Genomic DNA, 60,948 nt, shown 5'->3' on the forward strand with positions numbered 1-60,948 from the left:
ATAGCAGTAGTTTTGTAACAAGTGCAACAGTAACGATAGTAGTAGTAACTTAGCAAGAACAATATGGGATAAATTCGTAGGTATTGGATCGGTGACTTGTTGGAGATATTCATCATGTTGCAGTTATAACCGCGATACGACACTAGCTCCAGTTCGTCAATATAATGTAGGCATGTATTCCGTAAATAGTCATACGTGCTTATGGAAAGAACTTGCATGACATCTTTTGTCCTACCCTCCCGTGGCAATGGGGTCCATATTGGAAACTAAGGGATATTAAGGCCTCCTTTTAATAGAGAACCGGAACAAAGCATTTACACATAGTGAATACATGAACTCCTCAAACTACGGTCATCACCGGGAGTGGTCCCGACTATTGTCACTCCGGGGTTGCCGGATCATAACATGTAGTAGGTGACTATAACTTGAAAGATCGGATCTAGAACATGGATATAATGGTGATAACATAAATGGTTCAGATCTGAAATCATGGCACCCGGGCCCAAAGTGACAAGCATTAAGCATGGCAAAGTCATAGCAACATCAAGCTAAGAACATAGTGGATACTAGGGATCAAGCCCTAACAAAACTAACTCAATTACATGATGAATCTCATCCAACTCCTCACTGACCAGCGAGCCTACGAAGGAATTACTCACTCCCGGTGGGGAGCATCATGGAATTGGCAATGGAGAAGGGTTGGTGATGATGAAGAACGAAGACTGTAACGCCCCGAGACCGTTGCGCCAGGTGTCTTCCAGTTATTTGCTGTTGTTGTCTTGTCATTTGCTTGCATGTTGCATCTTGCCATGTCATCATCCTCATTGCATCTGCATGTTTTCAAAACTTGCATCCGTCCCAGTCTCCTCATTCTCTCCATTGTCTGTTATGTGCCCAGACACACTTGCACGCGCCCGCGACACGTCTGAGATATTATTTTATAAGTGGCCGGAGAATGTTCTCAGAATGGGATGAGAGTTGGCATGTGGTCTTGTTATGTTGTAGGTAGGCCGCCTGCCAAGTTTCATCACATTCGGAGCTCGTTTGATAGCCCAACCGTTAAACTTATAGCGACAGTATAGCCGGTCTATCGTCGGACGTTTTCGGTCCCCGGAAACCGTTGCCGGGCTGCTCTCTCTCCTCTCTTCTCATCCCATCTCTCTCTAGCACAGCCCACCTGCAGCCCACCTAACCCCTCCTCTGACCGGAACCGTTCGTTTGCGATCGGAGGGTCCAGAAATGGAGCAAAACCCCTAACCCTAGCCCCTTTCTATATATAGACGCCTCCCCTGCCATTTTTGGCCTCCTACCTACCCCTCCTCCTCTATTTCTGCGCCCCTAAGACTAGTCACAGTGGGAGTAACTTAACTAGTAACATCACACATTTCAATACAAGATTGCTTATGTGGCACCTAATTAATGAGGAGAGAGGGGTTTGTGGTAACTTAGATAGTTACTGTAACATCACACATTTCAAGGCATAAGGAGTCTATAGCCTAATAAATGAACTCTTTCATGATACCACTCATATGTTACTACCCACTATGGAGGTAGTAACATAGACTAGTAACATCGGCAAGTTACTACTCTATGTTACTCCCCACTGTGAGCAGTCTAATCATCATCCACCTACTCCTCCCACCTTCTCCTCATTTTCCGGCGAGCCCCAACCCTCCTCTGCCACTTGGCAGCGAGCCACAGGCCGCGCCGTCACCGGAAACCACCGCCCTGCCCAATCCCCGCCAGCCAGTCCCGCACTGCCATGTGGCTTCGCCACATCGCCCTAGCCGCTCCCAGGCGCGCGGGCCTGCCAGGACCTAGATCGGGCCCTGGGAAGCCCATCGGGGCCCGAACTCCGCCGCGTCGTGCCTGAGGACGCTCGTCCCCGAGCTCCCGCTTGACCCGGGAGACGGTCGCTCTCACCGCCGCTGCCTCCGGCGACCAGGCCTCCGGATCCGCCGCCGCCAACCCCAGGTCGCTCCGCCCCGCTCTCCTTCCTACCTCCCAGGGCTCTGTCCTCTCTAATCTCTCTGTCTCTCTCATCTTGCACCCTCCATCCCAAGGGAAGCCGCCATGGACGAGCTCCACTTCGCCGTTTTCCGCGTCCCCGAGCGTCGCCGGCCACCTCCGTCACCGGATCTGGGATCCCACTCGCCGGATCCATCCATTCCTGACCTCGCCGGAGCTCTTCCCCGCCGCGCTGTTGTTCCACATCACCAGCAGCAGCCGCCGCGCCATACTCCTGCCTCTGCTCCGAGCAGAGGAGGACGAGCGCCACACGTGGGCCGCACCTGGGCCGCCTCTGGACGCAGCACCTGCCCGGCCTCCTCCTCCAGTTGGGCCTTGGCCCATGGGTGAGCCCCAGCGCCCCTCCTTTTTTCCTACCGCCGACCAACTTGCTTCAGATTCGGCCCATTGGTATTTTTTTCCAGTGCGGCGATTTTCCTTTTATTCCAGCGAATTACAATTTTACAGAAAAACCCTCTAACTTCATGCATATAATTACTCACAAACCGTGCATCGGTTTAAAATGTTTTATATATGTAACTTGCTTAGAATTTTGTCTAGTTTCATAATTTGCAACTTTCAACCATGTTTAAAATGTTTAAACTACTGTTTTTTAAAATTTGCTTAAATGCCATGCTTAAATGCTTTATTTTATAACTTAATAATTGTAGCTCCGTTTTAAATAATCTTTATATGTAAATGGGGTAGAAAATTGCCTAGTTTAACATGGTGGCATTGCTTTGCATGTTTAACAACTCTAAAATATGCTTTAGGGAAGAACAGTACCAAATCTAATATATGCTCATGAGGATTTCTCCGGACTTGTTGTTTGTTGTTCCGGCCTCATTTAAACTTGCCTAGATAGGTAGTTTTCATTTGCTTGACCTCTTGCCATGTTAATCAACATTTAATATTGTTGGGTATAGAAACAGGAGAGAACTAATTAAGTCACGTGGAGTTTCGTCAATATGCAACTCATTGCATATTGAGCTCCACTTAATTTGTAGTATTGTTTGTGCATATTGCCATGCCATGCTTATTTAAACCGGACATGCATCATAGTTGGTTGTGCATCATGCCATGTTATGTGATGGTTGTTTACTATGTTTTTTGCTTCTTTTCGGGTTGCTTCTCGCGTTAGCTTCGGTTTCGTTCCGGAGTTGTGAGGATTCGTTCGACTTTGTCCGTTTGTCTTCTTCATGGACTCGTTCTTCTTCCTTGCGGGATCTCAGGCAAGATGACCATACCCTCGAAATCACTTCTATCTTTGCTTGCTAGTTGTTCGCTCTTTTGCTATGCCACGATACCTACCACTTGCTATATCATGCCTCCCATATTGCCATGTCAAGCCTCTAACCCACCTTCCTAGCAAACCGTTGTTTGGCTATGTTACCGCTTTTGCTCAGCCCCTCTTATAGCGTTGCTAGTTGCAGGTGAAGATGAAGTTTGTTCCATGTTGGAACATGGTTATTGTTGGGATATCACGATATCTCTTATTTAATTAATGCATCTATATACTTGGTAAAGGGTGGAAGGCTTGGCCTTATGCCTGGTGTTTTGTTCCACTCTTGCCGCCCTAGTTTCCGTCATACCGGTGTTATGTTCCTTGATTTTGCGTTCCTTACACGGTTGGGTGTTATGGGGACCCCTTGATAGTTCGCTTTGAATAAAACTCCTCTAGCAATGCCCAACCTTGGTTTTATCATTTTCCTCACCACCACCTACCCTTCCCTCGGGTCGGCCAACCCAAGGGTCATCTTTATTTTAACCCCCCGGGGTCAGTGCTTGTCTAAGTGTTGGTCCGAACCGAACTGCCCGTGGGGCCACCTCGGGGAAACTTGAGGTTTGGTTTTACTCGTAGCTAGTCTCATCCGGTGTTGCCCTGAGAACGAGATACGTGCGACTCCTATCGGGATTGTCGGCACATCGGGTGGCTTTGTTGGTCTTGTTTTACCATTGTTGAAATGTCTTGTAATCGAGATTCCGAGTCTGATCGGGTCTTCCTGGGAGAAGGAATATCCTTCGTTGACCGTGAGAGCTTGTGATGGGCTAAGTTGGGACACCCCTGCAGGGTTTGAACTTTCGAAAGCCGTGCCCGCGGTTATGGGCAGATGGGAATTTGTTAATACCTGGTTGTAGAGAACTTGACACTTAACTTAATTAAAATGAATCAACCGCGTGTGTAGCCGTGATGGTATCTTCTCGGCGGAGTCCGGGAAGTGAACACGGTTCTTGTGTTATGCTTGAACGTAAGTAGTTTCAGGATCACTTCTTGATCACTTCTAGTTCACGACCGCTGCGTTGCTTCTCTTCTAGCTCTTATTTGCGTATTTTAGCCACCATTTATGCTTAGTGCTTGCTGAGCTCCACCTCACTACCCTTTCCTACCCATAAGCTTAAATAGTCTTGATCTCGCGGGTGTGAGATTGTTGAGTCCTCGTGGCTCATAGATACTTCCAAATAGTTGCAGGTGCCGATGTTGCCAGTGCAGGTGACGCAACCCAGCTCAAGTGGGAGCTCCATGAAGATCGTGTTCGTTGTGTTGTTTCGTTTCCAGTTGATCAGTAGTGGAGCCCAGTTGGGGCGATCGGGATCTAGCATTTGGGGTTGTCTTTCTTTATTTTGGTTTTGTAGTCGGACCTTGATTGTATTCTGGATGATGTAATGCTATATTTATGTATTGTGTAAAGTGGCGATTGTAAGCCAACTCTTTATCCCTTTCTTATTTAGTACATGGGATGTGTAAAGATTACCCCTCTTGCGACATGCCTACTATGCGGTTATGCCTCTAAGTTGTGCTCCGACACGTGGGAGATATAGCCGCATCGTGGGTGTTAGAAGTTGGTATTAGAGCCTTCCCCGACTTAGGAGCCCCCTGCTTGATCGAATCGCTGACGTTGTTGAGTCTAGAAAAATGTTTTGAGTCTTATAGGAATATATATATCGGAGAGTAGGATTCTTTTTACTCCTTAGTCCCTTCGTCGCTCTGGTGAGGCATCCTGACGTAGAGTTTTGACTCTTCTCTCCTCAAATTTCATGAAAAAATTTAGTATCACGCGGGTATCTTGGAATCGTTCTGATGGTTTTGTGACGAGAACATAGTTCTTGGTGCCTCCTGACATTTAGGGGTTGTGGCAGTGTCCCGGGGAGTTGAGCTCCGAGGTGTTGTCGTCACAATTTTATCGTTGCGGTTCTGGAATATCTAAGGTCGCCGACATCGAAAATCTCCTTTATGCAGTTGTTGGTGAGATAACCTCGACGCCACCCAGTACTGGGGCGGGAGTTCGAGAGTATTGCCATAACTTGTATAATGGATGCTTTTCGAAGGTTGAGGTAAATGATTTCCGAAGGTTTCTTGGTTATGTTTTGAAGGATGGATACAGCTGGATGTAGGATTTGTTAGTTTTGGGTGAGATATTATGCTTCCCCTGTATCTCCAACACCTGATTGCATAACCAGAAAGTTTCGGGAGTTTATAAGTGGGAATTCAATTATCACGTAGGATATCCTTCCAACAGACACATGATACGATATGGGATCTATCATATGTTTGTTTCCGGCTTATTTTCCTAAGCCAATCCTTGTTTTGTTTTGTTGTGGTATGCGAGTTGCTTCAATGTCAAGTGTGATTCCATACCTTTTCTAAACAGTGTTCTCATACTCCTATGTGAATACTAATCCTTCATGATAATCGAGATTGTCATGTCAATCCTTTTCAACCGGCGTGTTTCTCTTCAAGTGGATCCGATCTTTTTAAACACCCGCAAGATCAACTCAAGTCTTCTCAACGCTGTTTGTTTCATCCGTCCCAAGTTGCCTTTGCTTTCCCACCGTCCCACCCTTGTTTCTTCAAGGACTCGGATCTCTTAATAAAGTATCCACCTTTCTGTCAGTGTTCTTATCCGGTGATTCTCATGAAGATGATAAAGGAAGCTTAAAGTTTATCATTCTTTGTTCTTTTATCTTCCCCGGTGTTTTCAATGCAAGCTTTCTATGGTGATCACATCCTTTTCCCCGTTTTCAAATGTTTTTCTCATGCCGGTGCACCTCTTTATTATTCACTTCTCGGTATTCATTTGTCCTGGAACGCTAAAGATATCTCAAAAGGCTCCTCTTTTCGTTCAAGATCCGTTCAACCTATTTCGAGGTTGTTATCTCATTCAAGCCATTTAATTCAATCGATGCAATCTCCCTTTCAAGTAATCGTTCAACGGTGTTTCTTTTGAGTGGGCCCTAACCCACAGGTCTTTTCCCAGGATCTTACCTGACTCTTCTAATTTTACCGGAGCTATTCTAAAATCTTTCAAAGTTTGACGTAAGAAGGAATTATCACCAGTCTTATGTTTTTCTCCAAGATCTGTCAAATTATTTTCATCGTCGGTTCAACCTTTCTAATATTTATTCCGGAGTGTCTAAACGATTCATGGTGGTGTTTCTTCTCGTCATTCTCAACATTTGAAGACCGAGGAAGATTTTTTTTCCTCCAAATCTTATCCGTTCTCTCAGAGATGCGTAGTTCAAGCTTGATACCATCCTCTCATGATTGTTTGCGATTGTGAGAATCCTTTCACCCATCCCTAGCAATTCAGGAGTCTTTTCAGTTTGATTCTCCGGAACACATCATCTCAGAATTATTCTTTCTCGGCTTCCAGATATTGTTCTTCAAATCTTATTGGTGCATCATTCAAGTATTCTCTAATCAGTTCGCGATCTCTTCGTTCTCTTGTATCAAATTCCCTCAAGTATCTCCATTCGTTCTCTAATTCTTACCGGTGATTCATCCCTTTACTTCATTCTTTTCCAATTCTTACGGTGGTTCGTTCAAGAATTCTCTTCCGTTGTTATTGTATCATTCCATTCTTTCTTTCTTTCCAATCCTACCGGTGGCTCATTGAAGACCTTCTCAAGTTTGTGCTATATCTCTCTTAATCTTTTCTACGAGAATAAGTAGTATGCCAAATCCGTTGCTTGTCATCAATTTAATTGATGAAGGATATGCATAACTTAATTCTTATTCTTGTTTTATCCAAGTGATTAATTCCTTATTCCGGAGGTTCATCAAAATTCTTGATTTCATTTGTTCATCTTTCTTTCCGGAGTTCCAAGTTTTCTCGGTCATATCATTTCAAAGCTTCATCTAATCATTGCAAGGCCTCTCCCAGAGTTCTTTTCAACTTTCCCTTTCGTTTGATCATTCTTTTGTTACCGGAGTTCTTCATGAAGGCTCAACATGGTGGCTCATCAAGGATTCCTTTCATTCTTCAGTTGTTCTTCAAGATTTCTCTCGAAGTTATGATCCGCCAAGCTATACTCTCAAATAAAGATGGTGCTCAACACATGTCTTGTTTTGAGGAGTTCAAGCATTCTTCATATTGCATTCCGAAGTGCAATTCTTTCTACCTTATCATTTGAGGTGGTGTTATGTCATTGTTGATAATTTTCTTTCGTGTTTCATGATTCGCAAGTTGTCAGGAATGAGGTATATAAAACCATCATTTTCCTCCTTGGAATTATCTTGGGTTATATTTCATCTAAAGCTTTCCCTAAGGATTGTTGCTATTTATGGTGCTTATAAATGACCCAAGTTCTTCATTTATCCTCCCGGTGATATAAGCTTCTCGTCTTCTTGGTGATATCAATCCAATCTTTTGTCTTCCGTTAGTGGCAGAATTTTCCACCTCATAATTTTGAGAAGTTTTCCTTAAGCCCACTACAAGTTTATTCATTTCGTTGTTGATAACCCAACAACTCCGTTCTAGCATTTGTTGTAAGCATACTCTCTCAAGATCTGGTTTCCCTCCGTTCATTCCATTCCATTCCATTCTTTCATTTCTTTCGGAGGCTTTGTGATGTTGCTCTCTTCACTCATCATCTCGAATTGTGAAGATTATGTTCTTTCCTTTTTCTTATCCATTCAACCGGAGTGTCGTGTCCTTCATTCAAGTTCTTCACATTCTATCAAGTTTTACCTCCCTTCTCAACCGGAGTGCTGTCTGAAACCGTTCTTACCCCTTGTGCCATTCTTTCAATAGCTCCGGAGGTAGTGTATTGTTGATTTCATCAAGTATCTTCTCATCTAGTCAAGCTCATGTTCAATTCCTTCCATTTACAGTCGGAGTGCTGTCCAAATTATATCATGCTTATTCCTTCTCTATCTTGTTTTAACCAGACTGTTGTGTCTATCATTCTTCTTCTAACCGGAGTCTCATCCAAGTGCTTTTATTTTGCCAAGTTCATATTCTATGTCTTCCATTTCTAACCGGAGTGTTGTCGTAATTTATCCTTATCGTTCCTTGTACATTTCGTTTCTACCGGAGTGCTTGCATGTACTTCTTGCCAATTGCAACCCTTTACTCATGTCTTTCAACCTACAGGGTTCTCGTGATGTTCCTTGTTCCTCTTTCCTAACGGAGTGTTTTCAACTTAGTTCATCTTTGTTGTATTCTTTCTTTCAAGTTGCTCAACATCTCAAGGTTCTTTTGTTTCACTCGTTTGTCAAAGAAGCAACTTTGTTTTACCTCTTCTCTTCCTCTTCCTTTTCCCTCCGGTGCCATCCCAGATCTCGGGACGAGATCCTATCGTAGTGGTGGAGTGTTGTAACACCCCGAGACCGTTGCGCCAAGTGTCTTCCAGCTGATTGCTATTTTTGTCTTGTCATTTGCTTGCGTGTTGCATCTTGCCATGTCATCATCCGCATTGCATCTGCATGTTTTCAAAACTTGCATCCGTCCCGGTCTCCTTGTTCTCTCCGTTGTCCGTTCTGTGCCCAGACACACTTGCACGTGCCCGCGGCACGTTCGAGATATTATTTTATAAGTGGCCGGAGAATGTTCTTGGAATGGGATGAGAGTTGGCATGTGGTCTTGTTATGTTGTAGGTAGGCCGCCTGCCAAGTTTCATCGCATTCGGAGCTCGTTTGATAGTCCAACCGTTAAACTTATAGCGGCAGTATAGCCGGTCTATCGTCGGACGTTTTTGGTCCCCGGAAACCGTTGCCGGGCTGCTCTCTCTCCTGTCTTCTCAGCCCATCTCTCTCTAGCACAGCCTACCTGCAGCCCACCTAACCCCTCCTCTGACCGGAACCGTTCGTTTGTGATTGGAGGGTCCAGAAACGGAGCAAAACCCCTAACCCTAGCCCCCTTTCTATATATAGACGCCTCCCCTGCCATTTTTGGCCTCCTACCTACCCCTCCTCCTCTATTTCTGCGCCTCTAATCATCATCCGCCTCCTCCTCCCACCTTCTCCTCGTTTTCCGATGAGCCCCAACCCTCCTCCGCCACTTGGCAGCGAGACACAGGCCGCGCCGTCATCGGAAACCACCGCCCGGCCTAATCCCCGCCTTCCACGTCGCCTCCGTGCGCCCGCCAACCAGTCCCGCACTGCCATGTGGCTTCGCCACGTCGCCCTAGCCGCTCCCAGCCGCGCGGGCCCGCAGGGACCCAGATTGGGCCCTGGGAAGCCCATCGGGGCCCGAACTCCGCTGCATCGTGCCTGAGGACGCTCGTCCCCGAGCTCCTGCTCGACCCGGGAGCCGGTCGCTCTCACCGCCGCTGCCTCCAGCGACCAGGCCTCCGGATCCGCCACCGCCAACCCCAGGCCGCTCCGCCCCGCTCTCCTTCCTACCTCCCAGGGCTCTCTCCTCTCTAATCTCTCTGTCTTTCTCATCTTGCACCCGCCATCCCAAGGGAAGCCGCCATGGATGAGCTCCACTTTGCCATTTTCCGCGTCCCCGAGCGCCGCCGGCCACCTCCGTCGCCGGATCTGGGATCCCCCTCGCCGGATCCACCCATTCCTGACCTCGCCGGAGCTCTTCCCCGTCGCGCCATCGTTCCACATCACCGGCAGCAGCCGCTGCGCCATACTCCTGCCTCTGCTCCGAGCAGAGGAGGACGAGCGCCGCACGTGGGCCGCGCCTGGGCCGCCTCTAGACGCAGCACCTGCCCGGCCTCCTCCTCTAGTTGGGCCTTGGCCCATGGGTGAGCCCCCAGCGCCCCTCCTTTTTTCCTACCGCTGACCAACTTGCTTCAGATTCGGCCCATTGGTATTTTTTTCCAGTGCGGCGATTTTCCTTTTATTCCAGCGAATTACAATTTTACAGAAAAACCCTCTAACTTCATGCATATAATTACTCACAAAACGCGCATTGGTTTAAAATGTTTTATATATGTAACTTGCTTAGAATTTTGTCTAGTTTCATAATTTGCAACTTTCAACCATGTTTACAATGTTTAAACTACTGTTTGTTTAAATTTGCTTAAATTCCATGCTAAAATGCTTTATTTCATAACTTAATAACCGTAGCTCCGTTTTAAATTATCTTTATATGCAAATGGGGTAGAAAATTGCCTAGTTTAACATGGTGGCATTGCTTTGCATGTTTAACAACTCTAAAATATGCTTTAGGGAAGAACAATACCAAATCTAATATATGCTCATGAGGATTTCTCCGGACTTGTTGTTTGTTGTTCTGGCCTCATTTAAACTTGCCTAGATAGGTAGTTTTCATTTGCTTCACCTCTTGCCATGTTAATCAACATTTAATATTGTTGGGTACAGAAACGGGAGAGAACTAATTAAGTCACGTGGCGTTTCGTCAATATGCAACTCGTTGCATATTGAGCTCCACTTAATTTGTAGTATTGTTTGTGCATATTGCCATGCCATGCTTATTTAAACCGGACATGCATCATACTTGGTTGTGCATCATGCCATGTTATGTGATGGTTGTTTACTATGTTGTTTGCTTCTTTCCACGTTGCTTCTCGCGTTAGCTTCGGTTTCGTTCCGGAGTTGTGAGGATTCGTTCGACTTTGTCCGTTTGTCTTCTTCATGGACTCGTTCTTCTTCCTTGCGGGATCTCAGGCAAGATGACCATACCCTCGAAATCACTTCTATCTTTGCTTGCTAGTTGTTCGCTCTTTTGCTATGCTGCGATACCTACCACTTGCTATATCATGCCTCCCATATTGACATGTCAAGCCTCTAACCCACCTTCCTAGCAAACCGTTGTTTGGCTATGTTACCGCTTTTGCTCAGCCCCTCTTATAGCGTTGCTAGTTGCAGGTGAAGATGAAGTTTGTTCCATGTTGGAACATGGTTATTGTTGGGATATCACAATATCTCTTATTTAATTAATGCATCTATATACTTGGTAAAGGGTGGAAGGCTCGGCCTTATGCCTGGTGTTTTGTTCCACTCTTGCCGCCCTAGTTTCCGTCATACCGGTGTTATGTTCCTTGATTTTGCATTCCTTACACGGTTGGGTGTTATGGGGACCCCTTGATAGTTCGCTTTGAATAAAACTCCTCTAGCAAGGCCCAACCTTGGTTTTACCATTTGCCTCACCACCACCTACCCTTCCCTCGGGTCGGCCAACCCGAGGGTCATCTTTATTTTAACCCCCCCCCCCCCCGGGGCCAGTGCTTGTCTAAGTGTTGGTCCGAACCGAGCTGCCCGCGGGGCCACCTCGGGGAAACTTGAGGTTTGGTTTTACTCGTAGCTAGTCTCATCCGGTGTTACCCTGAGAACGAGATACGTGCGACTCCTATCGAGATTGTCGGCACATCGGGTGGCTTTGCTGGTCTTGTTTTACCATTGTCGAAATGTCTTGTAACCGGGATTCCGAGTCTGATCGGGTCTTCCTGGGAGAAGGAATATCCTTCGTTGACCGTGAGAGCTTGTGATGGGCTAAGTTGGGACACCCCTGCAGGTTTTGAACTTCCAAAAGTCGTGCCCGCGGTTATGGGCAGATGGGAATTTGTTAATACCTGGTTGTAGAGAACTTTACACTTAACTTAATTAAAATGAATCAACCGCGTGTGTAGCCGTGATGGTCTCTTCTCGGCGGAGTCCGGGAAGTGAACACGGTTCTTGTGTTATGCTTGAACGTAAGTAGTTTCAGGATCACTTCTTGATCACTTCTAGTTCACGACCGTTGCGTTGCTTCTCTTCTCGCTCTTATTTGCGTATGTTTGCCACCATATATGCTTAGTGCTTGCTCCAGCTCCACCTCACTACCCTTTCCTACCCAAAAGCTTAAATAGTCTTGATCTCGCGGGTGTGAGATTGTCGAGTCCTCGTGGCTCACAGATACTTCCAAACAGTTTCAGGTGCCGATGTTGCCAGTGCAGGTGACGCAACCCAGCTCAAGTGGGAGCTCCATGAAGATCGTGTTCGTTGTGTTGTTTCGTTTCCAGTTAATCAGTAGTGGAGCCCAGTTGGGGCGATCGGGGATCTAGCATTTGGGGTTGTCTTTCTTTATTTTGGTTCCGTAGTCGGACCTTGATTGTATTCTGGATGATGTAATGCTATATTTATGTATTGTGTGAAGTGGCGATTATAAGCCAACTCTTTATCCCTTTCTTATTCAGTACATGGGATGTGTAAAGATTACCCCTCTTGCGACATGCCTACTATGCGGTTATGCCTCTAAGTCGTGCTCCGACATGTGGGAGATATAGCCGCATCGTGGGTGTTACAAGGACCCCCCCCCCTCTCCGGATCCCCAAACTGACTCCAGATCTGGCCACCCGATGAAGAACAGGAGGTGGCGGCGGCTCCATCTCGTGGATCACGATAATTCTTTCTCCCTGATTTTTTTCTGGAAAAACAGGATTTTATAGCGTCGATTTCAGGTTCTGCGGGGCAACCAAGTGGGGACAACCCACCTGGGCGTGCCAGGAGAGGGGGGCACACCCTGGTCGGTTGTGCCCACCCAGGTGCCCCTCTCCGGTAGGTCTTGGCTCCAGAAATTCTTATATATTATATAAAAATTCCTCGCAAAGTTTCGTTTCATTCCGAGAACTTTTATTTCTGCACAAAAACAACACCATGGTAGTTCTGCTAAAAACAACATCAGTCCGGGGTTAGTTTCATTCAAATCATGCAAATTAGAGTCCAAAACAAGAGGAAAAGCATTAGGAAAAGTAGATACACTGGAGACGTATCGATAAGCTCTATGTTCACATACAACGAGTGTAAGACAGTTTTGCACGTGCAGAATACTCGGGTTAAACTTGACGAGCCTAGCATGTACAAACATGGCCTCGGAACACTAAGACCGAAAGGTCGAACGTGAATCATATAGTAGACATGATCAACATAGAGATGCTCAGCATTGAAAACTACTCCATCTCACGTGATGATCGGACATGGTTTAGTTGATATGGATCACGTGATCATTTAGATGACTAGAGGGATGTCTATCTAAGTGGGAGTTCTTTAGTAATATGGTTAATTGAAATTAAATTTATCATGAACTTATTCATGATAGTTTTTGCATATCTATGTTGTTGTATATCAATGGCTCGTGCTACCATTCCCTTGAATTTTAATGCGTTCCTAGAGAAAGCTAAATTGAAAGATGATGGTAGAAACTACACGGACCGGGTCTGTAACTTGAGGATTATCCTCATTGCTTCTCAAAAGAATTACGTCCTGGAAGCACCGCTGGGTGCAAGGCCTGCTGCAGGAGCAACACCGGACGTTATGAACGTCTGGCAAGCTAAACTCGATAGTTCAGTGTGACATGCTTTATGGCTTAGAATCGGGACTTCAAAGGCGTTTTGAACGTCATGGATCATATGAGATGTTCTAGGAGTTGAAGTTAATATTTCAAGCAAATGCCTGAATTGAGAGATTGAAGTCTCCAACAAGTTCTATAGCTACAAGATGGAGGAGAATAGTTCTGTTAGTGAACACATACTCAGAATGTCTGGGTACCATAACCACTTGACTCAGCTGAGAGTTAATCTTCCGGATGATTGTGTCATTGACAGAGTTCTTCAATCACTGCCACCAAGTTATAAAGGCTTCGTGATGAACTATAATATGCAAGGGATGAACAAGACGATTCCCGAGCTCTTCGCAATGCTCAAGGCTGCAGAGGTAGAAATCAAGAAGGAGCATCGAGTATTGATGGTTAACAAGACCACTAGTTTCAAGAAAAAGGGCAAAGGTAAGAAGGGGAACCTCAATAAGAATAACAAGCAAGTTGTCGCTCCCAGGGAGAAGCCCAAGTCTGGACCTAAGCCTGAAAATGAGTGCTTCTACTGCAAAGGGACTGGTCACTGGAAGCAGAACTGCCTCAAGTATTTGGCGGATAAGAAGGATGGCAAAGTGAAAGGTATATTTGATATACATGTTATTGATGTGTACCTTACTAATGCTCATAGTAGTGCATGGGTATTTGATACTGGTTCTATTGCTCATATTTGCAACTCAAAACAGGGGCTACGGGTTAAACAAAGATTGGCTAAGGACGAGGTGACGATGCGCGTCGGAAATGGTTCCAAGGTCGATGTGATCGCCGTCGGCACGCTACCTCTACCTCTACATTCGAGATTAGTTTTAGACCTGAATAATTGTTATTTGGTGCCAGCGTTGAGCATGAACATTATATCCGGATCTTGTTTAATGCGAGACGGTGATTCATTTAAATCAGAGAATAATGGTTGTTCTATTTATATGAGTAATATCTTTTATGGTCATGCACCCTTGATGAGTGGTCTATTTTTGTTGAATCTTGATCGTAGTGATACAGATATTCATAATATTGAAGCCAAAAGATGCAGAGTTATTAATGACAGGGCAACTTATTTGTGGCACTGCCGTTTAGGTCATATTGGTATAAAGCACATGAAGAAACTACATGCTGATGGGCTTTTGGAATCACTTGATTATGAATCACTCGATGCTTGCGAACCATGCCTCATGGGCAAGATGACTAAGACTCTGTTCTCCGGAATAATGCAGTGAGCTACTGACTTATTGGAAATAATACATACTGATGTATGCGGTCTGATGAGTGTTGAGGCTCGCGGCGGGTATCGTTATTTTTTGACCTTCACAGATGATTTAAGCAGATATGGGTATATCTACTTAATGAAACATAAGTCTGAAACATTTCAAAAGTTCAAAGAATTTAAGAGTGAAGTGGAAAATCATCTTAACAAGAAAATAAAGTTTCTACGGTCTGATCGCGGAGGCGAATATTTGAGCTACAAGTTTGGTCTTCATTTGAAACAATGTGGAATAGTTTCGCAACTCACGCCACTTGGAACACCACAACGTAATGGTGTGTCCGAACGTCGTAACCGTACTTTATTAGATATGGTGCGATCTATGATGTCTCTTACCGATTTACCACTATCATTTTGGGGTTATGCTTTAGAGACGACTGCATTCATGTTAAATAGGGCACCATCTAAATCCATTGAGACGACACCATATGAACTGTGGTTTAGCAAGAAACCTAAGCTGTCGTTTCTTAAAGTTTGGGGTTGTGATACTTATGTGAAAAAGCCTCAGCCTAATAAGCTCGAAACCAAATCGGAGAAATGTGTCTTCATAGGATACCCAAAATAAACTGTTGGGTACACCTTCTATCACAGATCCGAAGGCAAGATATTTGTTGCTAAGAATAGATCCTTTCTAGAGAAGGAGTTTCTCTCGAAAGAAGTCAGTGAGAGGAAAGTAGAACTTGATGAGGTAGTTGTACCTTCTCTCGAATTGGAAAGTAGTTCATCATAGAAATCAGTTCCAGTGATGCCTACACCAATTAGCGAGGAAGCTAATGATGATGATCATGAAACTTCAGATCAAGTTACTACCGAACCTCATAGGTCAACCAGAGTACATTCCACACCAGAGTGCTACGGTAATCCTGTTCTGGAAGTCATGTTACTAGACCATAACGAACCTACAAACTATGAGGAAGCGATGATGAGCCCAGATCCTGTGAAATGGCTTGAGGCCTTGAAATCTGGGATGGGATCCATGTATGAGAACAAAGTATGAAGTTTGGTTGACTTGCCCGATGATCGGCAAGCCATAGAGAATAAATGGATCTTCAAGAAGAAGACTAACGCTGATGATAATGTTACTGTCTACAAAGCTCGACTTGTTGCGAAAGGTTTTCGACAAGTTCAAGGAGTTGACTATGATGAGACCTCACCCGTAGCGATGCTTAAGTCTGTCCGAATCATGTTAGCAATTGCCACATTTTATGATTATAAAATTTGACAAATGGATGTCAAAAATGCATTACTTAATGAATTTCTTAAAGAAGAGTTGTATATGATGCAACCAGAAGGTTTTGTCGATCCTAAAGGTGCTAACAAAGTGGGCAAGCTCTAGCGATCCATTTATCGACTGGTGCAAGTCTCTCGGAGTTGGAATGTACGCTTTGATATTGTGATCAAAGCATATGGTTTTATACAGACTTTTGGAGAAGCCTGTATTTACAAAAAAGTGAGTGGGAGCTTTGTAGCATTTCTAATATTATATGTGGATGACATATTGTTGATTGGAAATAACACATAATTTCTGGATATCATAAAAGGATACTTGAATAAGAATTTTTCAATGAAAGACCTCGGTGAAGCTGCTTATATATTGGGTATCAAGATCTATAGAGATAGATCAAGACGCTTAATTGGACTTTCACAAAGCACATACCTTGATAAAGTTTTGAAGAAGTTCAAAATGGATCAGTCAAAGAAAGGGTTCTTGCCTGTGTTACAAGGTGTGAAATTGAGTTAGACTCAATGCCCAACCACTATAGAAGATAGAGAGAAAATGAAAGTCATTCCCTATGCTTCAGCCATAGGTTCTATCATGTATGCAATGTTGTGTACCAGACCTGATGTGTGCCTTGCTATAAGTTTAGCAGGGAGGTACCAAAGTAATCCAGGAGTGGATCACCGGACAGCGGTCAAGAACATCCAAAAATACCTGAAAAGGACTAAGGATATGTTTCTCATTTATGGAGGTGAAAAAGAGCTTGTCGTAAATGGTTACGTCGATGCTAGCTTTGACACTGATCCAGATGACTCTAAGTCACAAACCGGATACGTATTTATATTGAATGGTGGAGCTGTTAGTTGGTGCAGTTCCAAGCAGAGCGCCGTGGCGGGATCTACGTGTGAAGCGGAGTACATAGCTGCTTCGGAAGCAGCAAATGTAGGAGTCTGGATGAAGGAGTTCATATCCGATCTAGGTGTAATACGTAGTGCATCGGGTCCAACAAAAATCTTTCGTGACAATACTAGAGCAATTGCCTTAGCGAAGGAATCCAGATTTCACAAGAGAACCAAACACATCAAGAGACGCTTCAGCTCCATCCGCGATCAAGTCAAGGAGGGAGACATAGAGATTTGCAAAATACACATGGATCTGAATGTTGCAGACCCGTTGACTAAGCCTCTCCCACGAGAAAAACATGATCAACACCAAGACTCCATGGGTGTTAGAATCATTATAATGTAATCTAGATTATTTACTCTAGTGCAAGTGGGAGACTAAAGGAAATATTCCCTAGAGGCAATAATAAAGTTGTCATTTATATTTCCTTATATCATGATAAATGTTTATTATTCATGCTAGAATTGTATTAACCGAAAACTTGATACATGTGTCAATACATAGACAAAACAAAGTGTCCCTAGTATGGCTCTACTTGACTAGCTTGTTAATCAAAGATGGTTAGGTTTCCTGACCATAGACATGTGTTGTCATTTGATGAACGAGATCACATCATTACAAGAATGATGTGATGGACATGACCCATCCGTTAGCTTAGCATAATGATCATTAAGTTTTATTGCTATTGCTTTCTTTATGACTTATACATATTCCTTTAACTGTGAGATTATGCAACTCTCAAATACCGGAGGAACACCTTGTGTGCTATCAAACGTCACAATGTAACTAGGTGATTATAAAGATGCTCTACAGGTGTCTCCGAAGGTGTTTGTTGGGTTGGCATAGATCGAGATTAGGATTTGTCACTTCGAGTATCGAAGAGGTATCTCTGGGCCCTCTCGGTAATGGACATCACGATAAGCCTTGCAAGAAATGTGACTAATGAGTTAGTTGCAGGATGATGCATTACGGAACGAGTAAAGAGACTTGTTGGTTACGAGATGGAACTAGGTATGAGGATACCGACGATCGAATCTCGGTAAAGTAACATACCGATGACAAAGGGAATTACGTATGTTTTCATTGCGGTTTGATCGATAAAGATCTTCGTAGAATATGTAGGAACCAATATGACCAGAGATGTGTCTTGGTCATGTCTACATAGTTCTCTAACCCATAGGGTCCGCACGCTTAATGTTCGATGACAATTTGTATTATGAGTTATGTGTTTTGGTGACCGAAGATTGTTTGGAATCCCGGATGAGATCACGGACATGATGAGGAGTCTTGAAATGGCTGAGAGGTAAATATTGATATGTTGGACGAAGGTATTCGGACACCGGAATGGTCTCGGGACATTTTGGATATTTATCAGAGTACCGAGGGGTTACCGGAACCCCCCGAGGAAATATTGGGCCTACATGGGCCATAGGGGAGAGGGGAGGCAGCCCACAAGGGGTGGCTGCACCCCCCTCCCATGGGGAGTCCGAATTGGACTAGGGGAGGGGGGGCGCCCCCCTTTCCTTCTCCTCTTCCCTCTCCCTTCCCCCTTTCCCCCACCATGAGAAGGAAAAGAGGGGGGCCGAATCCTACTAGGACTTGGAGTCCTAGTGGGACTCCCCTCTCCTTGGTGCACCCCTGGTGGCCGGCCTCCTCCCCTCCTCCTTTATATATGTGGGTAGGGCACCCCTTGGAGACACACCAATTGTTCCAAGCCGTGTGCGGCGTCTTCCTCCATAGTTTAATCCTCTGGTCATATTCACCTAGTGCTTAGGCGAAGCCCTGCACGGATCACATCACCATCACCGTCACCACGCCGTCGTGCTGACGAAACTCTCCCTCGACACTTTGCTGGATCAAGAGTTCGAGGGACGTCATCAAGCTGAACGTGTGCAGAACTCAGAGGTGCCATACATTCGGTGCTTGACCGGTTGAATCGAGAAGATGTTCGACTACATCAACCGCGTTAAGCTAATGCTTCCGCTTACAGTCTACGAGGGTACGTGGAGACACTCTCTCCCTCTCGTTGCTATGCATCTCCTAGATAGATCTTGCATGGTCGTAGGATTTTTTTTGAAATTGCATGCTACGTTCCCCAACAGTCTGGGGCGACCTTGGGGCAGCGGCTGGGAACCAGATCGCCCCCATGCTGAAAATATAGCTGGTTCGCCCCCAAGTGGCGCTTTTTTCTATCCCCTGGGGGAGGCGAACGGCTGGAGATGCTCTAAGCGGCAGCAGCAGAGGAACAACTAGCAGCAAAGCAGTAGCGGGCAGTAGACAGGGCAAGGAGCAACAATAGGTAGAGGCCGGGGTGAGCGGCTGCAGGCAACATCAGTACGCAATAGTGATGACCCACAAGTATAGGGGATCAATTGTAGCTCTTTTCGATAAGTAAGAGTGTCGAACCCAACGAGGAGGAGAAGGAAATGACAAGTGGTTTTCAACAAGGTAATGTCTGCAAGTGCTAAAATTGTAAGTAACATAGTAGTTTGATAGCAAGGTAATTTGTAACGATAAAGTAATGATAGTAGTAACAGAAGTGCAGCAAGGTAGCCCAATCCTTTTGAGGCAAAGGACATGCCAAAACGGTCTCTTATGATAAGCAAAGCGTTCTTGAGGGTACACAGGATTTTCATCTAGTCACTTTCATCATGTTGGCTTAATTCGTGTTCGGTACTTTGATAATTTGATATGTGGGTGGACCGGTGCTTAGGTGTTGTTCTTACTTGAACAAACCTCCTACTTATGATTAACCCTCCCGCAAGCATCTGCAACTACGAGAAAAGTATTAAGAATAAATTATAAGCATAGCATTAAACTTTTGGGTCCAATCGGTCCCTTACGGAATAGCGCATAAACTGGGGTTTAAGCTTCTGTCACTCTCGCAACCCATCATCTAATTGCTACTCCACAATGCATTCCCTTAGGCCCAAATATGGTGAAGTGTCATGTAGTCGACGTTCACATGACACCACTAAGGGAATCACAACATACATACTATCAAAATATCGAACACATATCAAGTTCACATGATTACTTGCAACATGTTTTCTCCCGTGACCTCAAGAACAAAAGTAACTACTCATAAATGATAAACATGCTCATGATCAGAGGGGTATTAAATAGCATATTGGATCTGAACATATAATCTTCCACCAAATAAACCATATAGTAATCAACTATAGGATGTAATGAACACTACTAGTCACCCACAAGCACCAATCTATAGTTCCAGTAACAAGACTGAACACAAGAGATGAACTAGGGTTTGAGATGAGATGGTGTTGTTGAAGATGTTGATGGAGATTTCCCTCCCCAAGATGGGAGAGTTGTTGGTGATGATGATGACGATGATTTGAACTTTTGAAGTTCCCCCGGCGGAATCGCTCCACCGGAGGGCAAAAGTGCTCCTACCCAAGTTCCGCCTCGAGATGGCGGCGCTCCATCCTGAAAGTCCTCTCCTAATTTTTTCTAGGTCAAAATGACTTATATACCAGAAGATGGGCACCGGAGGTGAGCCTGGGTGAGCACAACCCACGAGGGTGTGCCTGGGCTCCTAGGGCACCCAGATGGGTTGTGCCGTCCTGGTGGGCCTCCTTTGATACTTATTTGCTCCAATATTCTTCATATATTGGAGAAAAAATCTCCATGAAGTTTCAGCTTGTTTGGAGTTGTGCAGAATAGGTGGCTTGACGTAGCTTTTCCAGGTCCAGATTTCCAGCTGCCGGAATTCTCCCTCTTTGTGTATACCTTGCATATTATGAGAGAAAAGGCATTAGAATTACTAAAAAAAGCATTATTATGGATAAAAACATCATAAATAACAGTAAGAAAACATGATGCAAAATGGACGTATCAGTAGCAGAAGCAAGCAGCAGGAAGCAGCGGTGAGAGCGCAACAGCGGGGGAAGGAGGGGCCGGGCGCGGCCCACGGGCGCACGCGCACATGTGAGGGCTGGCGGGCAGGGGAGCAATAGAGGTTGCGACCAGGAGTAGCATGCGAGCAGCAGAAGAGTACGTACATAGGAGCTCGGGATCCGTCCATGGCGGCCACAGACGAGCACAGGGGTGGCGCCTAACGGGGTGGATTGAAGTTGGGAACGAGGGGAATCGGTCGGGGACCTTACCGTGAACCTGTAGAGGTGCAAAGAAAGCTCGGGGAAGGCTTGGAGGCAACAAATCGAAGCGGCGATGAGCGGTGGTCGGAGGTGGAAGATGACTTGATGCAGGCGATGTAGTGGCGCCGAGCTCCAACAGGTGGGAGTAGAGGAAGTAGCGGGCGACGGCGGAGTCCAGGGGCACGACCTCAAGCTTTGGGGATGACAGGGAGCACGCGAATGATGACGGCCATGTCGGTGGTGGTTCGTGTGTGTGCGGGGAGGAAGAGAATGGCGCGAGAGGGAAGGAGTGCGGGGGAATGAGGGCTAGGTCAAGCCGGGGGAGCGGGGTGTCTTGTAGACCGACGGGGGGGGGAGGGGATGCGGCGGATGGCCAAGATGTGGAGGGGTGCCATGGGGATAGCCTCCATGCAGCCTCCAGTTCCCGTAGCGAGAGGTAGGGGATGCTTGGGAGGTTGGGCTGGGCCTCTAGTTTTCTTCTACATGGTGGGACAAAAGTGCACATAGCAATTTCGGTTTTACTTTTGTGTAAAAAAACATAGCTACTGTTTTCTATTTATCACGGTGACCAAATGAATTTAGTTCCAAAAGAAAATTTTCACATTTGAAGTACCTCACCAAGTGTCATGCCATCTTGAAATGTTTTAAGAAATATTAGGTTCGAATTTAATTGATCCACTTAAGTGGTGTTGCTCCATTTTTAAAAAAAATAGATAAGGGCATTTTGTTGGGTTCAACATGACATTTGTATAATTGGATTTTTAACATTAATACAAACATTTTATTCTAGTGTTTGGTGAAATTATTTCTAGACTTTAAATTTTAAATTCGATTTTAAACCAATTGAGAGAGGGATTATTTTCTAAATGCAACTTAATTAAAATGACCATTATGACACCGCATGTTAATTAGCATAACATGCTATTAGGGTATGGCGGTGTCACAGGTACACATCAATAACATGTATATCAAATATACCTTGGTTGATGTCAACTAAATTGCTTGAGGACAAGCAAAGGTTTAAGCTTGGGGGAGTTGATACCTCTCCAACGTATCTACTTTTCCTAACGCTTTTTCCTCTTGTTTTGGACTCTAATTTGCATGATTTGAATGAAACTAACCCCGGATTGACGCTATTTTTAGTAGAACTACCATGGTGTTGTTTTTGTGAAGAAATAAAAGTCCTCGGAATGGAAGGAAACTTTGTGAGGAATTTTTATAAAATAAACAAGAATTTCTGGAGCCAAGACCTACCGGAGGGGGCACCTGGGTGGGCACAACCCACCAGGGCGCGCCCCCTCCTGGCGTGCCCAGGTGGGTTGTCCCCACCTGGTGGCCCCGCAAACCCTGATTACAACTCCATAAATACCTATTTTTCCAGAAAAAAATCTAGGAGAAAGAATTATCACGATCCACGAGACAGAGCCATCGTCACCTCATGTTCTTCATCGAGAGGCTAGATCTGGAGTCCGTTTGGGGCTCCAGAGAGGGGGATCTTCGTTCTTCGTCATCACCAACCCTTCTCCATCACCAATTCCATGACGCTCCCCACCGGGAGTGAGTAATTCCCTTGTAGGCTCACTGGTCGGTAAGGAGTTGGATGAGATTCATCATGTAATTGAGTTAGTTTTGTTGGGGCTTGATCCCTAGTATCCACTATGTTCTAAGATTGATGTTGCTATGACTTTGCCATGCTTAATGCTTGTCACTTTGGGCCCGGGTGCCATGATTTCAGATCTGAACCGTTTATGTTATCATCATTAAGATCCAATCTTGCAAGTTATAGTCACCTACTACGTGTTATGATCCGGCAACCCTGGAGTGACAATAGTCGGGACCACTCCCGGCGATGACCGTAGTTTGAGGAGTTCATGTATTCACCGTGTGTTAATGCTTTGTTCCAGTTATCTATTAAAAGGAGGCCTTAATATCCCTTAGTTTCCAATAGGACCCCGCTGCCACGGGAGGGTAGGACAAAAGATGGCATGCAAGTTCTTTTCATACGCACGTATGACTATTTACGGAATACATGCCTACATTATATTTATGAACTGGAGCTAGTGCCGTATCGCCCTAGGTTATAACTGTCTCATGATGAACATCATCCAACAAGTCACCGATCCAATGCCTACGAATTTATCCTATATTGTTCTTGCTAAGTTACTACTGCTATCGTTATTGTTGCACTTGTTACGAAACTATTGCTATCACTGTTACCGTTACCATTGCTACTGCTACTAGTATCAAAACTATCATATTACTTTGCAACTGATCATGTTGCTATAGATAATTAATCTCCAGGTGTGGTTGAATTGACAACTCAGCTGCTAATACCTTCAAATATTCTTTGGCTCCCCTTGTATCGAATCTATAAATTTGGGTTGAATACTCTACTCTCGAAAACTGTTGTGATCTCCTATACTTGTGGGTTATCAGGGGTGCGGCACCTAGCAGTGCATCAAGGACATAAGCCTTCTGTGCAGCAATGAGGATAATACTCAAGTTATGGACCCAGTCCGCATAGTTGCTTCCATCATCTTTCAACTTAGCTTTCCCTATGAGCGCATTAAAATTCAGGGGAACTACAGTGCAGGCCATTGATCTACAACACAAATTTTGCAGAGACAATTAAGACTAAGTTCATGATAATTAGTTCAGTTAATCAAATTACTAATGTACTCCCACTTAAATCAACATCCCTCAAGTTGTCTAAGTGATAGATGATCCAAATCAACTAACCCATGTCCGATCATCACGTGAGATGGGGTAGTCATCAATGGTGAACATCTCCATGTTGATCATATCTACTATATGGCTCATGTTTGACCTTCCAGTCTCCTGTGTTCCGAGGCCATGTCTGTACATGCTAGGCCCGTGAAGTTTAATCCAAGTATTATGCATGTGTAAAACTGGCTTACAACTGTTGTATGCAAACGTAGAGTCTATCACACCCGATCATCATGAGGTGCTTCAAAACGACGAACTTTTGGAATGGTGCATACTTAGGGAGAACACAATTTCTTGAAATTAAGTGAAGGGATCATCTTATAATGCTACCATCGTCCTAAGCAAAATAAGATGCATAAAAACATAAATATCACATGCAATCAATATGTGGCATGATCTCCATCGTCACCGGCATGACACCATGATCTCCATCATCGTGTCGTCACGTGGTCGTCTCACCAACTATTGCTTCTACAACTATTGCTAACGCATAGCAATAAAGTAAAGCAATTACATGGCGATTAATAAATTAAAGACAATCCTATGGCTCCTACCGGTTGCCGAATTCACCGACATGCAAGTCATGAACCTATTACAAAACATGATCATCTCATACAGCAACATATATCACATCACGTTTTTGGCCATACCACATCACAACATGCCCCGTAAAAACAAGTTAGACGTCCTCTACTTTGTTGTTGCAAATTTACGTGGCTGCTATGGGCAACTAGGAAGAACCGTTCTTACCTACGCAAAGCCACAACGGTGATAATAAAGCCGCCTTTTAACCTTCTACAAGGACCGTCTTCATCAAATTAGATTCAACTAAAGTAGGTGAGACACACACCCACTAGCCACCTTATGCAAAACAAGTTGCTTGTCAGTCGATGGAGCCGGTCTCATGTGTGAGGACATGTAAAGTTGCTCCGAGCCGCTTCATCCCACAATACCGCCGAATCCAAATAAGACAAGAGAGGTAAGCAATTTGAGCATCAACACCCAAAACTCTTTGTGTTCTACTCGTGCATATACATCTACTCATAGACCTAGCTCATGATGCCACTGTTGGGGAACGAAGCATAAAAAAAGTTCGTACGAACACCCAAGATCTATCTAGGAGAAGCATAGCAACGAGAGGGGAGAGTGTGTCTACATACCCTCGTAGACCGTTAAGCGGAGCGTATATCACACGATTGATGTAGTCGTACTCGTCACGATCCAATTGCAATCCAAATCGACGAAGTACCGAACGGACGACACCTCTGCGTTCAACACACGTACGGCTCGATGACGTCTCCTCCTCCTTGATCCAGCAAGCGATGGAGGATAAGTAGATGGGATCTTCGGCAGCACGACGGCGTGACGGTGATGGTGGTAGAGTGATTCCGGCAGGGCTACACCGAGCGCTACCGAAACAACGAAAAGACGGAGGAGTTACGAAGTAACGGGAGAGAGAGGGGGGGCAAGGGCGTGTGTCTCCTCTTGGGGTGCCCCTTCCCCTATATATAGGTGGAGGGCCATGGTGGCCAACCCTCCAAGCCCTAGGGCTGGCGCACCAAGGGGGAGGAGTTGGACTCCTAGTCCAATCCCCTCCCTTCCATACACATGTGGACTTTCCACCTTTCCCAGGTCACCAACATGCATATCCCAATATAACTCTAGCATCACCGAACGTTAAGCGTGCGGACCCTACGGGTTCGAGAATCATGTAGACATGACCGAGACACCTCTTCAATGAATAACCAATAGCAGAACCTGGATGTCCATATTAGTTCCTACATATTCCACGTAGATTTTCTATCGGTTGAACCACGATGTCAAGTATTCCGTTAATCCCGTATGCAATTCCCTTTGTTCGACGATATGTTACTTGACCAGATTCGATCGTTGGTATCTCCATACCTAGTTCAATCTCATTACCGGTTAGTCTCTTTACTCGTTCCGTAATACAAGATCTTGTGATTAACTCATTAGCCACATTGCTTGCAAGCTCTTTACGATGTTGTATTACCGAGAGGGCCCAAAGATATCTCTCCGTCACACGGAGTAACAAGTCCCAGTCTTGATCCATGCCAACCCAACAGACACATTCGGAAATACCTGTAGAGTATCTTTGTGACCACCTAGTTACGAAGTGACGTTTGATAACAAACAAGGTATTCCTACGGTATCTGGGAGTTGCATGATCTCATGGGCTTAGGAATAGATACTTGACATGAAAAAAACTATACCAATAAACTCAAGTGATAGTGATACGATCGAATGCTAAGCTTACGATTGGGTCTTGTCCATCACATTATTCTCCTAATGATTTGATCCCGTTATCAAATGAAAACTCATGTCTATGGTTAGGAAACCTTAACCATCTTTGATCAACGAGTTAGTCTAGTAGAGGCTCACTAGGGACATATTATTTGTTTATGTATTCACACATGTATTTAAGTTTCAGGTCAATACAATTCTAGCATGAATAATAAAACTTTATCATGAACAAGGAAATATGACAACAAACAATTTATTATTGCCTCTAGGACATATTTCTAACACAGGCCATCCTTGATTTCCTCCAGTCGGCCGAGTCGGCTGCGGAGGCAAGACGCTGTCGCTGGCAGGAGATGGAGACGTAGCAGGCCGCGGAGGAAGCGAAGATGCTCACCTACATGGATGAGGTCGAGCAGGAAGAGGATGAGCCGGAGCCCACCTCCTCGCCCGTCCAGCCGTCGCCCGACACCGTCATTATGGACATCTCCGACGACGAGACTATCTAGGGCAGTACGTAATATGTAGTATATATGATTTCTTTACATGCTTTGTATGGATCTAGGGGATGAAATATGAGAGAGACAGATGCAGAGTGGCTAATTTGAGACATGACCGGTCACTGTCTGCGGACGTGCCCAATCACGTCCGCGGGCATTTGAGGAGCCGAATTTGCAAAATACACACCAGAATCGAGTGTGACTGCTCTACTGTACAACGTGGCCCAGCGCCCAGCCTGTGTTGTTGGCCGTTGCAGCTGACGAGTCGCTCTGAAGTTTTGTTGGAGGCGTTCTGACCTTTCGAGGCACTTTCTAAAATCGCCTCCACATTAACCATCCGAGGCATTCTTCGAAAGTGCCAACAAACAGCTTTCCCTTCGTGAGTATACTTAACGTTTTTTAGAAACGCCATGTTAGCTCTTTGAAGGCATTTTCTTACCATTTCAAGGCATTTAAAAATGCCTCCTAATGTCTACCGTGATGTAGTGCGGAGTCGGCTGCGGAGGCAAGACGCTGTCGCTGATAGGAGATGGAGACGTAGCAGGCCGCGAAGGAAGCGAAGATGCTCACCTACATGGATGAGGTCGAGCAGGAGGAGGATGAGCCGGAGCCCACCTCCTAGCCCGTCCAGCCATCGCCCGGCACCGTCATTATGGACATCTCCGACGACGAGACTATCTAGGGCAGTACGTAATATGTAGTACATAGGATTTCTTTACATGCTTTGTATGGATCTGGGGGATGAAATATGAGAGAGACAGATGCAGAGTGGCTAATTTGAGATATGACTGGTCACTGTCCGCGGACGCGCTCAATCGCGTCCGCGGGCATTTGAGGAGCCGAATTTGCAAAGTCCGACGGTAGATGCTCTAAGAGTGGCAAAAGTGAAATGTCAAAATTTAAAATGACAGAAAAATTGGCAAAATCTAAAGTAGCAAAAACAAAATTTTTCCTCTCCTATTGGGTGCATAACGAAAAGAAAAAAAGCTGCCGACTTCTGCTTTGCGGCTTCCCCACTCCAGAAATGTTATGGTGCATACATGCAAGTAGTCGATCTCGTAACATAATCTATTCTCGTGTCCGGAACAGTATTGGTCCAATTTGGCGGTATCCAATCATCATCTTAGTTTTCTACTTACTTTTCTCCTCTGTTCGTGTCACTGATTTGATAGCTCTCGCGGAAACATGAAGCTATTGCCAATTCGACAGGACGAACGCCGAAGGTAGGCACACGCATGCATGAAGCCATGTCGCAGTCACGTTCCGTAGACATGCTCGCTGTGAAAAATCTGCTCCGGCCGTCACATTCGCGAGGCACGTTGTTTGTCTACACCCACTTATTGATCAGCGTACGCAGGCCGGTAAAATAATCTTCCGTATGCCACGCACAGTGACTAGTACAGTGCGTATATTATTTACAGCCAGATGAGATGTCAATCAACTGGATTTTCTATGATTCTGCAGCTAGCACAGCAATCTTCACTCGGTCAACTGCTGCGCTTTACCCCTCAGATGGCTCCCGTCCTCACTAATCATGCTCTTCTCCACACAAACCTGGCTCAGCTTTCCGAGCCCGATCATTGTGTTCTCTTTACCCAATGGAATCATGCCAGCCAGACCGCCAGCTGACCGTGTGAGCGGAGATAATGCATCGATAGTCCATCTGCGCCGGCCGCGCGCAACGCATGGTGATAAAACAAAACTATAGAGCAGCCGTTATACGTCCGAATACGGAGTTCCAGCGAGGCAGAGATCGAGATAACCATGCATGCAGGGCTATTTTACTCGCCTTGTGATGGACGTGGAAGCTGGCAGCGCGCAAAGTCCTTGATTTGATCATGGGCAGCTAGCTAGCAGATCCGTGCCATCCGGACAGATAGCTTAAATCTGATACTAGTACCAGATCTCCATCGTGTGAGTTTGGAATTTTCGGTCGTGCGTTATTGGCTGACGTGTTTTAGGGCATGCATCCTTATCAGGCCACGTACGGCCTGGGATATGCATCGCTGACTCAGAGGCAAATCGCAAAGTGTGACCACTGACCAAGAGATGAGAAGTGGTAGAGCAGAGCACGTAACGATCGAGCCGCTGGTTGGCATAGCCATCCTCGGTTGGTAGAGCCGAGTATGGCGTTCGTCGACCCGGGGTTGCTAAAACGCATGGCACGAAGAATTCCGTTGCAGTAAAAGCATCCCTCGGTTGGATGCACATTTTAAAAAAATTCCGATGATACATTTTTTGTGACATATAAGTATATAACCCATATTTTGTTGACCAAAATTATAGGTCAAGCTTTGACAAAAAGAAACAAAGTGACATTGTATAAAAAAGACGAAGAAAGTGTCTAATCAGACCCCTCAAATCAAATGGCTGTAAGATCGGCTCGTCGAGTTGTCAGAGCGGTCGGGCCTGGGTAGCACATGTGTTCATTTTTCAACATGAAAGGTGAGACGACAGGAACGTAAAATGGCCGACCATGCATGCATAGAGATATACAGTACTCTATTACTCCCTCCGTTCCGAGTTATTTATCGCAAGTATGGATGTATCTAGATGTATTTCAGTTCTAGATATAACTATTTCTGCGACAAGTAATTTGGAACGGAAGGAGTATATATGTTATGTTCGATTTGTTTAGATACAAATATAACTTGGGATGGAGGGAGTATAGATTAATATTAAAGAGTACCCTCTTCGTCTGAAAATGTTTGTTCCTCAAATGGATGTATCTAGCACTCCATCCATTTGAGGAACAAGTTTGGGACAAGTTTTTTCGGACGGAGAGAGTACATTAGTATTTTCTTCGTCTCAAAAAGCTTGTTTTTGATTTGTCAGATACGGATGTGTCTAGACACATTTTAGTGTTAGATACATCCATATTTAGATAAATACTTCCTTCGCGAAGAAATATAAGAACGTTACGAGTAGTATTACGAAATAAAGTGCCAATTTCGTGCTAGGAAAAATGCAAAGCTGCAGCGTCCGTTGCACACGCAGACACACACACCCACACAGGACGGCCCGTGGCGCACGCAGGCTCCGGCCAAGACGGGCGGCTCACGGCTGCGACCGCGAGGCCCCGGATCGGGACGCGCCGAGCCACCGCCACGAACCGCTCGCTGCGTCGCCATCGACGGTCCAAGCTTTCTCCAACCCCAGTTCGTGGACGGATCGATCCCGCCCGCCACGCAGGCACCCGCATTATCGTCCAGATACGACGACGCCCTGCCCACGCCCCGGGCCCAGGTTCACTCGCCACGCCTCCGGCCTCCCTTCCCTCCTATAGCCAGCCGCACGCATCGCGAGGCGCGTCCCGCGGCATCCCCTCCGCCCACGTGGCGGCAGCCAAAGTTAGCCTCCCCTCTATAATTACCCCCGTCTCCCGGGCGGGCAGTCCCACCACCATCTCTCTCCTCTCCTCTGCTCCCTTCCTCTGTCCCTCTCGCACAGCAGAAGAGAACTCCTACCCTCCGGTGAGTCAGCACTGAGCTCGGCTCCCTGCTCCGTCAGCTGCTCTCCGGCGGCTGGCACCGGGAGCGGCGTTTTCCTTCAGGCAGGGGGTTAACTAATTTGGGCGTCCTGAGATCACAGATGGCCGCAGCGGTGGCTGACGCGGCGGTGCCGGCGGTGGCGAAGGCGAACGGCGCCGGGGCGGGGTGCTGCGCGGCGAAGGGCCCCGGGTACGCCACGCCCAGGGAGGCCATGGAGAAGGGCCCGCGGGAGGGGCTCCTCTACGTCACCTGCGTCTACAATGGTACCAATCCTTCCTTCCGCCCGACCCTCCTCTTCCAAGTACCAAGTTCCAACACTGGAAAAAAGGCCACTCATACGCACGGCCAACGCACGCGCACACCGCTGACACCCGCACTGCGGTTGGCGCTTAGATCTCAGCGAGCAATTATGATTCCGTTACAGGTTCTTATAATTAAAGTATAGGGACGTAGAGTAGTACAACAACAACAGCAGCAGAAGCAGGAGCTTGCACAGGCTTGACTTAACCTGGACTGGACTGAGAATCTGAGATGGACATGCCACTTAATTTAATCCTGGAAGTCTCTTTCTAATGTACTCAGATTCCATATTACTCCTAATCGAGAAAGTGAGACTTCCAGGATTAAAATCCTAGTAATATTTGAATCAAATGAGTAAACATATTAAATTCCTAATATGGGTGTCAGAGATGACTAAATGAGGACAAGAAGAATATTGGCATATGCTTTGCTATTCTAACTTCCTAATAATAAGCCTTGGTCCACGCAAAAAAGAAAAGAGAGCCTTGGTTCAGATCTCCAATTACTCTGCATATGGCAGTTTCTTTTCGTCAGAGATGTGCAATTTTTCGTGCTTTGGTGTAGACACTGGGCTGGAGTATTTTTAGCCCGTCCAACTTAATGTAATGGGTGTAATGTAGTGTCTAACCATATAGACCGGCTTTAATTCTGATATGTACTGCTACTACTGTACATATGCACGCAGCATGCATGTGCCCTCCATGGCAGAAACTGCCATTTGCTGTTACACAAGTGTCCAAGTTGGCTGAGTCGTGGATCATTCAGAACCGTCTAGTTCAGTCCCTGTCTGTTTCTGAGCTTCACATGGCCTCTCTTCATGGCAGTTTCTGAAGGCAGAACAAACCATGTGAGCATGAGAAGAGATGTACGGGTGTGCCTTTGTACAGGTTGATTGCCTGATTGTGTGAAGTCTTGCTGATTGCCTGATTGTACTGAATTTTGCAGGTACTGGAATCAACAAGCCGGATTACCTGGCTACAGTGGACGTCGACCCCAATTCAGCGACCTACTCCCAGGTGATCCACAGGCTCCCGGCCACCCACATCGGCGACGAGCTGCATCACTCCGGCTGGAACGCTTGCAGCTCCTGCCATGGTGATCCATCCACGAGCCGGCGCTTCTTGATTCTCCCTTCATTGCTGTGAGTAATCAGATGAATGAACGGTTGAATTTTAGCTCAGTTTTGAAGTGCTGATCTGCTGGTTGTTCACAGGTCTGGTCGCGTGTATGTGGTCGACACTGCGAAGGATCCGAGGGCGCCTGCTCTGCACAAGGTTGTCCAGGCTGAGGACATTGCTGAGAAGACCGGGCTTGGGTTCCCTCACACATCCCATTGCCTTGCAACTGGGGATATCATGATTTCCTGCCTGGGAGACAAGGAGGGCAATGCTGCTGGCAATGGCTTTCTCCTGTTGGATTCAGAGTTTAACGTCAAAGGGCGGTAAGTTTTTTGCCCACAATCTGGGTACCATTGACATGGAAACATAACATATGCTCAAATGCATTCTGTAACATATTGTCACTTCATCATGAAACCATCTCAGCATATCAGAATCATCCAACCACTCCATCCTGATTTACATATTACAAAATCTTCAGTAATATTTCAGCTTTGAAAAACTTTAGTACTCCTATTATTGATGCCTTACTTTTCCGAAACAGACAGTTTTCAGTGGCTCCAACTGTACTGATTTAACTATTTGCTACTTGTAGTTGGGAAAAGCCAGGTCACAGCCCCTTGTTTGGCTATGATTTCTGGTACCAGCCTCGTCACAAGACGATGATTAGCTCTTCATGGGGAGCTCCGGCAGCTTTCAGGACAGGTTTCGATCTCCAACATGTCCAGGATGGTCTCTATGGAAGGCACCTGCATGTGTATGACTGGCCTGGTGGTGAGCTCAAGCAGACACTGGATCTAGGCAGCACAGGTCTTCTTCCACTGGAGGTGTGTATCAACTATCAAGTACCAAGAGTATAGGGGTCTAATAATTATCCTATAACCATAGTTCTCTTTTTATCTTCTCTGCAGGTGAGGTTTTTACATGACCCATCAAAGGACACTGGCTATGTTGGCTGTGCTTTGACAAGCAACATGGTGAGATTCTTCAAAACTGCAGATGGATCATGGAGCCATGAGGTTTGTCCGCAATGACATGCTAATGCCTACTTCTTTCACACATAATGAAGTTTATTTTCATTTTATTTACACTTCTTGTGCCTGTATTTGTAGGTAGCTATATCCATAGAGCCACTGAAGGTGCGCAACTGGATGCTGCCAGAAATGCCAGGATTGATAACTGACTTTGTCATCTCTCTGGATGACCGTTATCTCTACTTGGTCAACTGGCTTCATGGGGATATCAGGCAGTACAACATTGAGGACCCTGCAAAGCCTGTGTTGGCTGGGCAAGTATTTGTAGGTGGGCTTCTTCAAAAGGGCAGTGATGTTGTCTATGTGACCGACGATGACAAAGAAGAGCAGTATGCTGTGCCCCAAGTCAAGGTAAACTCTACAGTACTCCTCTTAAATCTTAATGGCTTGGTACATAAGTTACATTCTTCAGAATATCTTCTGTATCTTTTATTAAAAAATAACCAGAGTCACAATTCAATACTGGTTATATATAGTTCAACTGATGGGTGATTCAAGTACCAACTGGAACACATCCAGCTTGCAATGCTGCTATACTTATTCTCAACTAAACCGAATGATCCAATGAAACTGCAATATTTGGAACATACTCCTTCCGTCCCAAAATTCTTGTCTTAGATTTTTCTAAATAGGGATGTATCAACTCACGTTTTAGTATTAGATACATCCATATCTAGACAAATCTAAGACAAGAATTTTGGGACGGAGGGAGTATTTATTTCTAGTCACTCAACATTACTCTGACATACCATGTGTCTTGTATTCAGGGGCACCGGCTTAGAGGTGGGCCGCAGATGATTCAGCTGAGCTTGGATGGCAAGAGGGTCTATGTAACCAACTCTCTCTTCAGCCGGTGGGACGAGCAGTTCTATGGCCCTGACCTTCTCAAGAAGGGATCTCACATGTTGCAGATCGACGTCGACACCGAGGAAGGAGGGCTGACTGTCAACCCCGACTTCTTCGTGGATTTTGGCACCGAGCCTGAAGGTCCCTCATTGGCCCATGAAATGAGATATCCTGGGGGAGACTGCACCTCTGACATATGGATCTAGGACGAAGGGTGTAGGGTGCATATGCAGCTGGAGATCCATGGTGTTAAGCTCACTGTAATTAAGATGGTTTCTTCCCTGCCTGCGGTGTTGTATGTGATGTGGTATCAATTGGAATAAGTTCCTGATAGAACCTCTGACATTGGCTTCATGGGAGCTTGTGCCCTAATAAGAGTTGCCTCTGATTCTGAAATTTCTGATGCTTTTGTAGGCCTTATATCTTCTGCTTGAAATGTTCTAAACGAGAATGATTAAGCTGGAAGCAAAGTAACACATGCAATAGCCATATACAGTATTAACCAGAGATATAATGCTATTTCACCAAAATCAAATAGTATTTCTTGCAACCAACAGCATGCATGGTCTTGTAACCAAAATTATGTATGTCAGTTGATTGCTCTGCACCCGACGTACTGCCTCAGGGTAGTCGGGGTGGATCTCCTTGTAGTTCGAAGGTATTAGCTTACTAGTGCCTGTTTGGTCAGCTGGCAATCTTCTTCCCAACTGGAGTACATGTGGGAGGGAATGATGGTGCATTAGCTTACATTACACAAGCATTTAAACTCTGTACATACAGATTAGATAGTACTCCTATCAAACAAATTTAACTGGCAGAAGCTTACCCTTACAAATCGCCTTCCATTTGGTTCACCGACAAGATATATCACCCGAGTGTCGATGAGATGTAAGCTTTTGTGGGAAGCACTATCCAGTTTCGTTATCCGTCGATTTCTTCAGGTCTGGTTCCATCAGCGAGATCCGTAGGCCAGTGTTTGGTAATCAGTCATCAAAACTAGTCCCTCCGTTTCGCAATACATGACTTCCATTTATCAAAATATAGATGTACTAGACATGTTTTAGTTAATACCTCAGGGAATTAAATCTTATCTGCATTTCCAACTGAATCCACAAACCACAATATCGCGATTGGGAAGAGTACAACGATTGCATTTTATTCTTGCGTTGCTAAGATGTACTCCCTCCGTAAAGAAATACTATAAGAGCGTTTAGATATTTCTTTAAAGAGGGAGTACTGGTATATGATTCAAGCCCAAACATGAATTCCGATCATAAGCACAACAAATACATTTGGGTGAGATTCATTAGATCCTGACGTGTTGGAGCGAGGAGACGCCGTCGAGGCCCTTGGCCCTGTAGTGCCTGACCATTTCGTCCACCGTCGTGTTCCTGTACCGGGCGGTGCCGCCGTCGGCGACGATCGGCGCGAGCACCCTCGTCGACCTGTCCGTCCGGAAGAAGCAGGCCACCGACACCCTCGGCCCCGCGCTCTTGGCCACCACGCGGTGCTCCACGCTCTTGAACCTGTCGTTGGACAGGAGCTGCAGGTAGTCGCCCACGTTCACCACCAGCGCCCCCGCCACTGCCGGCACGTCCACCCACGCCGGGTTCTGCTTGTCGTCGTCGTCGACGAGCACCTGGAGGCCGCCGACGGCGTCCTGGAGGAGCACGGTGATGAAGCTGGGGTCGGAGTGCTTGGTTGTGCCCAGCGTGAGGTGCGGCTCCGGGCACGCCGGGTAGTAGTGGCAGGCGAGGCTCAGCCCCTCTAGGCACGCGGCGTCCTCCTCCAGGTGCCCTCGCCGGAGGCCCAGCGCCTCCGACAGAAGCCCGAGCAGCGTGCTCCCCAGCCGCTGCACCAGCCCTGCGAACTCTGGGGCGATTGCCCTGCACGCCGGGGGGATTTCCTCGGGCGCCGGCGGCTCCGGTGCCATATCCATGAACAGGGTGTCGCGCCAGTTGGCCGCCGGCGACTGGAACAGGTCGAAGTTGCTCTGGTACCTCACGCGCCGGCCGTGGTCACGGGTGTAGTACGGCGCCTTGGCCACCGCCGGCTCCTCGATGAAGCACCGCAGCGCCGCGAGCATCGCCGACATGGCCTCCTCCGGCACGCCGTGGTTCACCACCTGGAAGAAGCCTACCGTCTCCGCGGCCGCCTTCACGGCACCGACCGCCGATGCTCGCCCGGACGGTGTCGCGAGGCCGGCAAGGTCGATGACCGGGATGGCGAACTGATGGTCATGGTGATGCGGCGCGTCGTTGAGGGATTCGGGCGCGTGGTGGAAGATGGCGGGGACGGCCGTCGCTCCGGCGTCGACGAGGCCCTTGACGCCGGCCTTGGTGTCGTCGAACGCCTTGAGCGCACCGAGGCGGTGGTCGGAGGCCATGGGTAATTGGAGCTAGCTTCTGCAGTGTGTCGATCCTTTGAATTCAGTTTGTCTACGTGTGTGTGGTAGTGAGTGATGTAGTCGTGGCTCTTTACTGATCGTACATTCCATGATTGCTGACAGGCAGTGTATACGTCGACGTCTATTCGGATTTGCTGAAAACCAAACCAACTTTTGTGGATTGTGGAACACACATCTCAAAGCGTCAATTTGTTCGGTTGTATATTTGGTTTTAGCCTAAGCTTGCCTTCCCAAATACATTTGGCTTGCTAATATTTTGGTCAAGATTTTACTACTCAATGATTTAGCAAGCACTGGCAAGAAAAATGAACTAGGTGGGCAAAGAGGCATTGACATGCCAAAAACCATGATCCAAACCAAGAACAAGTTTATGGTCATGACTAAAATATTGGTAAAGTGCCTTTTGGCCACAATCCAACACACAACCTTCTTCCGATGCATCGTCGGCGTTTTCTTCTCTTAGCACGTGCCACCGGTTTGTCGGAAGCACCTTGTTTTTGAACACCCATTGCGAAAAAATGAACATGCATAGAAGAATAGCTAGGAGCAATGCGAGGAGGTGTCATTGGTGATGCCAGGATCTAAACCTTGTGACATCAAGTTTTAGAAAAACTTTGTATACAAATTAACAGTTTTGCTAAAGCACATCTAAGTCATATGTCATTGATCTTACATTGAGATTCGTGTGAATATTTTTTTCTCTTTTTTCTTTTTCTCTTTATACTTGATTCACTCACTTAGATGTATAATAACTAGAGCACATCTAGATATGCCCTAGACACACCCACAAATTAAACATGAACGAAAAAAGTAATGCTTTATTACAAACATATTTTGGTAGCAGCTATTTGTGATCATGCATATTTTGGTAAGTACCCAGCTTCGGCACTAATAGGCTGAAGTACATCGGTTTCAATATATGTAACAAGATAACAATACATGGAATCATCGGCTATATATTCTATTGTGCAAACTAGACTTGATACTATTTCATTGTTGATACTATTTCATTTCAGAGAATGCTCGCAGGTTGCCGAATTCCGTTCCTCCCCTCCCCCCGAGCTCGGCCCCCCGCGTCGCCCTCCCCGAGCGAGGCGATCGGGGCGGCTCCCCTCTCCTCCCCTCCCCGCGAGTCGCCGCCCCCTTCCCCTCGCCGCTGCCGCCGACGGGCGCGGCTGGGCGTTGCTCGCGCGGCGCCCCGCAGTCCGTCGGTGGCGGCCCCCCTTCTTCCCCCGTCGCTGGACCCCGATTCGGGCGTGCGGTCCTGGCGGCGGAGCGCTTCGGCCGGCGGCGTTCCGGCGCGGATCTGGACGTCGGCGGTGCGGTGGCGTTGTCCCCTGGCGGCGGCGGCCGGCCGCGCCCGGTTGGCCCAGATATAGGCCCCACGGGCCCGATCTGGGTTAGGGTGGGCCTGCTGGGGGGGGCTGCGGTGGGTTGTTCTCCGGTGGTTCTGGCAAGCTCCTCGCGACAGGGACGGCGGCTGTTGTGCCACGACTGCTGCAGCATGGCAGCGGAGCTTCACGGGCCCGTCCAGGGCTCGGCCGGACATTTGGTCTGGTGTGCATCTGCTGCTACGCCCGGTCTGCTACCGCCTAAGTCGGTGGAGGTTGTTCCCTCCCTCATGGCTGCGGTGCTGCTGGTCTTTGTCTACGGGTGTCTCATTTGGGATCCGGCCGGCCTCACTTCGTTGGCCGTGGTGAGTCGACGGCGGTGTCCTCGTGACTGTGTTGGCGCATGTTGGTGGGCGGCAGGTGTGGTGGAGCCGAAGGCTGGTCCTGGGTGGTGGGCGCGAGGGGTCGGGAGAAATCCATCTCGGGCCTTGCCGGCACCGACGCGGTGACGCCTGTGGGCGCCGCCATCCTTCTTGAAGGGCGTCGGGTGACCCTCTCCCCCACTACCCTCCGTGTACCGGGAGAAATCTTAGGATTCGTCCGGGCAGCAGCGTCGTCATCGTCGCATCCCTTCGTGAAGGTGGTGCTTGGTACACGGCAACTCGGTGGCTTTGGAGCGTGGTGGTTATCTTCGGTGGGCGCAGCGGTCGCAGGGTGCCATAGCTTTCGTTGATCCGGCGTTGTTGACATTTCATCTCTTATTTTCTCTTGTATTTTTATTTGGGCGTGCTTGTGCTGTTAGCCTCAGCGTTGATCGGAATGTTCTATCAGGTGGTTGCTATATCTATATAACGGGGTAAAAGCCTATTTCTTCAGAGAATGCTCGCAATTGCGGGCGTGGCGATCAGCAAAATCAATGCTAGCTTCATCACAAGAAATACTAAAGTAAAACGTGTATATTTCTTTGCCTCAACTAGTTTTCTATAAAGATCACTAACCTTTTTCAAATTGGAGAGTCTTGAATCATCACAAACGTTTTCAAGGAAGTTGTCAAGTTGGACGCTTACCTCCACCGCTAATCTCCAAGCTGCAACATGTTTCCTAGTGCATGACGGGGTAATCCATGTGCGCAACAATCTTTTTTGTAATTTATCATTCAGTCGACTTCTTTTCATTTTTATGCCACAAATTGAGGCATAAGCTCTTGTAAACCGTAGTTTATTGGTACCAACATTCACAATCTATCATCACATATAATCAATAAAAGCTCGTAAGAAACTACGGGAAAGTATCAGGTGATACCAACTCTTACATGCTCCCATTCTACCAATTTTAAAAATTCAAATTTAAATGTTTTAAAAAATCATAAAAATGGGAATGCTCAGATTATATGTGTCCAAACCCCTAATAAATTTAGATCAGACTCAAAATACACATTGAGGAGGATGGGGCGTCGACCCGTTGGCTGGACAGCTGGGGTAGCTGCCAGCCCAGCCGAGTTCAAGCCTCGGCTTTGACGCGTGGTGCTCGCAGAGTTTCTTCTGTAAAAAAAATGCCAACAAGGGTTAGCCCTTGGGTTGGTCTTATTTTTAAAAAAAATACACATTGAGGAAAATGAGATGAATGATGTCAAAAGAAGACAAAACCAAAAATGGCACTATTCACACCTGAATTTCCCTTTTTTGTTTCTCCATCTGTATTTTGAATTTTTATTTGAAAAGTTTAGGCATTGTAGACACATGTCTAGTGAATACTCGTGATTTTTTTTTAGAATTTGTGAAACATCTAATTTTTTTAATTGGTATCATGGGAGCATGTAAGGGTTGATATCACCCGATATTTTTCCCATGAAACTACGATGATATACCATTAAGCTTCCGACATTTGACACTTTTGACGATATGAACAAATGATAAGCCTACAAAGATCTTTGAGGTATTCCATCTTAGATGTTGCTGACATGAACCATACGACGAGTATAAGCGCTCCTGAGCAACACACTCGTGGACTCCAGCTCCTCCAGCTGGAATCTAGCTCCTCGTACGATCAAAGGAGTGGTTGTGCCTTACTATAGCTTGTCTCACCACAAGCGTCGTTACTAATAGCCCGACCCAAGTAGCTTCATGAAGGTTAGTTTATTTTTCTTCTGTGTTTTTTCATGCGTTCGTTTTTATATTTTGTTCATATTTTCTTAAGTTTACCCTAACCATATATTCCAATACTTAAATTTACCTAAAAGAAGCACGAATTTGAAAAATATTAACCCAATATAAAAACTTTACTACTGTAGTTTAAAAAAATGTTAACCCAGTATAGCTTTTACAAAATGTGTGCCCGTTCCAGAAAAATGTATGTGACATTTAAAAATATTTATACAATGTAAAAAAATGTTCAGGTAATTCAAATAAATCGTATCATTCAAAGAATTATTACATTTTTTAAAATGTAATTAGTTTCAAAAAATATGTTCATGATATTTAAAAAATGTTTATACAAAGTAAAAAAAAAGTTTACATAGTTTTAAAAATGGTTTATATCATTAAATAAAATGTTATAACATGTATTTGGAATATGTTTAACACATATTCAGAATATATATTCAAAACCATGTATATGAAAAATAATCATGTCTAAAAAATGTTTTGGATATATACGAAAAATGGACATGTGTATAGAAAATAGGCATGAAAACATATGTTGGAAAAAATGTTAATCATGTACTTGAGAAATGTTCAACGTATATAAAATGTTCTTGATGTATACTAAAATGTATAACGTGTATGAAAATATAGACATGTGTTTAAAAATAAAAATGTTATTTTTGAAGAAAGAAAAGGGATTTGGACAGCGGCGGCTCCCCTCTGTCGACGACCTCGGTTGTCGGTGGTGAGGGGGGTCGCCTGTTCCACGCGCGTGGTTAGTTTTAAGCACTAGTAAGCGTGCACGTACAACACACGTCTAAACTATTGATATATTTTTACTAGATGAGGATACCCTCGGTATCTTCATTATTATAATGCACACAACCATCTAAACTAATTATATATAAGCAATATTTGTCTATTATAAGTTGGCTTTTGTCCGTTTGCCATGTGATGAAAAGAAAAATGATGATATTAGAAATCCCCATGCTGTAAGATGAGTTTGTCTAAGATCACACAATCTCAAAGTTCTTTGTTGTCTTCGCCATTTTCATAGAGCATTCTCATTATCCAATTTCGAGTCAACTAAAATGATAGCAATTTTTTGTTATGATGTGTGTCATATGCTCCCGCCAGATAGCTGAATAACTCGGAGAATATAGTACGCATATTTAATTGTCAAATAATAAACAAAATGTGTTTCGGCAATGGTTTTGGTCCTGAATGAAATATACATGTTCAAGCTGCAAAATCAACAGACGAATCCAAGACTACATGAAGTTTTAACACCCATAAAACCACAAGATTATCGACATATGTGATAACAAAATTTTGATTAGACATATTTCAGTTTAATCAAATGAAAGAAAATTCAATAGAAAGATTTTGGTAGCTTCAGATTGTAAATTAAACTCCCGCAAGGAAATTGTAAATTAAACAGCAAACACATAGGGATGGACAACAACGGCCGTAATCTCCTCACTGCGCTACGCAACATATTGTCATTGTGGATGTGTGACCGGCATCAGGGTCACTTCACATCATATTCCCGGCCCGCAGCCGGAGCCCATCCTGTTGTTGCGAGATCTGCCTTGTCAACGGTCATGTAAACCACAACATAATGGTTCCGATTTCTTCCAGTTTCTTGTGCTGTGATAGAGAAGGTCGTGCTGCGGGCAGGGGACTCCTGGACTGGTTGTGTTGGTTCGAGAGTTATTTCCAGTTTTTTGTCGTGTGGAGAAGCTAGTGCCATCGAATTATTGGTATAGGAATGTTGTGATACAATAGCATGACATGCATTTTCATAACCCTATAAGAGCAAAAATTATGGACGATAATAAACAGGATCATACACTATGCATAGCGTTAGACCGCGTCGTCCGGACGGGCGACACGGGAGGGGATCTCGATCCGATTTCTCTGCGACCTCCCTCTCCGATCTCTCTCCCTCGCCGCTGCCGGACGACACCGCGGGGCAAAGCCCATGCGGCCGACGGTGGCGGCGGGGCCCTGGTGGTCCGCGGCAGCGGCTAGCAGTGAGCAGCAGCGACCGGAAATTCATGGCGGCACGGCATCAATCTACGAGCAAAGATGGATGTACGTACTGCTTGCTGCAGCTATTGCAGACTTGCAGTAGCGACAACAGGCAGCAACAGTACACAAGAAGTGGCAGCGGCCACAGCTGGGCGAGGACCACCGGACATAGGCGTCATTGCAATCTGGAAGGCGGTTCTCGTTGCATCACGTGGTCAGGGCAATGCACCACTCGCCGGCAAGATGGAGCGATTCGGGATGCATCGCTTGCCGGTAAGATCAAGTGGGAGGCCTCGTCGCCGCTCTCCCGATGGGATTCGGTCTGTGCACGCGTGCAGTAGTGTTGCCCCCGAGCGGCACACCGGTGGCTTCAGGCATAGTAGCCGTTTGGGCCGCACACGCGTCTATGGTGTCGGTGGTGTCAGCTCTCCTCCGTAATGCGTGTTGTAGCTGTACCGGCAACGTACCTGACAGAGTCTAGTTCGCTCAGAAGCCGTGATCCCGTGATCTAAGATTTGCCAATGCCATGGCAGCCATCCGTGTACCCGTGAGGCGATCCTCCGCTTGGACTCGCGGGTGACGTGCCGTGAACTTACATTACTGGTAAGGGCGGCAAAGCAAGAGGCGGCGTATGATGGTGTCGTCTGATACATATCTATCACCGGCTGCCGCTTGTGAGGATGATGCGATGCTGCCAGAGCGTCCCAAGGGATTTTGGCGATGCCGATGACCTTTCACTTTTGTTAGTGGCCTTATCGCGTGTGCAATGCTGCTGGAATAGCGAAAAGTGGAAGCGACAACATAAGATGACTTCGGTTTTGGTGGTGCTTCTCAGGTACCCAGTCTCGAGCTTCGGGGTGAAAATCCTATGTGTGACCCTGGTCTATTATACCTGGCAATGGCGATGGTTTCCATCGTTATCTTGTTGAAGACATTGCTTGGATCGTGCTCAGACTTTATCTCCAGGATGAAAGCCCATGATCTAGCCTTCAGTGGTTGGAGCAGGCAACGACGACACTTGAGTATCGTTTCCATCCTGAAGACGTTGCTTTTGGAGGACATTTATCGTAGTCCTTGTATTGTCAAGTGGTGGTTGGTGCCCATGGCCGTTGTTGTTTTTCCTCGTTTACTGCCTTGATTGCTTCTTTTTTCCTCTTCATCCCAGGCATAGTTTTGGTTTTGTATGACTTTGCTATCTGCTAGCAGGATTGTGTGTGTGTGTGTTAGTATTTGCTGTGTGCAAGTTATACAAAGATCGGGTGTGTGTTCATAGTGCATGTATCCTCTTGATGTTACATTATGAATCAATAAAAAACGCCCTTTATCGAAAAATACAAATAACATATAACTAATTTTGCCCGAGGAAAATAAAAATAACGACCGGGCATGACTCTAGATAGCAGATATAAAAAACCATGTGGAAAAAAAGGAAGCCTCTGCAGTTTAATCATAACAATTGATTATTAGCATCAGATTATTAAACCATTCACTAACCTCTAGAAGGACAGAGAAAGTTGATAGAACATCAGTATTTTGGTGTGCCTTTTAAGCAGCTTCAATCTACGAAAGATATTTCCTGAAAAAAAAATCTACAAAAGATATGTCATGCTAGCAATCTACTACTTCCTAAGAGCATCTACAGCCATATATGACAAATCCGGCCCCTCAAACGCGCGCGGACGCGCCGGGCGCATCCGCGGGCAGTGATCGGGCACACCTCAAATTTGCCGTCCCGTATTCGCGTATCTCATATCTTGCGTCTTATATCCATATTATCTATGTACACGTTGATCTATCCTACGTGATCAGACGACGGACAACAAAATTGAGCTGTAAAGGAACACAAGATCGGCTGCAAATAGACATAAACACACTTCACCACATCCAAAAGATCACAGTTCATCCACGGACAAGTTCATAAACTTCTACAACTTAAACTGTATAAACATTGAGGAGGAGGGGGGGGGGGGCAGAATAACCACTTCCTTGCCCTTCCGGTCACAGGCGCAACTATAGGCGTCCGAGGTTGGTGGAGGATCTTGGTCGTCCGACGACAAGGTGCCGATGTCGCCGTCGTTGGAGTCGGAGTCGAAGAGCACTACAAGAAATATGTCAACTTGTAACCCTCACTATTGGTCTCTGAAAGGTCATATTTTTCATTTACGGCCTTTTTGTGACCAAAACCAGAAGGTCAAAAGCTGGCGGTCGTAAACTGAAATTAGTGACCTTCTTTGTGATATGTAAAAGGTCGTTGGTTCCACGACCAAATTTTTGGTCACTAGCAACCTCCTCAGGCCACGTAGGCATCCAGCATGGCAAGCTGATGTGGCACAAGATTCAGCCCGGTCCAATTCAGTGTCTATATGGGCCGAGCCCATTAATTCAGCCTTTTTAGTTATCATTTTTTTGTCATTCTGCTCTACTACATGGGCCTGGCCTAATATTTCAGCCTTTTTTGTTTTCGGATCAAGGCCTTTCTGGCTCAACGGTTCGTAATTTTTTAGGAGATGGGTCCATTACTCAAATGGGTCCTGATTGTCATGTTCTAATATGTGGGTCCATGTTTTCAATTCATCGGTAAATAAATAACCAATATTCAAATCAAAACAACCAGAAAGCACAGATAATACTTCAAATAACAGCCAAAATAAGTCTGTTACATCATATAACTTAGATACAATGGTAATCACAGCCACAAGCTCTACAAGTCTCTACAAGTGTAATCACAACCACAAGATCTACAAGTGCCCTTTGACAGCTTCGAGTGGCCCTTCGGTTTCTATCAGTCCCGATTTGAGGAACACACCAGGCTTCACGGTCTTCTCCATAGTGTCGACCAAGATCTCACCCTTCATCGGCATCAGAGTGATGCACCTGAACATGGCAGGGAAAAGGATTACCTGCCAAAAGCCAAATTTATACAAGATATCACCCTTTCAGTGGTGCAGAATATCAGAGAACCGTGCTTCAGCATTATAGGGCATGGAAACATAAAATGCAATTTTTTCACAAAGGGCGTACAATCGCAAATTTAGCAAATTTACTATCCAGAAAATTAAATTAGAAAAAACGAATGAAACAGTGAAGTGCATGTCAGCCTTGGTGTTTCTACTTCCTACAAATGACTGAGACCATGGTGTTTCAACCTTTTGTAGAACACTATTCTATAACAATATATATTGAGCATGCTACAGCAGAAGCTTGAATTTATGGTTTCTATACTTCTACATTTACATCCTCACTAATATAGACCTTTTTGCTTCATACAGTACACGGCAATAGGAGCAAAGTTCTAATAAATTCATTACAGGCTTGCCAAAAAATGACTAGTTACCTACACACCAGGGAACATGAACTTGAGAGGTTGATATCAAGGCCTATCAACTACATCATATATATATATATATATATATATCTGTGTGTGTGTGTGTGTGTGTGTGTGTGTGTGTGTGTGCATTAAAAAACAAGGCCATATGGCCGACCAATGCATCATAATTATCAGTTTTAAACACTACAGGACCAGAAAGTAGGTGGTGCTTCAAGTTTTAAAACTCAACCATTCATCATTAATAGTAGCAATTTAATCTTACTAAAGGTAGGGGCATGTACAACGGGAGAGCACACTACAGCCAGAACTTACATGCAAAGATCCTGGAATTTTATGCACAACAGCAGCAGATTAGCTATATGAACACAATACCAGAATTTTATGCAACGTGAGAGCACACTACAGCCATAACCTACACACTACTACTCAACTACTGTACGTGCATAGTACTCTGTCAGTAAGCAGCAGAGGAGATTTAAAAGGAAGGACCATGTGTGTGTGTGTGTGTGTGTGTAGAAAACACACACAAAAAACTGAATATCACTAGTCACCCTGCAGACAACAAGTTTCAGATGTTAAGAACAGATCAACATGTTGAGCAGTTAGGGAATCACGAGAAGGAAGTGGGAGGGTGGATCACGATGGTCTCACCTTGCTGTCTGCAGGGCAAGGTATGCCCCCTCCTTGCTACCAGGGAAGGCATGCCCCCTTGGCGGCGTACTGGTAAGCCAGTTGCTGCATGCAGAAGAGAAGATCCCAAGTTGTTTGGAGTTAACAACGAAAGTACTGTATAATGTTTAGAACATGTATATTCAATATGACAAGTAGAAAAGCAGAGTTCTAGCAGAGTAGCATAAGAAGCAGAGGAATTCTGATTCTGTAACAAGAGGAAACGGAGTTGTCATGTGCAACAAGAGGAATTCTGATTTTGTAACAAGAGGTAGAATTAGCATCACTAGCTATGTTGTTGTTGTTTGCATATTACATAAGTAGTTGTCTGCCTAAGCAAATAGAGAGGTATATGCAGCAAGAACACGCAATGTGATGACAGTATGAGTGCACTATAACTCTGGAAGTAAAAAGAACATAAATTCATTTGGGTTGATTTGTACACAGCCAAGAAAAACTTCTTACAAATAAATTCATGGAAGCATATCATCCTTTTAGTCCCTCACCCATATCTCCTAGTAGTATTACATAATGCCTAGTGAGTGATCTAGCAATGCACTGTACAAGAGAGTATATATGTGTACAGATTCCTGCAGCCAGCTTCTATCAGTAACATGCATGTATATATTGAAGTAAACGTAACAGAGTATCTTTGGAAACATTCAAAATATATTCAATGTTGGAGCTGCATCTTACAACTCAAGGAGCCACATGAAATCCATGGAAGGACCTTACTGCGACAATTCACTTGTATAGTCCTGCCTCATGTGCATAATGCTGTTGCAAACAAAATTGTTGGTAAAGTTGCATAAATACAAGTGTCTAAGTTAGAAATCACTGGAGTGTCAGACTCATGCATCTAACAACAGGCCCATCCATTTGCAACAGGCAAGTACTCCCAAAACCCTTTGTAAACTGAGAACACCTAGGCAGTAAGCACTAAGCACAAAGACAACAGGATTGAGCTATTCACATGCTCATGGCATACTTAGGAGATTAGTGTTGAATACAATGTCTTGCATTTACTGAGAAAAACATATACAATGCCATTTACTGAAGCTGTGTGTAAACATGACTAAGCTTGATAGATACAGGGAAGAAAAAAACTGAATAAGATAGCAGTTAACGACCTTATAGATTTGAATGGAAACCCATAGCAAGCATATATAAAAATTATCGGGGTTGGTGGGATGGATGAGCTGTTCGCAGCTCACATAGGACGATGACAAGAACCTGCAGACCGCGAAGGCAAGAAGGTCAGAGAAGGAGCCCACCAGAGCAACAATCGAATGAAGCAGGACATCTGGTAGGTCTGCCCAACCTTGATGTCCAGAAATGGCGAGGACGCAACACACATCAGCCCTTTCTTGCATTCTGCAGGTTGCAGCTTCTCTGCGAAAAATTATGAATTCAGAGAAGAATATCAGTACTAGAAGAATATGAAGTGGATGCTAAGGATTAAAATAGACTGTGTGCAGTGGCCGTAAGCATCGATTGTGGAAACAGTAGCACTGGCTACTACGGCTACAGCGACGCCAAGCAATTCAACGAAGCAACGACCACCATACAGAGCTAAGGACTGACTACTACGGCTAGTAAGTGTTCGTAAATCAAAACAGATCATTCCAAACTGTTATAAGGTCATACTGGATAATAGAGATCGCAATTATTCTAACTGAACTACACAAGAGTACGTCTTCTGCAGCACAGCACAAAAGAAAATTTTGTTACTCCGGAATAACAAAAAAAACTACAATCACGCATCTGAAACAAAGTAAATAAGTGTAGCTGTGCACAATCAGGCGCGCTGTAGTGTACTAAACTCTACTCGAGCGTAGGCAATGGCACTGAATCAGCCAACGAACGAACCAGAGCACATTAACCAAACCGCCATCCCCCCGTGCACTGCAGCGAGGTCAACCGGGCGCAGCGGCATGTGAGGTGCGAAACAAAGGGGCTGAGCATGAATGATCCTTGGCCAGTTGTGAGCGCCCGCTGCCATGGAACCGGCCACCACAAATCCGGCGCCACCACAGCGGCCGGCCGCAGATCTCAGGCTCGCGGCGGGGCGCCAGGGCCCTGATCTCGCAGATCCGCGCGTGCGGCCGCGGTGGCCATGCTCGTACGCGAGCGGACCCGGAGCTCAGCTCGCGGAGAGAACACAGGGATGCGTGTGGTTAGTTACCTTCAGGCTCGGCGGCGTCGTGGTCGGCGTCGGGGCGGTCCTGCGGGGGCAGCGGGGAGGAGAGGGGCGCGCGCTTGGGCGCGGACTAGGGCGAGGAGGCGTAGGGGGAGCCCGGGGCCTCCATCTTCTACCGGCGGCGGGGGGCGGGGCGGAGGGGTCGGCGGGCTTGGGCTGCACAGACTCCTCCAAGTCCGGCATCCGGAGGGATCTGGGAGTGCTTGTTGTCGCTGTGAAGTGCGGGGAGAGAGAGAGAGGGGTTGCAGGAGAGGAGAGATGGATGTGTTGGGCGATCCGTCTGGGGTGGGAGAGAGGCGGGTGGGAGAGAAGTGGAGGCCGTCGGCGGCGAGCTGTGGCGGCGTGCGGAGGGAAGGAGGCACGGCTCGGGTGCGGCGCGAGGAAAGCTAGTGTTTGGACGAGGGGGTGAGACGGGCGAGGGGTGAGAGTGTGAGGGGGATGAGGGCTGCCGTCGGATCCAGCGGTATCCAACGGTGTTGGAGGCATGATCCATGTGAGAGGCTTATAGACCAATCAAAACGCAGTAAACACTTTAAAGATGTTATGACCATCTAAATTAGTCGTAATTTAATAAAATTAAGTTTTTTTACAAGAAAAGCATTGTCTATTTTTCGAGCAACAATGATTGTTTTTTATGAAAGAACTACCAAATATTTGTTGCAAAATGACACCACATCATTTTTAAAAATTATTAGACCACATTTTATGTCCAATTTAGCTGGAAACGAGTCAATTTTTAAAGTACAGCCGCTTGATAGATTGCTCTTTAATTTTTCTAAAAAACATTTCTAGGTATAAAAATATCTATTTCATTAGAGATACTCCGAAAGTTTTGCAAGATTCAACCCCTAGCTATGAACGGTCATGCTTATCGTTTTGATCGCATTTTGAAACGGGCATAGGAAATTCAAAAAAATCAAAAAAAATGTAAACCTTCGCATTGTGTCATTATATATGACCTAGTTATCAGCAAAAATAAAAAACTTGGAATACATCAATTAGTTTGAAAAGGTGTTCTCATAAATAAGCTATCATGTATGAAGATTCATAGCTTTTCAAGTGAGATGACCAATGTTATGGCAATATTTATGGAATAGTTTGTTTAAATGATCTCATATTGTGCAAAAAGGTGCATCTTGAAAAATGGTAAACAATGTTGTCAAAGGGAGTTTTCATTTTCTTTTCACCAAAAAATCATTTTCCATTATTCGAGTGCCCAAAATGAGTTTTTTGTGAAGGACCTACCATATATTTGTTGCAAATTTGGACCAAATCAATTTTATAAAACCTTAGTCCATATTTAATGTAAAATTGACAAAATGGTTGGGTGTCAAAAGTTTTGATCCACCTCTGGTGAAAAAGACAAATTTTCGCTGATCCAGCTGGAAGTGGGTCAAATTTGAACTGCAGCCGCCTCATAGTTTACTCTTTTTTTTTCCAAAAATCATTTCTAGGTACATAAGTATCTATTTAATCATAGAAACACCAAAAGTTTTCCAAGATTCAACCACTAGCTAGGAACGGTCAAGCTCGTCGTTTTGACCGCATTTTGAAATGGGCATAAAAAATTCAAAAAAAACAAAAAATTGCAAAACCTTCGCATTGTGTCATTATATGTGACCAAGTTATCAGGAAAAATAATAAACTTGTAATACGGCAATTCTTTTTAAAAAAGTGTTCTCGGAAATGAACTATCATGCGTGAAGATTCATGATTTTCAAGCCAAATGATCAATCTTATGGCCACATTCATGGCATAGTTTGTTCAAATGATCTCATATTGTGCACAAGGGTGCATATTGGAATGACAAACAATGTTGTCTAAGGGAGTTTTCATTTTCTTTGCACGGAAAATTCATTTTCCATTTTCCGAGTGCCTGAAATGAGTTTTTTTTTGTGAAAGACCTACCATATATTCGTTGCAAAATTGGACCTAATCAATTTTATAAAATACTAGTCCATATTTAATGTATAATTGACAAAATAGTTGGGTGTCAAAAGTTTTGATCCACATCTGGTGAAAAAGACAAATTCCCACTGATTCAGTAGGAAGCGGGTCAAATTTGAACTGCAACTGCCTATAGTTTGCTCTTTATTTTTTCCAAAAATCATTTAGAGGTACATAAGTATCTATTTAATTAGAGAAACGGCAAAAAAATTCCAAGATTCAACCACTAGCTAGAAATGGTCATGCCTGCCGTTTTGACCGCATTTTGAAACGGGCATAAAAAATTTAAAAAAATCAAAAAATTGGGAAACCTTCGCATTGTGTCATTATATATGACCAAGTTTCCAGAAAAATAATAAACTTGTAATACGACAATTATTTTAAAAAAGTATTCTCAGAAATGAGCTATCATGCATGAAGATTTATGGCTTTCAAGCCAAATGATCAATCTTATGGCTACATTCATGACATAGTTTGTTCAAATGATCTCATATTGTGCCCAAGGGTGCATCTTGGAATTCCAAACAATGTTGCCTAAGGGAGTTTTCATTTTCTTTGCACGGAAAATTCATTTTCCATTTTCCGAGTGTCCGAAATGAGTTTTCTTTGTGAAGGACCTACCATATATTTGTTGCAAAATTGGACCAAATAAATTTTCTAAAATACTATGCCATATTTAATGAACAATTGAAAAAAATGGTTGGGTGTCAAAAGTTTTGATCCACCTCTGGTGAAAAAGACAAATTCCAGCCGATTCAGTAGGAAGAGGGTCAAATTTGAACTGCAGCTACCTTATTGTTTGCTCTTTATTTTTTCCAAAAATCATTTATAGGTACATAAGTATATATTTAATCATAAATACATGGTTTGGTGGTGATACGTCGAGGTTTGGATGTGGCCCAGGGCCCCAACTCCAAAGCGCGTAAACTCGCATGCCCGCCGCGTGGTCACCACGTGACCTTGACGTTAACATGCGTTCTAGGAGGCCTAGGCATGTCTAGTGGGTTGGGCACTCCCCAGGTAGGTGCTAGGAAGAAAATTACAACATAATAATCTCACGAGGAGACTGACCTATGCTCAAAGATGAATTAGCAGTCAAGTGTTTGATTAGCGGTACGGGAAATGCACATGGCCAATGGGCGTGAGTTTTGGCTGAGGGTGATCATCTACTAAGGAGAATGTCTTCACAAATTGTCAGCTCAAAAGGAGGAGCCTAGGTGGTACTTTCTTTGCAAAGTACCACACTTGACAAAAATATGAATGTTGAAGCTGGGCTCAAAATAATGAATGGATTGAGCTCAAATTCGGTGGAGGATGGTTATTTGGGCATAGGAAAGCACTTTAGAAAATTGATACCATTTGGACATGCCAAAGTAGTACTTCCTTCACAATGCTCTTCTATGGACAGAAACTTGGGAAAACTAGTGAGAGAGATTGGATGAATGAAATGATCTCAAAATTGGTGTAGGTAAGTTACATAGGTATGGTCATGCGCTGGTAAATTTTCAGATAATTTGGGTAAGCCTAGCTTGTACTTACTTCACAAAGCTTCTCTTGAGGTAGAAACTTTGGAAATTTCCTGAGAATGATTTACTAGGAAAATGGAGCTGAATATTATCATGTCGCAATGATTTGGGTATGGAAGAGTGCCCAAAGAGTTTGAGGGTAATAGGAGGGGTCTAGACAACACTTGCTCAATCTGGCCATAAAATATAAATTGAACCTGGGCTCACATAGATGATTTGACTGAGCTGCAATTTGGAGGAGGGTGATAATTTGGGCATATGAAAGAACTGTATAAATTTCATGTCATTTGGATATATGAAAAGGGTACTTCCTTCACAATGCTTCTAGGTGGACAAAAACTTTAGAAATTTGCCGAGGAAGATTTGCTAGGAAAATGGAGCTGAATTTTGTCATAAAGCAATGATTTGGATAGGAAAGGGTGCCCAACAATTTCGAGGGCAGTTAAGGATATATAAATAGCACTTCCTTCACAAAGTGCTGTTGTGAACAGAATAGGAAAATAAATATTGTTGAATTATTTTTGAACTAGGCAAGGAAGGATTTTTACATATTTGATGAAGATATAACCCAAAGAATTTATGAGATTTTTTGGGGAATTTTGGTAATGACGAAAATATAGGTTGCTTCACAACCTAGGGCAAAAATTGATACATGAACATGACACATAGGCAAAACTGATGAGGTGGTGCCTAGTCATAGCAATAAGTACTAATGCATCCACGTTCACAACCTCATGAACTTTTATATGGCTCGTAATCAGGTAGAAATAAGGTCATGGACCACTCTTGTCTGCTTTGTGACCATTTGGTGTAAGGCAATTCAGGGTTTGAGCCCTTCCAAGCAAAATGGCCGTGGATTTACGACCAATTCAGGTAGGGTCACTAAGAGAAAGTCGCTAGTTGACATATTTCTTGTAGTGGAGGACGATGAGCCCTTTCATCCGACGGACCGCCCTGTCCTGCTCCCGCTTTAGCCTTGCCACCCGAGCCTTCTCCGTCGCTGCCTCCTTCGCCTCGCGCTCCGACTGCTCAATGGCTAGCCGGAGCGCCTTAGCGTTCTTCCGTCGGAGGCGGCGAGCGTCCGTCTCCGCCGTCGTGAGGGAGCGGAGGTACACCCAGGCGAGGAGACACACATCCTCGTCGGCGTCCGACTGCGTCCCGTGGCGGCGGCACACAGACTGCTCCGCTGCCTCCCTTTTCCGTGCGCGCCTCCACTCGCGGTGCATGCCTCCAACTCCGGAGTTCGCATGTGACCCGGAGGCGCGGGCACAAGCACCCAGCGGTGGCCGCGTGCAGGAGCGGACGACGGGAGAAGGAGACGACGCAGACTGCATTGACCGGGCGTTGTTGCGCGCGGGTCGGGAGGATCCAGCTCCACGTCCGCGTTGCACCGGCCCGGGAGGTGCGGCGACGCTCTAGATCCGGAGTTGCCGCCAGTCTCGACCTTGGACCGCTCTAGCGCAATGCGGAAGGCCATCTCCTCCTCGTAGTCGAGCTCCGAGCCGGAGTCGCTGTCGGATCTGCTCATGGTGGTGGATGGGATTGCAACCGGAAAGGGAGAGGGGTGGACGGACGGAGCGAGAGAGGGAGAGAGTGAGCTAGGTTTGAGCTCGCCGCCCGGATTGAGCTTTTTTGCGGGGTCCGTGGTGGGCCGGACCTGTCAAACAGATGCGCCCGGGCGTGTCCGGGCCGCTCCATATCCGCCCTATATTTGGGCTAGATATGAGGGATGTCGGTCAGTCCGGATGATTGAGGTCCGTTTAAGAAGTCCGGTTGGATCGAATTTTTGTGACCGGGCAGTGACCGGACGGCCTGTTCGGACGTTTGAGACGGGTATGAAAGACCTGGTTGTAGATGCTCTAACATCTTACATTTTGAGATAGAGGAAGTAATATACTAATCTCCGGATCGGAAATAAAAACTGCATCGATCAAACAAGGGGACATAAAAATAAATTTAATAGAAACATAATACAAACGCACTGTCTATTTCTAGTTGTCCATATTCTACTAATGATACAAGCACGAAGTCAATCTTATTTGGAAAAACAACACCCCCTAGTTGAAAAACAACAGCCCGAACTCTTGTACATCAACAAATTGTTGGATAATCAGATCATTCATTCATACCATGATTCAAGCCCAAACAATAAGTCCGATCATAAGCACGACAAATACATTTGGGTGAGATTCATTAGATCCTGACGTGTTGGAGTGAGGAGACGCCGTCGAGGCCCTTGGCCCTGTAGTGCCTGGCCATTTCGTCCACCGTCGTGTTCCTGTACCGGGCGTTGCCGCCGTCAGCGACGATCGGCGCAAGCACCCTCGTCGACCCCTCCGCCCCGAAGAAGCAGGCCACCGACACCCTCGGCCCCGCGCTCTTGGCCACCACGCGGTGCTCCACGCTCTTGAACCTGTCGTTGGACATGAGCTGCAGATAGTCGCCGACGTTCACCACCAGGGCCCCCGCCACTGCCGACACGTCCGCCCACGCCGGCTGCTGCTTGTCATCCTCGACGAGCACCTGGAGGCCACCTACGGCGTCCTGGAGGAGCACGGTGAGGAAGCCGGGGTCGGAGTGCTTGGTGGTGCCCAGTGTCAGGTGCGGCTCCGGGCACGCCGGGTAGTAGTGGCAGGCGAGGCTCGGCCCCTCTAGGCACTGTGTGTGTTCCTCCAGGTGCCCTTGCCGGAGGCCCAGCGCCTCCGGCACCAGCCCGAGCAGCGTGCTCCCCAGCCCCTGCACCAGCCCCGCGAACTCCAGCGCGATGGCCCTGCACGCCGGCGGGATCTCCTCGGGCGCCGGCGGCTCCGGAGCCATCTCCATGTACAGCGTGTCACGCCAGTTGGCTGCCGGCGATTGGTAGAGGTCGAAGTTGCTATGGTACCTCACCCGCCGGCTGTCGTCCCGGGTGTGGTACGGCGCCTTGGCATCCGCCGTCTCCTCGTTGAAGCCCCGCAGCGCCGCGAGCATCGCCGACAGAGCTGCCTCCGGCACACCGTGGTTCACCGCCTGGAAGAAGCCCACCGTCTCGGCGGCCGCCTTCACCGCGCCGACCGCCGAGGCTCTCCCGAACGGTGTCGCGAGGCCGGCGAGGTCGACGACTGGGATGGCGAACTGGTGGCCATGGTGATGGGGCGCGTCGTCGAGGGATTCGGGCGCGTGGTGGAAGATGGCGGGGACGGCCGTGACTCCCGCGTCCACGAGGCCCTTGACGCCGGCCTTGGTGTCGTCGAACGCCTTGAGCGCGCCCAGGCGGTGGTCGGAGGCCATGGGTAATTGGAGCTAGCTTCTGCAGTGTGTCGATCCTTTGAATTCAGTTTGTGTACGTGTGTGTGGTAGTGAGTGATGTAGCCGTGGCTCTTTACTGATCGTACAGTACATTCCATGATTGCTGACAGGCAGTGTGTACGTCGACGTCTATCCGGATTCGCTGAAAACCAAACCAACTCTTGGCACTAATAACCAAGCCCATCCGACACTGGAAAAGTTAGATCGAGTCCTTATGAGCAGTGATTGGGAGGATCTCTTCCCTCAAGTTAATGTTAGGAAGATTGTTAGAGACGTTTCAGACCATAATGCTCTTTTGCTGTCCTCTGATAACCATGTTGAGAGTCCCACAGCAAAGAGAGTTTAGATTTGAAATTAGTTGGCTCAAATCTGACGATTTCCTATCCTTGGTGGAGAAGATTTGGAACCAGTATGTTAAAGCTACAGATCCTATTGATGTGTTAAATATCAAATTAAAACGCTTCAAGAAGTTCTTTAACGGTTGGGGCTCTAACAAGTTTGGGCATGAGAAGATTAGAAAAAAGAACATAAGAGAAGAGTTAGCCATTATTGAGAAGGAAGAAGAAGGAGGAATGATAGATCCAGTCATGTTTTGCAGGAAGACTGAATTGTTAGTGTAATTAAATGAAATTTTGGTTAATGAAGAATTATTCTTACTACAACAATCTAAAGAGAGGTGGTTACTCAAAGGGAATAGTAACTCTGCTTACTATCAAATAATCGCTAATGGCAATAAAAGGAAAAACACTATTCATTCCCTGAATGTAGGGGATGTAGTCATAGAAGGGACGAAGGATCTTTTAAATCATGCTACTGAATTCTATAAAGATCTTTTTGGGCCGGCACCTGGGAATTTGCTCCAGGTGGACCATAATATGTGGGGGGAAGAGGAGAAATTGAAAGCTGAAGACAATGAGAATTTATGTAGGCCGTTCTCAGAAGAGGAAGTAAAAAATGCTTTGTTTGGAATGAATAGTAACAGGGCCCCTGGTCCTGACAACATTCCAGCGGAGTTCTACCAACACTGTTGGGAGATTGTGAAAAGTGATATTATGAAACTATTTGATGCTATGTATGAAGGAACAGTTGATGTTCAAAGACTAAACTATGGGGTCATTACTCTTATTCCTAAAGTCAATGGTGCGAACAAAATACAACAATTTAGGCCTATATGTCTACTTAGATGCCCATATAAGTTGATCACAAAGGTGCTAGATAACAGAGCTGCCCCTTATGCTGATATCCTGTTTAGCAAGCACCAAAATGCCTTCATTTAGCATAGAAGTATCATGGACGGGGTGCTGACTTTACATGAGGTCTTGCATCATACTCATATTAAGAAGAAATTTGGCATCATTATCAAACTTGATTTTGAAAAAGCCTACGATAAGGTTAACTGGGATTTCTTACTAAAGTGCCTTGAGATCAGAGGCTTTGGCAAAACTTGGTGTAGTTGGATGGAGAAAATTCTCCACAATGGCACGGTTAGTGTGAAGTTAAATAATACCTCGGGACCTTACTTCCAGAGCCACAAGGGTGTGAGGCAAGGAGACCCGGTGTCCCCTTTCCTATTCAACATTGCTACTGAATGCCTGTGTAAGATGGTCTTGCAAGCTCAAACAAATGGCTTAATTGATGGGCTGGCCTCGGATTTGGTAGATAAGGGAGTGGCTATTCTGCAATATGCAGATGACCCAATCATGTGCATTGAACATAATCCTGAAAAAGCACTCAATTTGAAGCTGTTGCTGTATATGTTCGAACTCATGTCAGGACTGGAAATTAATTTTCAGAAAAGCGAAATCCTTAGTGTGGGAGGGGATGATAATATTCTAAAAGAATATGCTGATATTTTTGGTTGTCGGATTGGGCACTTCCCGATGAAATCTCTTGGGGTCCCTGTTAGTTATTCGAACCTGAAGGGTGTGGATTGGGACTACCTTGAGGCAAAATTTGTCAAAAGATGTGAATCTGGTCTAGGAAGTAATGCCGCCCCGGGGGGCAGGCTGACTCTATTGAATGCTAATATTTCCAGCATCGCTTACTATTATATGTCTATGTTCCTTTTATCTAAAACCATCATAGAGAGGTTGGATAAACACAGAAGGAGATTCTTCTGGCAAGTAATTAAAAACAGAAAAAGATACTACCTGGTCAGATGGTCCAGGATCTGTAGATCCAAAGATAAAGGATGATTGGGGTGAAAGATCTCCACAGGCAAAACATTTGCCTTTTGGTGAAATGGTGGTGGAAGCTCGAGATGAAATGGGGGCTTTGGCAAGATATTATCAGAGCCAAATACCTTAGTAGGGACACGGTAGCCTCGGTTAAGGGGAAAATTACTGATTCCCCATGTTGGAAGGCCATTATGAAAGTGAAAGATTTATATATGATTGATCGAAAAGTGGTCGTACAATCTGGTGACAAAGCTAGGCTGTGGATAGATCCAGTTGGCGATCAAGTTCCTTTTGCTGTGCAATTTCCTCAACTCTTTGCTATCTGCAAATATCCTAATTGTGTTGTGAAAGCCTATTTGGAGGTTGATCCTGTTACCTTCTTCCGAAGAAGACTAAATTATGAGCTTAATGAGCAATGGCAGAAAGTGCTTTTGACGGTTAAAAAATCTTGTGTGCCTATAGAGAGCGATAGCATCAAATGGGGGCTGGGCTCTAAGCCCTACTATACTACCAAAGCTCTACATTCTTATCTGGAAAAAAACATTTCTGGTTGCGATTATCGCTAGATATGGAAAGCTCGTATCCCTTTGAAAATTCAAATTTTCATGTGGCAGCTATCGCAAGATGCGGTGCTGACTAGAGATGTGATGAAACGTCGTGGATGGAAAGGGGAACCCAAGTGTTCATTTTGTGGGGAGAGAGAAACCTCCCGGCATCTCTTTTTTACCTGCCCCGTTGCTAGGATTACCTGGAGAGTGGTGGGATACATATTTGGCACTGATATGTGCCCTGGCAACTTGTGGCAGGCATATGTTTGGTGTTATGCTTTCTTCCCGGGTGGTGATACCTTTTATACAATTGGCATTGCAGCTATATGCTGGGCTATTTGGACCTGCTGTAACCGAGTTACTTTTGAGCACACCCCTCTCAGGACCCCGTTTGAATGCATCTTTTCTACATGTGCACTTTTTTGTTATTGGGCAGGGCTGATGAAGGAGGAGGATGCGGCGAAACTGAGGGCTGGAGGAGCTCTGCTGAAGGACAACACGCCTCGCATGATGAGGATCTGCGCGGCGGCGCACCAGGATGGGAGAGTGCGCTGAAGAAAGAAAAAGAAGGGAGAGAATGTGCCGCGTCTTGCTTCATTGCTTTTGGTCAGATACCTCCTGCGTGAGGATGTTTTGGGGCATGTTGCTCTGATGTGAGCAGTGATCTTTTGAAAACTCTGGGTTAGATGGTTGGGGTCTTGGGTTTATAGTGTCGTTGGGTTTTCGTCCCATGGTGAGTAATCTCGATGGCGAGTGCTCATGGTGGGTTTCCCGGCGATGCTTGAACCCGCTTTCCTCTTTCCCGTCTTATTTTCTGAACATGGTTGTATTTTCGTTATGTTCAAGTAATGGAAAGGGGATTCGCCCGGTTCAAAAAAAAACTCTCATGGATCGTGGACCACACATCTTAAAGCGTCAATGTCTTCGGTTGTGTTTGGTTTTAGCCTAAGCTTGCCTTCCCAAATACATTTGGCTTGATAACGTTTTGGTCAATATTTTACTATTCAATGTTTTAGCAAGAAAATGAATTAGGTGGGCAAAGAGGCATTGACATGCCAAAAACCATGGTCGAAACTAAGAACAAGTTTATGACCATGACTAAAATATTGGTGAGGTGTCTTTTGGTCACAATCCAACACACAACCTTCTTCGGATGTATCGTCGGCGTTTTCTTCTCTTCGCACATGCCACCGGTTTGTCGAGAGCACCTTGTTTTTGAACATCCATTGTGAAAAACTAAACACGCAGAGGAGAATAGCTAGGAGCAATACGAGGAGGTGTGAGTGGTGATGCCAGGATCTAAACCTTGTGACGTCAAGTTTTAGAAAACTTTGTATAAAAATTAAATACGAACGTAAAAAGTCATACTTTATTACAAACATATTTTGGTAGCAACTATTTGTGATCATGCATATTTTCGCATGTACCCAGCGTCAGCACGGTACTAATTGGCTGGAGTACGTCGGTTTCAATATATGTAACAAGATGACAATACACGGAATCATCGGCTATTCTATTGTGCAAACTAGATTTGATACTATTTCATTGCAGAAAATGCTCTCTCAATTGCTGCGTGGCGACCGGCAAAATCAATGCTAGTTTCATCAAAAGAAATACTAAAGTAAAACTTGTATATTTCTTTGTCTCAACTAGTTTTCTACAAAGATCACTAACCACTTTCAAATTGGAGTCTTAATCATCACAAACATTTTTAAGGAAGTTGTCAAGTTGGATGCTAACCTCCAAGGTGGAAGAGTGTTTAACCAAAAACTACCACATTTCATGGAAACGTGTCAAAAAACTACCACTTTACGATTTTGTGCGAAAAACTATCATTTTTTTCTAATCCGTGAAAAAAACTACCAAGTCACGAAATCGCTCGCTTCGCCCGCGCTAAGCATAAATCTGACCGGTTGGGCGCACGAACCAGGTGCCACCGTGGCCATCCTTCGCGCCGGAGTTCACGCCAAGCACATCCAGTTTCACCGTCCTCACCTACTCCTCCCTCCTCGTCCGCATCCGCTCCCTCCTCTCGTCCCTCTTCCCCCTCGGCCCGTCCGGGTCGGCCGCCCCGGTGTCGAACAGGGCGCCGCCGCCGTGGGGGGATCTGTTGCTGCCGCTGTCGGTGCTCTGGCGCCGGTCGGCCTTCCTCGGGATGCGGCCACCGTAGGAGGTGCTGAGGAGGCGGAAGTCGAGGCGGCCCCAACCGTCCTCGTCGGAGAGATCCCAGCCGAAGCGCTCGGCCATCTCCTGGAGCGGCCCGTTGCCGTCGTCGTAGACGTAGTCGAACTTGGAGGAAGCGGTGCGCGTGCTCCCACTCGACGCGGTCGACGTAGACGGGGTCGTCGAGCACCTCGCGCGCCAGGCGCGCCCAGACCAGCGTGTCCCCATAGTCGAGCTCCGCGACCACCCAGTGCAGGTAGGACGGCGGCAGCGTGCCCAGCATCTGGCCCTTGTGCTTGCCAAAGTCGATCACACGGTCCCTCGCGGGCCGCGAGGACGCGCCGACGCCCACGGTGGCCCCGAGCGGGCGGAGGAGGGGGATCCTGGCGGGTCTGGGCAGCGTGGCAGTGGAGCGGCGACGGTGAAGGGGGGAGAGAGGCGCTGCTCGGGTTTGGGGTCTCGGCAGAGGCGCCGGGGAGGAAAGGCAGGCCCTTGCAACGGCGAGCGGGAGCATGGCGTGCTGGCGGCGGCCGGAGAGCATGGAAGCTTCCGTGAACTCCAGCACGAAGGATGGCCACGGTGGCACCATGTTCGTGGGCCCAACTGGTCAGATTTGTGCTTAGCACGGACGAAGCGAGCGATTTCGCGACTTGGTAGTTTTTTGGCACGGATTAGGAAAAAAGTGGTAGTTTTTCTCATAAAATCATAAAGTGGTAGTTTTTTGACACGTTTTCATGAAATGTGGTAGTTTTTGGTTAAATACTTAAGGTGGAACAAGTTTGCTAGCGCATGACGGTGTAACCGTTGTGCGTAACAATCTTTTTTGTAGTTTGTCATTCAACTTCTTTTCATTTTCATGCCACAAATTGAGGCATAAGCTCTCATATACCGTAGTTTATTGGTACCAACATTTACAATGTATCATCACATATAATCAATAAAAGCTAGTAAGAAACTATAGGAAAGTATCAGGTGATACCAAATCTTACATGTTCCCATGCTACCAATTTAAAAAATTCAAATTTAAATGTTTAAAACAATAAAAATGGGAATGCTCGGATTACATGTGTCCAAACCCCTAAGAAACTCAGATCAAACTTAAAATACACATTGAGAAACAAAAAAGATAAATATATGATGAATAATGTCAAAAGAAGACAAAAAAGACACTATTCACACCTGAATTTCTCTTTTTTGTTTCTCCATCTGTATTTTGAATTTTGATTTGAAAAGTTTAGGATTGTAGACACATGTCTAGTGAACACTCGTGATTTTTTTTAGAATTCGTGAAACATCTTTTTTTAATTGGTATCATGGGAGCATGTAAGGGTTGGTATCACTGGATATTTTCCCCATGAAACTACGATGATATACCATTAAGCTTCGGACATTTGACATTTTTAACAATAAGAACAAATTATAAGTCTACAAAGATCTTTGAGGTGTTCCATAAGAACAAATTATAAGTCTACACAGGTCTTTGAGATATTTCATCATAAATATTTCAGACTTGATCCATATGACTACTCGACGAATATAAGGCTAGTCATAGCGCACTTCAATTTTTTATACTTATGTGGCAAGTAGTTAATAAGAAGTAGTAACATAATATTTTACTGTAACATAGTGCTTCCTAATACAAGATAAGTCTACAAGCTAATAAATGAACTCATCTATGACACTACTACTATGTTACTTTACACTATAAAAATAGTAATTTAGACTAGTGTAGTATCATATGTATGACACTAGTATTAGTTACTCCCTACTATGACCAGCCTAAAGGCATGTTTGACAACTGCCTAGAGCCACACACCCCTGGACTTCAGCTCCTCCAACCGGAATCTAGGGTTGTGCCTCACT

The 60,948-nt window shown here is 45.6% G+C and overlaps 3 protein-coding genes, 1 long non-coding RNA gene and 1 pseudogene across 8 annotated transcripts; 1 reads left to right on the forward strand and 4 right to left on the reverse strand.

Annotated features, from left to right (window-relative positions):
• The first annotated feature begins 29,854 nt into the window (after positions 1-29,854).
• Positions 29,855-33,722, forward strand: LOC125545713 (selenium-binding protein 1). Its single transcript, XM_048709743.2, has 8 exons — positions 29,855-30,010; positions 30,129-30,291; positions 31,274-31,469; positions 31,542-31,769; positions 32,042-32,273; positions 32,358-32,465; positions 32,559-32,831; positions 33,248-33,722. The coding sequence occupies exons 2-8, from the start codon at positions 30,129-30,131 to the stop codon at positions 33,530-33,532; spliced, it is 1,485 nt and encodes a 494-aa protein (XP_048565700.1). The 5' UTR covers positions 29,855-30,010; the 3' UTR covers positions 33,533-33,722.
• A 681-nt stretch (positions 33,723-34,403) lies between these two features.
• On the reverse strand, positions 34,404-35,771 carry LOC125545714 (1-aminocyclopropane-1-carboxylate oxidase homolog 1). The gene has a single exon (XM_048709746.2). It carries the CDS (start codon positions 35,710-35,712, stop codon positions 34,633-34,635), a length of 1,080 nt encoding a protein of 359 aa, XP_048565703.1. The 5' UTR covers positions 35,713-35,771; the 3' UTR covers positions 34,404-34,632.
• Positions 35,772-43,834: 8,063 nt separating this feature from the next.
• Positions 43,835-47,869, reverse strand: LOC125545715 (uncharacterized). Of its 5 annotated transcripts, none has more exons than XR_015598806.1 (5): positions 47,422-47,869; positions 46,558-46,628; positions 45,702-46,469; positions 45,219-45,302; positions 43,835-44,139 (listed from the first exon to the last, which is right to left on the reverse strand). It is a non-coding gene; the product is annotated as an uncharacterized LOC125545715 (long non-coding RNA). The 5 variants fall into 5 exon arrangements; XR_015598807.1 differs by having other exon boundaries at positions 43,835-45,119; XR_007300188.2 differs by having other exon boundaries at positions 43,835-44,113; positions 45,219-46,469; positions 47,422-47,868.
• A 4,970-nt stretch (positions 47,870-52,839) lies between these two features.
• On the reverse strand, positions 52,840-54,213 carry LOC125548999 (1-aminocyclopropane-1-carboxylate oxidase homolog 1 pseudogene; annotated as a pseudogene).
• Positions 54,214-58,572: 4,359 nt separating this feature from the next.
• Positions 58,573-59,978, reverse strand: LOC125547112 (uncharacterized). Its single transcript, XM_048711120.2, is given in 2 exon segments — positions 58,573-59,218; positions 59,220-59,978. Coding segments are annotated over 2 exon segments (858 nt in total). The 5' UTR covers positions 59,675-59,978; the 3' UTR covers positions 58,573-58,815.
• Positions 59,979-60,948: the final 970 nt, after the last annotated feature.

Source organism: Triticum urartu, chromosome 3A (assembly GCF_056163025.1).
Source record: "Triticum urartu cultivar PI428250 chromosome 3A, HENAU_Tu73, whole genome shotgun sequence".
Lineage (NCBI taxonomy): Eukaryota > Viridiplantae > Streptophyta > Magnoliopsida > Poales > Poaceae > Triticum > Triticum urartu.

Coding starts and splice junctions, on each gene's coding strand:
- LOC125545713 (XM_048709743.2), top strand. CDS start 30,129: ATGGCCGCAGCGGTGGCTGACGCGGCGGTGCCGGCGGTGGCGAAGGCG. Junction 30,292..31,273: donor CGTCACCTGCGTCTACAATG/GTACCAATCCTT, acceptor TGAATTTTGCAG/GTACTGGAATCAACAAGCCG. Junction 31,770..32,041: donor GAGTTTAACGTCAAAGGGCG/GTAAGTTTTTTG, acceptor TGCTACTTGTAG/TTGGGAAAAGCCAGGTCACA.
- LOC125545714 (XM_048709746.2), bottom strand. CDS start 35,712: ATGGCCTCCGACCACCGCCTCGGTGCGCTCAAGGCGTTCGACGACACC.